At 42.9% G+C, this 72,089-nt stretch overlaps 1 protein-coding gene across 1 annotated transcript; it reads right to left on the bottom strand.

Moving 5' to 3' along the window:
- Positions 1-42,062: 42,062 nt before the first annotated feature.
- ZBTB20 (zinc finger and BTB domain containing 20) lies at positions 42,063-69,221 on the bottom strand. The gene is made up of 3 exons (XM_048294064.1): positions 69,038-69,221; positions 48,609-50,216; positions 42,063-43,377 (listed from the first exon to the last, which is right to left on the bottom strand). Exons 2-3 carry the CDS (start codon positions 50,194-50,196, stop codon positions 42,959-42,961), a joined length of 2,007 nt encoding a protein of 668 aa, XP_048150021.1. The 5' UTR covers positions 50,197-50,216; positions 69,038-69,221; the 3' UTR covers positions 42,063-42,958.
- Between the last annotated feature and the right edge of the window lie 2,868 nt (positions 69,222-72,089).

The raw sequence follows: 72,089 nt of genomic DNA, 5'->3' as shown, positions 1-72,089 counted from the left end.
CCTCAAAAGGAAAGAATATGCCAACAGGTTTCATTTCTCTGACTCCTTCACAGGCTTTATGCCCCATGTACAGAAAGTGGACAGATGCTATGGTTCCCAAACCTGGTTCATTCCCAACCTGTTTCTTTGCCCTCACCTCCAACACCAACTCCTTAACTCTTCTTTTCAGTCGTATGTGTCCTCCAGCTCTTTGATAAAGATTTCAAATAAGTTGGATGAATGCCAGTGTTCCCTCTTATTATTTCCCCACCTCCTTGCCCCTCAGTCCCGATGTTCCTCTGTGCTGTTTGTCCAGTGAGGGCTGGTGAACTCCTGCTCCCTTATGCATCTCTCCAGCCTGTGCTCGTGTGTCTTCCTTTGGTTTCCAGCCACAGTCTCAGCAGCCTGTCCAGTTCCCAAACCTGTCTGTCCTTCCCTACCACTGCTGATTCCCAAACTCACTCTTCACTTTGCCATCTCTGGTTGGGTTGCTGTGCCCTCCACTCCTGTGGCTTAAAGGATTGTTTGCAAATGGTATTATTGTGCTTTCACACCAGAGTTGCCGTCACTACAGCCCGTATTTGAGGTGTAGTGTCTAAAATGTGCCACTCAGGTGGAATAAATCTTCCATCCTTCATCCTGCAAGCCAGGGTGCCCTTGTGACAGTATTGTTAAAATACTCTGTGTCCATGGGGTTTTTCAATACCTGACTGCACAAAACCCTGATTTGACCTCATGGCTGACCCTGTTTGGAGCAGGATGCTGGGCTAGAAACCTCCTGGGGACCCTCCCCAAGCTCAGTTATTCTACGCTGACATGAAAATAACGTTGCCTGCTGGATGTGAAGTAAACAGAACTTTTCTGGCTGGCACAACCTGCAAACTTCCAACAAAACTTTAATTCATACCCATACTATCTAAGCAGGATATGCCTGTTTGGCCTCAGTAGCTTTAAATTTTTTACAAAATTCTCCCATTTTCACAGTGGTGGCCAAAATGGAACTCAGTCAGCTTCAGGATTATCTATGCACAGCAGCTTGCAGAATCTGTACAGACTTCTTGGAGAAGCTACCACAGCTCATGTCAGATAAGATTCACATGAGACTCAGATCCTGAGGATATTGATTCCCTTCTGCCCAGCCTTTACCTTCCCTGTTCCCTCTTCCAGCAGTACGGAAAGAGGTGGCGCATCCCAAACCTGCACAGCCCACAGGGATGTGAGCTTAGCCTGCAGGGAATTTTTGCCATGCAAATCACATCTGCAATGGATTTTATACAGCAAAACATCATGACTCCAAGGGTGGGCGGTAGCACAACAACTCTCTCATCTGTTGGTTAGGTATTAGACTGGGACTTTCAGGTCTAAGTCCTCCTTCTGCTTTACCTCAGGCATAATCTGGTGTAGAGGAGCTCTCTCAATTTGGCAGAACTGTGACTTCAGGCACTGTATCCCATAAAGCAGGCTGATCAGATAAAGCCAGCATCCTGCCAAATTCCTCTCTCAAATTACTGTTTTGATCTTGTTTTGCTTTAATTAAATTTTGGTCATGTTAGAACACCAGTTTTGCAGAGTGTCACCAGAAGGATGGATCCTGTCACCGTTTTCTTCTGCATCAGTATTGGGCAATTGATGCTGCTTGTGAGGAGAGGAGATGGGGGTTCTAAAATGAGGAGGGTGACTTCTGCAGGGATGCCTGAAAGAGGAAGCGCTGCGGAGGAGGCCAGGGGATCGTACTGCCATAGCTCACCTTGTGGTGTCTCCCCACAATCTTCACACTGCACCAAGCACAGGGAGTCCAAGGAGCTCATCCGGGTGGAGCAGTTTCAGGAGATAAGAGAGGAAAAATATCCATGTGAGAAAAAGAGCATCAATTTTCAAAAGTGCCACGATGCTTTTTAGAGTAACCCATTCACATTTTCACGCCAAGAAGCTGTGAAGCAGCAGGGCTGTCATTACCTCTGTCCCTCCTTCCTTGCCCGGAAAATGAACTTGCCTGCTCTGTGAGGAACTGTCCTGCTGGGGCTCCCACCATGCCCTCCTCTGTGGAACAGCCCTTCAGTAGCTGGGGTTGTAAAGTCATTTATCAAAGCGGCCCTAAATCTCAGAGAGGCTGGAGGGGGTTCAGCGCCTGCCACAGACATGTCTGGGGGCAGGGAGGGGCATGTTCCTTTCTTTCTGCCCGGGACAGCTCGGCGCTACTGGCAGGGAGCAAAGCGCCCTGGAGGCAAGGCTGGTTTCGGGAACAGCTGCTCAATTTGAACAGAGGAGGGGTTCTCTGAGCCAAACACAAATGCTAACGCTATATTATCTTTTCAAGCCAGTGCCCTTCCTTCTCCCATTTCTCCCGACCACCTCAGCCTGAGGATCCTCAGCAAGTAGGATCCCTCCTTAGCAACAGTCTGCTGCAGCATCAGCTCTTTCTGTGCGCCTGTGCCCCTCTTCTTCCCTCACACCACCTCCATCCTGAAGGGCTTTTGGGGTCTTGGCATCATCAGTATTGACACTTTTTATTGTACATCTGGAATTCCTGCTCCAACCTGGCTGTCTGGCTCAGAGGTGTTCTCACAGCTGGTGACAGGAATACGCTCATCTCACAGCTAGCAGGCATCTTTAATCCTCTGTTCCTGCCTGAGGCAAGAGGCTGTGTGCACACACGTGCATGCAGGTGAGTTGAAGGGGGTGTTTGTGGCTCCCTCCTGTCACTGACTGGTTTCTGGGCCCAGTGTCCACCCAGAGTTACCTCTCACTTTGTGCGGGACAAAGAAACAGACTGGTTTCACCAGGCAGTGGCACTGGTCGCCTCTCCTCTTCCAGCTGCGGTGTGACTGAGTAGCAGACATCTGTGTCCCTGGGGAGGATGCTCCCTGGGGAGATACCATGCTTCCTAAATGGACTTGGACAGTCCTAATTGCCTCTGACTGAGATGCCCGTGTATCCCATAACACACACCAAACATTTAGGTCTCACTCAGGAGTGTTGCCTCTGCCAAATTTTGACCGTCTAGCCCTGAGGCATGACCCATGAGTAGAGCAAAAACGCTCCAGGACACTTAGTTTCTATTTCAGGAAAGACAGCAGAAGATTCCATTTCCACTTTTTTTCACAAATTAGTTGTTCCAGGAGCCCGGGCTGCTGCATTTTTCTTCCTCATGCTGCTAGTTTGCGTGGGGCTTGGAGTAATGCCATCCTCCTTAGGTTTGCTGCTACTCCCCCTGTCAGACTTGGGTCACTAGGCTCAAAGTTTTTTCCACAGTATGATTGAGATGGTTCAATTGCACGAGTCATGTTTCCTTCAAAGAGCAATGAAGCTAAAAACATCTCAACCATTTTTACTTAAAAGTGCTGGAACACTGAGCTGAGGCAAGACCGACAAAATTATAGCCCGAACAGTGAGCCAAGAAATTAGGCTGCATTCTGGTACTCTTCATTACAGCTTTCAGAGGTACTTCAACTGCTATATACAGACATACCATGAACTGATATCAAGTGAAAATTGTTGGGGTGGGTGCAGCATTTATGGATTTCCTTGGCTGTGAACTGAAGTCTCTCTGCTTTCTGTCTGCCTTGAAGTCATACCTCCTCCAGACCTCCCCTTTCTCTCCTTCACCCCCTCAAATACCTGCCCTGAGTCTTACTCATCTGCTCGCCTCAGTGAACTTTGCTTTACCTATGGTTTCTTGTGAACTTTTCAATGCCAGCCTCTATTCTGGGCTGTCTGCTGGGACATAAAATGTTGAGAACTGCTGCTGCCTCCCTGGTTTCCTCCCCTGCATCCCTGAAGCTCACCAGCAGACACGTAGCGTAAGGTGTCGCTCAGAACAGCATCTTCCTGTCTCACTGCCATTTACATGCTGCTCAGGTTTTAAAACCTCACACTAAGTGCTTTTTCCTGAAGAAGCAAACAACAGCCTCATCAGAGTCATCTGCAGTGCGCTCGCAGTCGCACAAGTGTTATGTAGCTCCAGGCTAATTTATTTATTTCTTTTAAGCCAAGCCTCTGAAAGCCAGAAATCAGGAGTTCCTCTGTGCAGTTATTTTCAACTTTGGGGCCATTTTCCGCCAGGACTTTGCTGTGGAGCGAGCATCATGGGCCCAGGGCTGTGATGCCAAGGTAGCTGGGCCACCACAGCTCCTTGGAGGGGTTCCTTGTGGCTGATGGCTGGTGACAAGGAGCAAAGTGGTTTTGTGAGGGAACGTTTCACCATGGAAAATGCCCAAAAGCCAAGAGCCCAGAGCATCTGGCTTGCTAGACCTGATGAACAACAGATACTCTTTCACACATCTGAAAGCCTGTCATACTTTCACTGTCCTCCTCCTGCAGCAACCCTTACTGATCGTTTGCCCAACACCACTGCGGAAGGTATGACCTTCTTCTTCTTCACTCTGTTTAATTATGCTGCACATAGGAACTTTCCATGCCAGTGGCCTGATTCCTGCTGAACATTTTCAAAAGTGTTAAACTGGAACTAGAACACAGGGGAACAAAATGTCTTCGTTGAAACCCTGCCTCTTAAAATTGAAATCTCCTGTGGTTTAGAGCTCATACTCAAAATTTGACAGGGAATTCCTGCAGGAGGAGCCCTCTTCTGCTCATGTAGGGGTTAGTGTGATGTGTCCAACCCAGAGCTGAGGTTGCACATAGAGGTAACAGCTCATGAACAGGTTTGGGGACTGAGTGCTCTGACCAGCTCTGAGGGTCTATGGGCCCTGCTGAGCTCCTGTGTAGTAGCAGGACTGATCACTTGCGTTACTTCAGCATCCAGGAGAGCCAGCTGAGAGGAGCACCATCCTGAGCGGGCACTGGGCATACCTGGAGTAACAGGAACCTATTTCCCAGTATGCAGGCAAGGCCTACAGCATGGGATGACTGCAGCTGGAGTGGCAGAGACTTTGTTCCTGCTGGTGGAAGGGCTGGTGAGGGAGGGGGCACAGGAAGCTGTCACAGGGCACGTGGGGTGTCAGTGACAGAGCAGTGATGGCAGCCCACAGGCCTGTCTGTGGGATGTGAGCGGACAAGGTGTTGCTTCCCTGGGTGAGAATGGACGCACAACAGCTCTGGAAATGTATTTGAAAAGAGATTTTCCATGTAGTAGGTGCTCTGTGGTGTTTGATACAACCTCCTATCTTCATCCACCCTGCCAGTGGCAAGGCTAGATTGTGTCCCACAGCAGTGGGTGGCCCTGAAGCAGCAGCTCCCAATTCCTTCTTGGAGCAGTGCCTCTGCCTGGTCCTGGTGCTGGTGGACAAAGCTGCAGCACGTGGCTGCAAACCCGGACACCGGGAGGGTCTGGGCACCCCTGGCCCCACACCCCATGGACAGCCTGGCCCCAAGTGGGGGCTGGGCTCCTGGAAACAGCCTCTGCTGTATCCTGGCAGCTGCCCTGGGGCAAACCCCAGCCCTTTGGTGGGAGCATGGTGACAGCCCCTGTGTCTCAGCCAGAGGGGCAGCTCAGAAAGTGTAGAAATACAGAAGAGGTTCATAATCCTGCTCATGACCAATGCCCCAAGAAAAGAAAGAGATATCCTGCATTGGTTTCCCTGTCTAACACAGCTGCGTACAGTCTTCTGACTCATACAAACACCATGTGTTTTTCTTCCAAAAATCGATATCTAACTTCTTGGTAGCAATGATAACGGTGTGGCAGTGAGTCACACAGGATAATGATGCTGTTTAAAAAACAATCTTTGTCAGTGCTGAGTGTTTTCCCTGTCTTAATATTTCGCTGTCTTAATATCAGGGAAGATTAGTGATACTGCAAATCCTTGAAGAGAGGCTCTCTCAGGAACAGGCTCTGTATGTACAGCTCTTAAAGGGCCGTCACTGGATTATGGTGAGGGGTCTTTTTTCACTGCTGTGTTGTGGTTCAACCCCAGCCTAAACTAAACCCCACACAGCCATTCACTCTCTTCCCCCCAGTGGAATGGGGAGAGAATCAGAAGAAAAAACAGCAAGAGAACTCATGGGTTGAGATAAAGACAGTTTAGTAGGTAAAGCAAATGCTGCATATGCAAGCAAAGCAAAACAAGGAATTAATTCACCCCTTCCCATGGACAGGCAGGTGTTCAGTAATCCCCACAAAAACAGGGATCCATCACATGTTTTGGGAAGATGAACACCATGACTCCTAATGGCTCCCCTTCCTCCTTCCTCCCCTGGCTTTATATGCTGAGCATGATGCAATATAGTCTGGAACAACCCTGTGGTCAGCTGGGGTCAGCTGTCCCAGATGTGTTTCCTCCCAACACACTCACTGGTGCGGTGGTGTGAGAGGCAGGAAAGGCCTCAACTCTGTGTAAGAGCTGCTCAGCAATAATTTAAACATCCCAGTGTTATCAACACTGTTTCCAGCACAAATCCAAAATGCAGTTCCATACCAGCTGCTGTGAAGAAAATTATCTGTACCCCAGTCAAAACCAGCACGTGCCATAAGACATGCTCCTGCATTGGTCTGGCTGCTCACAAACTTTCACTATGGTTGGTCTCTGCTGTACATAACTTTAAGCTTTTTTGGTGCTTTCAGAACCAGCCCCCTCTGTAACATGAGGTGCCTGAAGAGCTGCTCATCCCACAGGCTTGTCCACTTGGCTTTGCCAGCAGTCCGCAGATCAGCCAGCCCTCCCAGGAGGTCATAAAATCATAGAATGGTTGGAAGGGACCTTAAAGATCATCTAGTTTCCCAAGCCCCATGTCCAATTCAGTTTCTCCTCTGGAGTGGTGTGATTACAGTTTCACTCCAAAAGGCAGAAATAAGGAAGTAAAAATGTGGTTTTGCCTTTGGCATAGGAGAAACACAAAAAGATATTAATGCTTCTCAGTGCCTGCCCCCTTGCCTTGTGCTTATGTTACTGTTCCAAGCAAGTGTTTGCTATAGTGTGTTTGCATTGAGGAGCTTTGCATTTATGGGATGAATGTGTTAGTCAAAGGAAGGAAACTTTCAGATATGCAGAAAAAAATGCCAACACTGATTAACTATAAATATATCCCAAAAAGTCAGGCAAGCCACCAAACGCAGTGAGAGAACTACTTGTTTTTCTAACCTTTTCTCTTCCAATGCAGAATATGAATCTTCTCAGTCCCTCATTAGAGATACCTGTCTCTGAGTTTGTTCCAGTGTGCCTTCTTGGAGGGGGCCAGAGCTCCTTCACACCAGTGACACAGCTGTCACACCATCGCTCTGCAGCTGTGCAGGAGACCTGGGCTGGGAGGCCATGGGCTGTCCTGCAGCCCAGCCTGGGATTTTCACAGCAGAGCTCTGCAAGGTCCCTACACTGTGCCAGAGTAGAAGGCTGGCCGTATTCCCAGTGCTTTATTTCTTGGGTGGTTATTTTAGTTTTTTTCATTTTTTTCCCCCCACAATGGAAGTTTCACATGAGCTGTTCCTTCCATAAGACGAAAAGCTAGGAAACTTTTAAATGTCCAGAGTTTATTGCAGCACTGTGCAAGACTGGTCTTCATTCTGGGAGGGATTGGAGAGAACTAAACTGCTGTTAGTCATCTTTCTTGCCAGCTGCTCTTGTCTCAATGGGTCAATGCCTGTCAGTGTGGGCCAATGTCAGAAATTAGTTCCTTGCCTAAGCCTTCCTTGGGATACTAAATATTTCCGTAAAAGTTCTTGCTGTCTGTATGCTTCCCTACAGATTTGGAAAGTATGCCAACATATTGGAGAAAAAGTTTAAATTATTTCAAGCACTAAGGACATTTGCAGTAAAGGAAATACAAGCTTTGGTGCATAGGAATGAGGGGTGGTCTCCTGTCATTTGCTGATATGGATTTGTAATGACAGAAAAGGGGAGACATTACTTTGGAGAATTCCCCATGAACTTCTAGAAACCACAGGAGATGTAGTTGATAAAGATATTAAATGTATATTAGGTTCAGGAAAGGCTCCTCCAAAGGGGGAAAATGGGATTAAGCTGCCATGCAGCAGCTGCTGACCCATTCCTATTGCAGTCAGGAAGAGGTGCAGGTGCTTTGGTCCTGTCTGGGATGGGGCTGGATGTGAGGCTGGACTTTCCTACACCAGCAGGCTCAAGGTGGAGCTTGCCCCTTGGGCTGGAGTTCATGGCACTTTGCTGCTGCCCTGTTGGGTTTTTGCTGGAAGAGAAAGCTGCTGGCTCTCACCAGACCTCCAACTAGCACAAACCTCATGTGGGCAACTGAGGAATTAAAGCTCTGGGCTCAATGTGCACATCAAACTAAGATCATTTCCATAGGTTGGCCTTATAAATCTATAGCTGTTTTGGCTGGAGGATAGTTCAAGAGCAGGTGCAAAAGGAGAGGTGTTTCTTGGTGGCCTTTCCCAAAGAGTCCACTCCAGAGCATACTCAGTTATATTTTTTAGACAAATGCTTTCAAGATCAGGCCTCACAGGGTCCATGGCCTATGAACCATGCACATAGATGACATATGTGTGCTTGCTGCCCTTGGGTTCCTGCCAACATCCTAACTCCAGACACTCAGGAGAGAGAAGGCGCAGAGGGCACCAAGAAGAGCAGCAGCTTTGCAGAACCAGCATCAGTGCCAGGAACTTAGGAGGATGCCAGCACCTAAATTTCTTTGGTGTTTATTCAAACATCACCCCAGGCTGGTGCAGGATGGTTTAATAACATTTTTCTGTCTCACATATAATTGCAGGCTAATGGCCTTGTTAAAATACTTGGGCTTATGATCTGATTTTCTCCTAAGCAGCTGTTTATACATTTTATTAATGGTTACTAATTAAGTCGCTTGAATGAAGTCCTTTGGAGACTGTCCAAAGACATAAACCCAAATAAGCCTGGGCACTGTGATGAAACACAGGCACTAAAATATCTTCTCAAAAGCCATGTAAACAGATTGAAAATGGACCAAAGAAAGGTCTGATGAAAAGGGGTGGGTGGGAAAATATATGGATTCAGGTAGGTGTCATCTAAAACTTAGGGGAAGTGTGGAGAGGAAACAGGATTTGAATGCCTTGAAGTTCCTTTTATGCATGAGCTCTTAAACTCAGCAGCTTGTATTTATGGTCAGCTCAGGTTGCTAATGCAGTTCTGAGCCAAGGGGCACTTGGGAGACCTCAGCCCCGAGCCATCACACCACAGAAGGCCACAGAGTGTCCTGGAAGCCAAAAGCAGCTCTGAAGTCAAGCTATGACCTCAGCGTGCTGGCTTGTAAAGCCCCTTGGAGGCAAGACTGTCTGGCTTTAAAAGGAGCTTGTGCAGGCGAGAGAGAAAAAATTAAGAGCGGGTGAAGTTTTGGTTCGCTGTTAAGCCTGGGGAAGGAGATGTTGAGAGATGTGAGCAGCACAAGCTGCATTTGCTGTCAGGACCAAAGGAACCCCTGTCATGGCTGTGTCTGGACACCCAAACCAACCCAGGCTTTGCCAAAGCTCCTGTCCTGCAGCTTGTTTGGCAGCATGAGGGAACGAATGCATCAGAGGAGATGTAGATTGAGAATTGGAGTGAAGAAAAAATGTAATTTGACTGATGTTGGAGAACTGGCAGCTGGCAAGCCCATCCTCCAAGGCAGTGGTCACTTTCTGAAAGTTTGGAAAAGCTGCCCTTGGGCAGCCTGGATCAAGCCTCTCCAGGCAGGACTCAAAGCACAGGCCTTGGGCAGGGCTGCCACAAGTGTTGAGGGCTCAGCTGTGTGACTGACTTAGCAGAGAGTGCTAACAACTTTCCTTCTGTGAGGCTTTGAGGGAATTTCAAGACTCAAGAAAACACAAATAGCTGCAAACTTTAGAGGTGCATTGCCAGCTTGCTTAAGGCCAGGACTTAGGCAAAGGCAAAGCAGTTGCCTCCCAAGTCCCTGGGGCAGGCTGAGCTTCTGTGGGCTGCAGAGCTGCTCTCTGCAGGGAGCTGGGGTGGGCACAGAGGTGCCACAAAGCCCAGAGCTTCGTGACATGGGGTGTGCAGGTCATAAATTTCAGAGAGTGGGGATCTGTTGGGCTGAGAGACTTCCTCCCATCATCACTAAAGCCATGAGCTTGCAGATGCTTCTCCACTCTTCCTTCCCCAGCAAAACATTGGAGGTCTCCTTATGGCTAATTTCCACCATAGGGGATACAGGAGGGGGGTGTCTCCCTCCCTGTAACTGCTACACTGGGGACTGGAAATGCATCTGCAGACAGATGCAGCTGACTGCAGATCGGTGGCATGCTTGTTTATGCTTATTTCAGAGAATAGCTTTTAAAATAATTTCCTAAATTCTCACTGTAATAGCAGTATGGAGTGGGAATTGTGAGAGCTATCGCTTGTTGCTTACATAGCTTGGTGGTAGTGTGGCCTGGCTGCTCCTGGCAAGGGGGCTGTGCTGGTGTATGACCACCACCTTCATGCTTGCTGGTCCAGGTACGGTTCTAGGAGGGTGCTGGGTTATGATGGCTTTCCTGGGGTTCAGACAGGGAATGAGAAATCCTGGAGTTTGTCTGAAATGCTGCCATTCATCTGCAGTGGGGGCAAGTTAATGCTACAGGCCTCCAAAATCATGAAAGAAAAAAAAAGGAGGGTTGTGCTGTTGTCTGGGGAAGTTTGGCTCCTGTTGTTTCATTGTTTGTTTGTTTTCCTTCTTTCCTTTCATTGCTTTGTTTTTAGTCTTTTCCAGACAGCTGGCTCTGCCTCATTCATCAGGCTAATTGATGATGGACAATGTGGCTATATGGAAATAGAATTTGTCTGAATAGCAGGATTCTTCTTCATATTGTAATGAGACGAGATGAGAGAGATGGGACTGTGGTCAGCAGTGCTGCCAGTGCTGTTATCATGCATTTCTTCTGGCTTGGGCACAAAAGCCTGGCATGAAATCCCTGTGAAACAGCCAGGGAATTTAAAACTGGGGAAAGGCTCAGCCATGCTTTGGAGAGAGGTCCATCAGAGCTGTGCTACAAAGACAGTCCCTGGGTGAAAGAAGTGCTAAATTGTTGCCTACAATTTTCTAGTGGCACAAGGGCCATGACACAGAGGCACATGACACATGGCACTGAGGGGGCCATGTGAGCTGAGCACTTTTCTCCACCCACATCTGAGTTTGAAGCCCATACTGGGGTGGATGTGGGTAAGGAGACCCTTGTCTGCTGGTTTATAGGCACAGAGAGCTTTTTTGGTATAGCTGAGTTTCTACAGACACTTTTAATTACTTGGATGAATGATATTTATGTCTTCCCTCCTTTCTTATATAATGACTTGGTCTGCAAAATTCATTGCATAGTGTTTGTATGAGAGTGGCAGAGTTGTCATTGATGATGATGATGAGGATGAGGAGGATAATGATCATTACTAAAGGGAGCACCTATGCCAAGGCCTTGAAGCATAGTCAACCCCACTCCACCAGGGCCTCGGGGAATATCTCTGGTCCTCAAAAAGATGTGCAGTGGGGGCACTGATGGCAGTATTTCTCCACAGAGCTGTGCAAGGGCATCCTCCTGTGTCTCCTGAAGGAAATCACATTTTTGTTCCTTTGGTGAAATGATATCTCGTTCTCCTATTGTGCTTCAGACTTGGGTTTCAGTGCACAGACCCACCAGTGAATAGGTCAGCCAAGGAAAATTGCAGCAAAGCAATGACAAGCAAGGCAAAAGCAGCTACACCCCACTTTCAAAAGGGCTTGGAGCTCAGCCCTGAGGAGCTGTGTAGATGTTTTGCCTCCTTTGAAACAGAGCTATGGTAGAGTCACTGAATGGCCCCCATGGACCTGGCCTTGCAGCACTTCATAAATCTGTATGGGCCCCAGAAATCAGAGTTACTGTTTGCAACTGTTCCACATCCCATGGGTATCCACCAGGAACATTAGGACTGCAAGCCTTCTGAAAAAAACAAGCTATTTTTAATGAAAATTGACTGTATTTTAATTTTTTTATCAGCACTTACCAAAAGTTGCAGGTTTGATAAAAATTACTTGAACTTTCCACATTTTCCTGTGGGGATTATTCATCCTTGTTTTGGCACAAGGAGGCATTTCTAGTTCTGTGAGAATGTTGGCCCAAAAAACTTTGAGTTTCCTGTTCTTATTTTAAAAAAAATTATGTTCCATATTCCATACTCTGAGATATGCAAGTGTGAAGCTTTAAATATGCATTCCTGAAAATCCTGATTTGGGAGTGGTGCTGTAGCCTGAGCATTGAGCCACAAATCTCCAGGTGCAGATCTTGCATTTCTTTCTTAATGCTGTAAACAACTGTATACCAATAGGATTGATTATTCTTTTTCCTGTGTGGGCAGTTTAGCTATTGACTCTTGCAGTGAACAGTCTTTAGGAAAAAAACAACAGCAGCAACTAAGACTGATCTTGACAGAGCTCAGCCCTCTCTGCCAGCTGGCAGTGCAGCCTCACCTCCCTGCTGGTGTGCTGGGAAAGGCTGTTGGCTGGTTATGGTGACTCTGGAGGGGGTTCTTTGCTGTTGTGGCCCCTGCCTTATCATACGGCTGAATGTACAGCCCTTGCATATCAACACTCTGAGCCACACATCCCCTTTGTTGTGTGTCTGGGCATACAGGCCTGGATGGAGGGGCCTGCAGGTGCCTCATGCTGTCAAGCCATGTCTGGTGCCAGGCACACGAGGGGAACTGAGGTGTTAAAAAATGGAGGCTACCACTGCAAACAACATCCACTGCCCAGTTCCACGTCTGCAAAGAGCCTGAGGGTTGGGGGAAAGGCCTGCAAGGAGCACTCTTGGGACCATATTTAGCTTGGGAAAGCAATCCTGCACTTCCTTTGACAGTCTTGCAGTCTGGAGAGGGAGTACATGCACTGCTGGTACATTTAGGCTGCTATTTCATTCCAGCAGGTAAGGGAGAGCTCTGGCCATGGCCCAGCCCATCTGTGATTATTATAATCATGAAATACCTCAAGAAGATAGGGCTCACTAATATTTGCCACCTGCCTCTGACTGAGTGAAGTGCATGGTGACATGAGGGGACTGTGCCGCCACATGGCTCTTACTGTGCTGGGGGACAACTGGTGCACACCCAACACCCCAGGAGCCCAGAGCCGGGTTAAACACACCCAAGTCATGGCTGCTCTCCCTGGGGTGGCACCTTGCCCCAACTCTTGGCAGGCAGCTGGATCACCTCCCTTGCCAGCAGGCTCTCAGTTGAGCATTTCAAACTGAAACAAATGTCTCCTGGCCAGAAGTTTCTGACCTTAGCAACTCTGAAGGAAGGTATTGAACCCACCCTAATTTTGTGCTTCTATGTTCAACTGCTTCTTCAGATGCAATGTGGGGTGTGAGGTCGAAGTACCCCAAGAGGGCTGAGCTGAGGTCGTGACTCAGGGTCCTCTGGGACTCAGAGTGAGGAAATCTCTCTGTGACAGCAGAAATGAATGTCTGCATGTGCACACCCATGAGTGTCCATGTGAGATGTCCTACATCCTTTGAAGTGTTTCCTGAGGACATGTAGTGGCTCCCCAGAAGCCTGTTTCTAGGCATTTTCCCAGTTTTCCCACTCCCAGCTACTACAGGTGTGATTTGGAGGAGAGGCTCATGTCAGGATTCTCATTTTAGGCTTATCTTGTGTGTCTAAGTGTGCTGGAATATCCTACAGCTGCATTGACCCTGGCCCGTAGAGAAGCCACAGGGGACCAACCTCTTCCCCACAGACCAAATGTGAGGGTAAAATTTGGGAGATTTTATTTCTTCCTAGAGTGGTGACAGAGCTTCTCCCTCATCAACTGTATGTGTGACACCACTAAGGAGTACTCCAGCCTATGGGGCTGGTATAGAGACACATCCCGCATCACCTCTGTTCCATTTCCTTCTTACTCCTCCACTGAGTTCCCATCCCAAACCTCCTCCTGAGATAGTGAAACCCTTGGTAGGGTCATACCAGCCCATCTCCCAAACTCACTGAAACTCTGGTACTAGTCAGCATGGGAACACTGCAACAAAAACAAGCTGGTTTGGTGAAGAGGGAGGAGGGTGAGGCTGAGAGGGGACAGCGTGTGAACGTGAGATCAACCCTGTTGTTCCTGGCATGAGTTGTACCTGGGCCTCTCTGGCTCCTCCCAGGTCTGTCACAAATGAAGGTGACAGCAAGGTCTCAGCTAAGAGCTCAGCTAGGACCAAGCCGAGGTTCTTGATGTCTCAGCCCACAGAGAGTGGCCACTGCCAGGGACACACAGGGGACATGCCTGGGAAGGCTGTGGCTTGTGACACCTGTGGTCCAGCAAACCTCAGTATCCAGAGCTGATTTCTGTGGATTTGCCCTCGTGCCTCAGAGGGAGGTGTGTGGAGTTAGACATGTGATAGCTTGGCATTTCTGCTAATGGGGTCTGACAAACAGGGTTTTAGTTCCATGCTAAAACTACCTTTGTAGCTGTTCATGGAACAGTTTTTCCAACATGGTTTCTCCCAGGGGGAAGGATCCTTTCTGTTCTAACACTCATGGGTCAAAGGACTGCGGGGATAGTTGTCCTTCACTCCATTATGGAAAAAGAAGAAGGTAATTGTTTTGCATGCCATGGTTAAAGCAGGAAACAAAAGGCCAAATATGGTCCTAATTTACACAAGGAGGAAGAGCTAAGAGAAGGTACTGTGATCTCAGGGGTCTCACTCTGCTCCAAGCACAAAGCTGGTTATCCTAAAGTAAACCTGTTTATAGTACATGACCTGGAAACAAAATTAGGGGCTTTTCTGGGTCCAACATGGTTTTGGTTAAGTGGCAGCAGTGATTGGGAAGTGAGCAGGAGCTCAGCTGCGTTTTCAGTTCAGGTTTGTGCAATAGTACTAATTCTCAGCCTCAGCAGCCCAAGCTTGGCAGTGTCTGTGCCCTGTTTTTCCTGTCATTTTTGCTGTAAGATTTTTTAAATGCACTTACTGCAATTATAGAGGAAAGAAAAATATTGAAACTGGAGGACTAGTCATTGTCAAGAAGTAGAAATCCAGGGGAAATGAGACCTCTCAGAGTGAGTGTGGATCCCACTGCTCCCAAGGAGCACTTTGCTCTTTCAGGGCCTGAACTGACCAGCAGAATACATTTCTGGTATTTGGAGGGGGTTGGCAAGGGCTGAGCAAATGAAATATTCTGCTTTCATAGGCTTGGTGCAGAGTTGCTTAAAATTAGAAGAATGGGAAGTCTCTAATCTTATCTCTGAGCAGTGTCTCAGATACCAGTGCCCCAGACTGTCAGGCATGTGGCCCCAACATCAACTACTGTTGCTGTTCAGACTTGACAATGATCCCATGGCAATGTTTGTGGCCGATCCTGCAGACAGCTGCCAGCAGGGCTCCTGTCAGACCCCATCAGAGCTAAGAGAGGTCCACAGGACACTTGCCATCCACCTTCCATGTTCTCCACAGACAAAGAAACACACAAAGACACCTGCAACATTCTTTTGTCTTTTTTTTTTTTAATTATTCCTTCATATTCAAACTTCACAAACAGTGTGAACTTGTACAATACCTCAGAAAGTGAAACTTACAAAAAAAGTGCTGGTAACATTAAAAAAAAAAAAAAACAAAAAACAAACATCATTCTTAGCAACATCAATTACTCTTCCACACAAAACAGAAACCTTGTAAAATTTATTTCCGTATTTTTTTAAGGCGTAATACTTCCGTATAAAGTATATGCAAGAGATAAAACTTCACAGTATTCCAAAATGTCACAATAATAATAATAATAATATAGTATAATGAAGCGCTACAGTTAATTTTCTTTTTTTATTTTTTTTTTCCTGTTTTAAATAACAAATACAAGTCACAGGTAAATATACGTGAGAAAAATACGAGGCTAATATTAAATGGCAGGTAAGGATACTCTCACTGTAAGAAAAAACTGGCAGGATGTGTGTATTTATTCTATATTTTAAAGCACTTGATAGAAAAGGCGTATGCAAGGTATTTTTTTTTTTTTAACAATTTTCTATTTGCTTGTTTTTGATAACTGACATACCATTTACAGAGTATAATGAGAGAAAAAAAAGGAACTTAACCCCTCAAAACTTTCGACCTGCTCTTCACATCGTCACAAACTGTGTTTCTGGAGAGATGCCTGTACAGCTGTGGGGTGTGTGTGTGTGTGTGTGTGCACAGCGGTGTGTGCAGGGCTGTGCGGCTGCGTGGCTGTCTCATCGCATGGGCGGCCAGGGCAGCGTGCCGGGGCCTGCAGGGATCCATGTCCTGCGCGGGACCTCTGCCAGCTGCGCCCAAATCCTGAAGTCTCCACGTTGGCAAGATGGTGCTCGAGGTCATCGTCACTGGTTGCCTGCATAAAGACTTTAGGATTTAGGCCTGGGTGCAGTTTCCCATCCACTCGGCATCCATTGACTGCTGGGAATTCCTTTGGCCCCAAGAAGAAAGTGTCCAATTGTTACGTTTTACAAGAGCGTGTGCTCTTCCCTCCACCGTTTAGCTCCCAGAGCAAAGACCAACGGAGAAAGTTCCGCCTGGGTCCCAGCCAGCCCCGCGAGGAATGGGAATGCAGATGGATGTGCCTGGGTGTGGCCGTGCAGCGTTCTGCAGCACCCCGGCCCCCGCACGCCCCTGCCCGTGCTCACAGCAGCCACTCGGCCCACGGGGAACAAAAAGACAGCAGATAGCATTAACACATCAGTAAGGTGCTCAAAGAAAAAAAGGCAGCTCCCACTCTTGGAATGGGAAGCCACATAAGGTGCTTCAAAAAGTTTTTTTTTTTTTTTCTTTTTTTTTTTTTTTTTCAGTTTCAGACATTTTAAAAAAAGGACTGATTGAGCATGTGGTACGTGAGAGCAAGGCCGAGAGTTTTGAGATTTCTAACATCCTCCATAAATAAGCGCTTCCTCAGGGCAGGATGCATTTTTGTTTGCTTGCTTTGTTGTTTTTTTCATTATCTTTGTGGTAGATTAGTTTAGATGCAATTTTATTTTCATATAAACCAAAAAAAAGTAACAAACCAACCCAATGTGAGAATTAGCATAAAAGTCAAACTGTGTTATTGGGCTGAGTTTTTGTTTTTGTTTCTTTTTTTTGCCCATTCATTCATTTAGCACCGTTCCTTTTTATTCTGGTTACAACCCAATTCCTTCTGTAATTACTGAACGTACAGAAAGGACCAAGTAGTTGTTTTTATTTTTTGTGATCTGTTTCAAGAGCCCAACCATAATTCCTCTGCTGCTGCTGTGTTTGTGTAGCATCTGGTTTCATGAGCTTAAGGAGAAAGGTTAGTCTGCTGATATTTAAGGTTGACGTGTGTGTTTGTATGCATACACATTGTTCTATACATACACACTGCATGGAGTACATTGGAACTGGAGATAAAGTCAACTGGGTTCAAACACATATGCACTGTCTTCCCCTATGTATTTGAAACAGTCTGGAGCTTTGATTTGATTTCTTTTTTTTTAAAGTGCATTTAAAGCAAAATAACTGGCATTCACATACCCCATGGAAAACATGATTGCAGTGGAAAGCATGAGCATGCTAAACTCCTTGGACTTGACAACGCCAAAAGCAAATGGGGCAGTGACAGGCCTCAGTGTAGGCAGCTATTCTTGGGCAGCACCATTGGCAAGGAGGGAAGGCAGGAGGTGGTGGAAGGGAAATTGCTTTAGAGGTTGAATATTTGAACTGTTTCCAATTCTGACGCAGCTGTGTCATTCCCAATACGGCTTCCTTTACAATGATTAGTAACCTCTGTCTTATGGATGTACCCATCTGACTCTCCCTAGTTCTGTCTTTTATCGTGTATGTGTCCCAAGTGCCAGCATCTATTAGGAATAAGGCACTGTTAAAATTACAGTTTTACAAAAGATGCAAAATAATCCAACCCTAATAATCCCGACTGCCCACACTGCTCTCCTCCCCCTCCTTCCCTTTTCTGGGGGAAAATATTGCATGTGATAAGAGTCTATTCTTATGTTCTCTATGTGTGTCAAAAGTAGGCCTTGGACAAATGTTTTAAGTCCATCAGCACCAAAGATGGGTAGGAATGCACCCTTTCTCTTATATGTATGTGCACACATGCTGACTTTTTAATTGGGAGAGGGGGAATAACTACATCATTCCCATGCTGCTCCTCCCAGGCTTTAGAGCCAAGCATAAAAAAATAAACTTCCAATCCCCCATCCACAACATTTTCATTTACTGGATCATTTATGGAAGCAATCGAGGGGTTTTTCATTCCACCACCCAGGTGCTAGAGGTTTTACAGGTGGATTTCTGAAAGGGCAAGCTCCAGGAAAGCCTGCGTGGAGCTTCTTGCTCTGCAGGGAAACAGCACAGGTGGGCGCCCACCCTTGCGCTTGCCTGCCGGACAGACAGACACCTCTCAGGGGCTGCTTTGCGCTGATTCTTACCATCAGAAAAGCTTCTCCAGCAAATTTGACTCCTCTGTGGAGTCAGGGACACTGACTGTGCAGCGGGCAAGTGTGCAGAGAAGCTGGGTGGCAGCTGGGTCCTGTCTATGCCCACGAGCAGCTGCGGATTGCAAGCTGCTTTTCCATTGTGCCAACGTGCTCTTTTCTCTCCATGGTTCTGACCTGGGAAAAAGTGATGTTCCAGTAACTGGGTGGGGTTCATTTGCCCTAAAAACACTGCAGTCAGCCCATCATAATGTGCATTTGCTGTGGCAGCTAGTACATCCTTCTCCTACTATAATGTCCACGAACTACCTTCCCTTCCCTGTGCCAGGGTCCCGCTGGCTCTTCTCACCTTTCACCAAAGGCTAGGGCTGCCTCATAAAGCAGAGAATAGTTGAAAATGAGGAAAGCAAGCAGACAGTAGGGGTAATAGCAAAGAAAACATGAGACCAGACGGTCCAGCATTTAAGCTCTAGGCTAGTCACTTTAGCCACCATCATCAAATGGACTGAGATTAAAGGAGTCTAAACTGCTATGGACTGGATTTTTAGAAGTGACACAAACCTCGGGCAGGCAATGAGTTGCCTTTTTTTATTTTAGTGGTTTAAGTCATCTTGATAAGGCCACAAACTGCATTTGTCTTGTCAATGTGACTGCTTGAAAACGGCATGCTTTGAAATTGAGTGAGTGCTTCACAAAGCTGGGATAGAAATGGGAGAGAAGAGCCACCACATGCTCACTACGGCTGCACTGTAAAGAGAGGAGCATCTGAGGAGGTGGTGGTGGACAGTGTCTCCTTGGGAAGACCTGCTACATGTGGAAAGGGAAAGGAGCTAATAGTATCTCCCTGCTCCCCTTCCTCTCACCACCACCTTACTGTTTTGCTGGACACCTATAGACAAGTAGCACTTCTAAAGAGCCTCCTCCTGTTGTCTCTCACATATGTAAGTTGGGGAAGGGGAGGAGGCTGGTATAATTACAAAAGGGGAAAAAGAAGGCACATGATTTTACTCAGTCCTGACTGAACCCACATTTTGAAAGCAAGGGCAGTTTAGGTGGAGGGCAAAAAAGTGCTCAGTGGAGCGGGTGCTCACTGAGAAGAAATCTCAGGGCAAAGGAAGTGGGAGAATAAAAAAGGAAAGGCAGGAGAAATGAAGGCCACATTCAGCTTTCTGTCTGCTTGACAGTCTCAAGATTTGGCTGCATTATTGTCCAGGAAGGAAAAGAGTCTGGTTGGTCTCAAATGTAGCCCAGTTACATATCTCCAGTTTTTGTTATGGCTGTTGGTGTCTTCCTCTTTCCCTTTTCTCCAGTCCCATGAATACCTGGAGCACTGCTTTAGTCTTTTAAGCCTGTTCTTCAAACATTGAGAACATGGCACACCTCTTTGGTCACCCTCAACCTCTACTCCTCCTCCAATCCAGACCAGTGATCAAACTGAGCTGTGCTCCCTGCTGGTCACTCCCACTGCTGGGGTGCCCAGAAAGGCTTGATCAGCAATGGAAAATGCAAACCAACCTCATGGTTTCAATGGGGTTGGTGAGTTGTTCACAAAAGCCACTGGCAGGATGAGGGCAAACCAAGGGAGCTGTTGACTGAGAAACGGATGACATTTACAGAGGTCATTATGAGCATCGCGTCTCTCAGTCACTTTCCCCTTGCACACTGCCATGTCCAGGTACCATAAGTTTTCTGTCTCCTCCAGTGATTGCAAGCCTTTCTCATTCCTGTGGTAGATGGGAGAAGGAGTAGAGTTGATGGTCCAGCTTTAGAATTCCAAAACACTGGAATTTCCTAATTTTCCCCCAAGTCTCTGACTCAAAAATGCATTCAGTTTCTCTCTCCCCCTTCTGCCATCCCCTCCAAATTTGCTCAGGAAATCATAAGGCAGAGTAATGAGAAGTAGGATCACCAACAGCTCTATGAAGACACAGGGTGGTAAAATGCTTCCCTACAAACTCACAGTCCAGTGTTTGTGACATTTCATAAATAACTTTTTTTTTAAAAAAGAATAACAGAAGAACAATCCCTTTACTTACTCATCTGAAACAAAATAAACAGCAGTGGCTACAAACTTCTTGTAACAATTACAAAATAACTCCCAACAATACAATTCCCCAACTTTTAACACGCGCCTTGGATGTTTTTTTTTAATGTTAAACCTCAAAACTGCAGCATATCCTTAAGGGCAAACTTTTCAATTAGTTTTTTCTTTCTTTTCTTTTTTTTTTTTTTTTAAATAATGTGTTCACCAAAAAGAAAAAAAATTCCACAAAACAGTCTTGTACCAAGAAAATGCATTCAAAAATAGAAAATACTACACAACAAAAATATGTACCCTTCCTTTCCAAAAGAGTCTTCACAAAAATGTAGAAAAATGCCAACCATTTTTTTCGTTTCCTGAACACTTAACTTTCAACCTAGGGCACAATTATTTATTGACTTATAATGTCTGTTTTTGCATAAAATATGGAAGATAAAAACCAACTATCAGGACTGTGAAGTTACAAACAACACTTCATTATTCTCCCCACCCCACATTCCCTCCTTAGAAAACAAAACAGAGAAAGCCAATGTTTCAACAACTGATTGAAAGTCGTCAGGTTAGGGAAACCCATCAGCTGATAAGGGGATTCAAAGATGCTGGCATAACAGGAAAATCATCTGTCTTTTAAAATGTATGCTTTCTGCATTCATCTCAACACGAGTCTCTGCCCCGCTGTACTCAAATGACCAGGCACTATGGAGACAGGACACTGCCCGGCACGGAAAGATCCGGGAAGAATTTGGGGTCAGGAGCCCAGGGACCGCACGCGGATGTGTGTGTGCGCGCGCATGTGGTGTTCCACTTGCAAAGAGCTCTTTCCATTTTGAAAGACAGAGAGGATGTTTCCATATGCCTTAAAAGTGCAAGGGCCATTTCTGGATCATAGTAGTTAAATAAGCAAAAGTTTTACTATGCTTAATAGTCAAGTCCATTTTTCTGGCAAAGGGAAGCCAGAGATAGATCACACCAGTTCACGGCTGGGAGTGGGTAACAGCTGAAAGCTGGTAGGCAAAAAGTGTCACACCAAGGTGCATCCAGAACTGATTTATTCAGTGGGAAAATGTTTTGCCTACCTTGAACAATGTTCAAGGGATATGATGTGATTAACACAGCCAAAAGACCAACTGTTTTGACAGCAATAAACTCTAGCAGTGGGGACTTGGGTGCTATGGGGAAGGCAGCTGTATCTTCCACGCATGTGGCTAAATCCATCCTCTGTGTACCTCCTTTGACTTCATTGCAATTACATCTGCTTGCACCAGGGATGAATTTGCCCCATGTGGTTCTGGATTTTATGCCTGTTGGCCATGTAGGAGCCCAACCCTGCAGAACACTGTGCTAGAATACTCCAGACTGCAGAGCTAGGATCAAAGAGGCTTCTCTCTTCTTCTGTTTGAGATTGTTTTTTTTCTAGCATATCTTTTAAAGGATGCTTCCATAACAAGAAGGAAGAGGGGAGCTTTTTCTTAGTCTTTTCCACTGCATGGCTGTGTGTTTTCCTTTTTTCAAATGGCAAAATGTGTTTGTGTTTACTTCCAGTGCATTTTTTTCTCAAAAATCCAAAACAAAAAGGAAACATTATTTTTCCCATCCTTCAAAAGGAAACAAAACCAAAACAGATCAATAAAGTACAATACAATAAAAATCAGGCATTATAAAAGACAACACGATGTGCAACAGCAATACCAAAGAAACAAAAATAAAAAATATATATATATATTAGGATACAGGTGATAAGAATGAGCCAAGAAAGCTATCTAACCCCACTACTGGATGATTGGTAAGCATTGGTTAAGAAATACGTAAGGCTATTCTGAGATTTCTAACTTAACACTGTTAACCACTGCTTCTCTCACACCTTCACTTCCTCAATTTTTCACCTTTCACTCACTGGTCTTTTATGTCTTGAAACTGATTTTTTTTCCTTTTCATATTTTTTGGTCTACAGTAGAATTACATGTTAATAACAACAGCAAAACAAAAACTCAAGCTTGTTGTGAGAGTAAGTTGGTGCCACATCCATGATGCAGAAGAAAGAAGACAGACAACAGAACAGCCGCATTCAGTTTTTCACACACAAAGCATATTCGAGGGCAACAGCATAGTTGACCAAAACAAGTTTGGAGGGGCAAGCAGCAGAAGCTGTAGGTTTACAACTACACCACCAACCAGAGCCTGGTCTTTCAACTTTACCAATGTCCTTGAGGACAGCAGTAGCTCAGTTGCCATGTGGCTTTGCCATTCCTGTCATCTGGAGTAACAGCTAACTTGACATCTACTTCACCACTAAATGCACACCTGGTTTGATGGAAAACCAAACGGAAAAGAAAAAGTAAAAGGCTTCTAGCTGAGGCCAAGTGTATCTCTTGGTCACCTTGGCTATGTAACAAATCCTCAGCCAGCGGTATACTAGGATCAGTGAGAGAAGGCATCTGGCTGGCAGGTCATTGGGGAGCGGTTTTGAAGCGAACTCAGCCTGTCTAAGGTGATGTGACAGATGCTTAGCCTCCTCCATTAGGGGAAAAGTGATGAACACTGACAGGTTACCCTGGGATCGTTCTGTTAGTATAAATTCTATTAGTTCAGCAGGGATGAGAAAGCATACGTTCTCTGCTGGTTTTGAGTTGCCTTTGTAAATGTCAGCGTCATCAGCCACGAGAAATGCATTCCCTACAAACTTGGCTACAGCACTGTGGCTGAAGCTCCATCGTGATTCCTGGCATTTTCTTTTTTCTGTGGAACTTCTGAAACGTAACATTTTCCTCAAGGGTAAGCTCTGAAATTACTACAATGTTGAAAATATCGCTAGCATTTTCTTGAACCATAACTATGCCATAGTCCCAGCAAAAACTCAAGCTGATCCTCAGTAGTGCTTGTCAATGTTGAGGAAAGGAACGTACAGAAACAAGATGATCAATCAGTATGGGGAAGTTCTGTTTTGGATCTAGCCCACTGGCCAAAGGGATTTTCATTCAAGAGAAAAGGTGCAACAATGAAGCAGGATGACAAATGGAGGAGAATTATGGAAGTTAGTGTTTCTCCATCTGGAGAAAAAATAGGGCATTAAGTTATGTGGCATGTCTAGTCAGCAACATATGTTTTGGCTTCTTAAAATAAACCTCAAGTTATCCTTGGTTTCTCAGTCAAGCACTGTCTACATGGGGCTATAGTACCATGCTGAAAAAAAGATAAGAGTTTGTGCTATATTTAATTGTAGTTCCAGTTAAACTAGTTTCAAACTGACCATGTAAAAAGGAACAACTTATTTAAAAGCCATTGGAACTATACAATCACACTTATGCCCAGGAACTGGTGTGGTTGAGCACTGTAACCGGGTGGGAACATAAGCTGGAATTTGGCTTTTAAAAAATGGTTTGGTTCCTGTTTACATGAACTAAACAGTTCTGTTGAAACTGAGTCAGCTGGAATCAGGTTTAAACAGGCTGAATTCAAACCCAGATTTGGAGCATGGCTCAAAGCCCACTTCTTCAGGTTGCAGTACTTTTAAAAAACTAGTGCAAATGGCATCTTATCACAGCATTGCAAACATGCAGTGTTCCTCTCCTTGTCCAAATATGGTTGCCATCAGGTCACACCACAAGGGAGGAATATGCAGCAATCAGTCAGCCGGAACAGCTCAACCTACAGAAGTTCTTTATTTTACCACAGCAGGAAAGGCACTCTGGACACAGCAGGCTCAGTAAACCCTCAGCTTCACTTTTTTTTCTGGAGCAGTCCACTACTCCTCTTTGACAACGCAAATCCACTCTGACAGTAGCAATATATGCAGCTGCTTTAAACAAGGAAACAGAAAAACTCACCAAAGCAAAAAACAGGAGTATAGGCTCATTATACGAATTAACTTCAGCAGACAGACTTCATTTCCTCCCACATCACAACTCTGTAGCTGTCACTACTCTTATGGAAGCAAATGCCACTTTACAAAATAAAGGTGCTCTCCTGCCTCTGTATTATGCTGGCTCTCAAATGAACTGTGCTTTTGTTGGGCATCCACTGACTCATTACTGGAAGTTGACCTTCCAGTGGTTTTCATCTTAGAGGGCTCCTGCAGATGGCAAAGAAACAGACTGCATGTTCCATTGTCCCACTTACTTTCAAGGGAAGAGTCATTCAGTAGTTAATCTAACAGTACATCAGGGCATATCTCCAGTTCTTCTCTTCCAGTCCTTTCAAGCCAGGATGGCTGAAATCAGAGTGGAAATCTCAAAGCTCACCAGAAAAACACATCCTTAACTCCAAAGTCTCTCCTGGTTCCAGACAGACTTGTTCCTTCCCACCCAACACCTGCCTCTTGTATACCACTCCTTCTCTAGTTCTTGACACTTTTGTCAAATGAGGCAGCCCAAGAGACTGATCAGCAGCAATCTGCTTTGCATTGTGCTCTCTGGGTAAGGTCCATACTACCCACATCTTGGTACTAATGAAGCCAAAATATCTTAGTTTCAAATCTAAGCTGAAATTCAGGGCATAAATAGATTTCTAGTCCCCCAATTACTCTAGCCTTTTCTTAGCAATTGGATGAGTATCCCCTTTTTTGTCCATGAAACCCCTGTGGTACATTAGACAGGCGATCCCTCCACTACAGGACCAAAGCAGATGCACTCCTGTTTTACATTCTTCTCCCAGTTTCTCTACAGAGCATTTTTCAGGATCCTGTTTTACCATCTGGCTAAAGTTGCCATTACAGTCTTACTGAAGAGATTCAACTTAAACTTTTGAGAGTTTACAGATCACAAAGAGCTATAGCAGAGATGGATCTTGCTGCACACTGCTACTGTTTTAGTTCTTCTCATAGTATGCTTGTTACAAAATTAATGACCAAGGCATAAACCAACATGCATCTTGACTGTAAAAATATTTTTCAGCTTAGCATTCCATTTGGTTCCAGCTGAAAGCCTTCACAACGCTAGAATATCTGTTTAAGGAGAGAAATCAGAGAGAAGAACTTAAAATGCTAGACAGCATCTTTGCCTAAGCAGGAATATTTCTGTATGTACTGAATTCTGCATGACCCTTTCTTGCCCAAATGTCCCTCCTGCTTCCTCTACCCCAAAGGCTTGACTGGAACACCTGTACTTGAGTGTTCAGGATGACTGTTTATTGCACTGTTCCCATAACAGCCTCAGAAAGACGTGCTTTATTTCAGTGACCTTCCCCTTTGGTAAGTCTGCTTTGTGACTTCACTTCTTGAGCTGAGAGATTTTGCTTTTACTGAAGGGATGCTAATCATAGTCAAACCTCTGGAAGAGATTCTAACAATGCAAGTTTTGACATCGGAACTAGGAATTGGTGTCTTTATGGTGAAGCCTTCCGCTCGTTTACACAATGAGCAGTTCTCTTAACTTTCTCACAGTCCCAAAGAACACTCTCTACAAAAAGGGGAGAAAAGATCTGTAGCACCCAGAAACTTGTGATGCCTCTTCAGTTTCTATTATAGTGCTTTGTTTATTTATTTTAACAGAAGGTATCCAATACAGCTGTCTCAGTGTCTGACTAGTTTCTTAAAATAAAGGTAACCCCACTTGTCATTCAACCTGGTCAGGTTTATGGTACATCCTATTTTCTGTGCCTATCCCTTTTTCTTCTCCCTTCCTGCTTAATTGGCCCCTTCCAATCCCACCACATGTAAATATATTTCAGTAGTGCAATGCAGTGCAGTGCAGTCATACTTAGTGCAAAAAATAAAAAGCCTTATCCAGACCAAATAAGCACAAACTCCCTCCCCACCCCACCCAGCCCCAAGAAGTCAGCTCTCAGTAAAAGTATATGAATGCCCCTTAACAAAGGGGGATTTGCAGTCTCCCAGACACACTTTCACGTGCCTCATTTTCTCTCCTCCCAGTCGATGTGGAGATCTCATTAACAGATAGGACATTTATCAAAAACAAAGTCAAATGATAGAAATTGGAAAGGAGACATGCCATTGTTTGGGGGCTGCAGAAAGAAGAGAGAACTAAATGGATACAGCAAAAAAGGTCAGTAGTGGTTTTACACAAAGTCGTCTGATGCAAACTTTGCAAGGGCACACCTTGCAAAGGGCATGTGTAAGCGTGGATAAAAAAAAATAAAAAGCTTCCCTGTTCCAAATATACAGTTGCTATTTTAACAGTGCCCAAGCTAAGGTTCTGTAGTGCAATCAACTTTTCAAAGTGGCAGCTCTCTGTGGCCACCCTAAAACAATTGGACAGATCAACACTAACTTCAGTTTTATCCTGCTCACATAGGCACACGTGCATGAACAACTCCCTCCTCCATCCTGCAAATACTTGAGGATATATATAAAGTATTTTTTTCACAGCCCATCTAGGGCTATGGTGGGGAAAGCAGGAATTTTAGCGACAGGCATATAAGCTCTTAGGTACCTCAAAATGAAAATTTTGAAGGAAAACAAAATAAAGCTCACTAATTACAAAGGCAAGCAGGTTACTGAATTCCAATCAGATCATACCTGCCCTAGCCTATCTATCTCTTTTAACAAAATAAAACATCTGCCAGGGCTTGCCACTCATTAAGATATCACCTGGGAAAACACAACAAAGACTTTGGGGTATTCACCGGTTTGGAGGTTATAACTTCAGTTTAGACAGCCACAAGAGCTTCCATCAAACCCTTGTAATTACTGGAAAGGAGTGTGGGGAACCACCAAAGCAGTGTAAGAGGCTGTGTCAGGGAAGGAGGAGCAAGAAAGGGAAATGTATGGAAAGTGGAACACATTAGGGCAATGCTGCTGCTGCTATACTAATCTCACTGTAATTGCTCAGTATATAGAGGAATACTGCATGCTGCTTCATTTGGGCTCAGGCACATGCTTCCTCTTGCCTTCTGCCTCTTCTGTCACTCCCAGTCCCTTGTTGAAGATGGCAGCCCAGCCCAGAATGTAAACAAAAGCAAATACCATCAGATAAACCAAATTATAACCAAGAAGCAAGTTTCTCTTTTTAATTTCTCTTGCAAAGACACTGCGCCCTTCCCTCCAGGCAGGTGCACTGTTTCATCCATATACACAGAAATAAGGAAAGAACCTAAGAGAAAGAATCTAAATAGGGGTGCAGGGATCCTGAATATCTACCTCTGAACCAGAAAAATGCCAGGCTACAAGGATCTTTGCTGTTTATCTCTACCAATGAGCCTATAGTGAAAAATAAAGAGTGCACAATGGAATCACTAGGCATGGCAAAGGGACAGCATCTAAATCCACTCCCTCTGGGTGCAGAGCTCCAGTGGTGCACATCCCATGCCCGAGCATACATGAGACACAAAATGAGTAACACTTACCAGCTGTTCTGTAAAGTCTACAAACTTCAATTTAGCCACTACAATCAGCAGCAATGAATTTTTTTGCTATTCAGCTGCTGTACTTCAAGGGGGTCCTATGTTTCTGCTGAAATGCTGTTCACACTATCCATTCTCCTGCATATCCAGTGCAGTAGCACTTTTTAAAAAGTCTACCAAAAATTTGATGTATAGTCTGAATTTGCAGTTATGTAATCAGATATGATAAAGAAACAACTTTATTTTACCCACATGAATATGTGACCACCATAACAGAAAAGGTATGGCAAGAGCAATTCTGGGTAAAGCAGTCAGAAATGTGGAATCAACTCCAAATATCCAATACCCAAATGCTTTTACATTGTTCTGGCCATAGAAAAGTGACACATCAAGGGTGTAAATTAGGGAAAAGGGATTGCTGTGAATCATATATCTACACTAGCTGTTGTGGCTCACTATTTAATTACTTAAGAAAAACATGCTATCACCAGTCAAACCCAAAGAAAGACTCAAGGCTATTTAGGACTCCCTGAACAAAGCAAGTTCCAAGCCTTGTTCAAAGGGAAGCAACTGTCATGCTCTGTAGGACTTTTTTGAATTAAGTCTTCCAGCAAGAAGGAGAGAATAAGTAATCTCACAGCCCTTAACACAGGCAAAACCTGCCTGGTGGAGTGAAATCAAATCTTGAGTCAGTTTTATGAGGAGTAGAAACTTTGGGCAGAAACACGCTAAATTTTGGGGAACAGTCCTGTGACATCTTGAATTATGTATATGAAACGATTTTTTAGGACTATGGCTTTCTGTAGGACTACATATGCTTTCTCTGTCAGAGAAAATGGACTCAAGTCAACAAAGGGAACGTGAGTCCTGCCTGCAGAATTTGGCCCACAGAGTATTGGTCCAATCAGTTTTCAGGGTTAAGCAGAGACCTCACTGATGCTGACAAGAAAAGTCATGCAGTTCGTCCTGCCTGAACTGAGCAGCCTTTTTATATTATGTTTGACAAACAAAAGCTCATTACGGGTGGAGTGAATGGGAAATCACCAATTTTCCACTTCAATTCATTGTAAGAATTTCTTTGAACCTGAACTTTAGAGTAAGGATCTAGGGAACTGATTGTTCAGAACATACAAAACTGGGAATAAAGTCCAGATTTAAAGGACCTCTATGAGTTTTGCAGCAGTCCAAGCTACATCCTGGCATTAGGACAAAGGAAACAGGACATCCTGAAAGACAATGAAGCTTGTTGAATATACTTGTGAAAAAGTAGTTCTGACACCAATAAATGTGGTGACATTTCTTTCACCAATAAATAGGAAGTATAAAATTTTTACAAGTTATTCATACATTAAAAAAAAAAAAAAAAGAGCAGCAGCAGATACTGGAGATTCATTCTTTTCTTCTAAGTGGCACAAGTGAAGAGCAAGTCCCTTGTATGGAGTTCAAGCATCTCCCTCTCCTGGGAGGCCCCCTGTCTTTGGTGCAAACGCCCCCAAAGTGGGGGACTCTCCTCTTACTTAACCTTGCAGCAAAGAGCTTTAAAATCCCTTTCTGTCCCGGCACAGTAGCACAGAGCAACATTCTCTTAGTACAAGGTTCTCCCTCTCGTGGCGACAGTGTTACCTACTTAAACTGTTATGTTCCTCAAAAGCTGTACGAAACAGAAAAGAAGTGCAAAAAGGAGCTGAATATAAATGCTGCCGACCACAGAAACGTGAGACCATTGCTTGCATTAGCCCTGGAAGTCTACTTGGTCAACGAGGAGATGGAAAATGAAACTAATAATGAAAACCATATACTAGAATAAAGCTAATATTTGCATAGTGTTCCCTTGATGTTTATATCATTCAAGGAAAGTCACCAATGCAAGAATCTATAGAACTGTAAAGTTGATATCACCTCCTGTTTTCTCTCTCCTTAGAAAAGCAGAAAATATGCACATATGAAATGAGTTTCTTAGAACAACACAATTCTCAAGATCAGTATTTCTTCAAAGAATGAAAAAGAAAGGATACGTGTTCAAAAAAAGCAAGATTTCTGGAATCACAAATGACTGACTGTCTTTTATGTAGAAGATATGTTAAAATAGTGTTCACCAGCTGATTATTTTGTTAGTTTCACTTTCCCTTAGGCAATTGTATCTGTACACACTGCATTCTAAAAGTACAATCTCTAGTGTGGATAATCTACCTGTTTGGTACCATCCTGTTTGTAAAACCACTTCTTAGCCTAAAAATATAAACTGTAAACTGTATAACATGCAAAATGAATTGAGGTGTTTAAAAAAGCATTAGGAAAAATAAAAGGCAACAAAGAAATTAAATCAAGAAACACATTAAACTAGTATTTATGCTAAATGAATTACTGAACCTTAAAAAGGATTAGCAGGGCAAGTGTGGAATGGGTATGCGGCCATTTAAATGATCTGGTATTCTCAGTCAAGTGAGAACACTCTCTACAAAAATATGTATGATTCAGCATTCAGACAAAGGAAAAGGCAAAGAGCATGGTCAGAAAATGTGGACCACTGAATCAGCACTCTGTTGCAGCAGCTAACTGGAATTAATTTGGGAAATGGCACCTGTTTGGCTTCATGGAACAAAGCCCATCCTTCATGAATAGAACCTGTGTAATTAATACTGAGAGGATAGTCTCCTCCTTCCCTTACAAATGGGTATACACAGACTAAAGAAAAGCCAGACTTAGAAATCACTGCTGGAAGACCATAACTTTTAAACTGCAAGTAGAAAGAAAAATAATGTGGTAGTGGCCTCCACGTACGTGCAAATGGCAGATGACAGGAGACTGTAAGGAATGCCAGCACTTGATTCCCATTCTTGAAGTTCTCATTTTAGTATCCCAAGCTGTGGCATAGGTAACCCTTTCTTCTCATTCCAAAATAACTTTATTGATTTGCAGTGACACAGATTTGCTCATTCTCAGTGAAAACACAGTTTGTAACTGATGTGGCCATCTCTCATTTCTTCCAGTCTTCACAGTTAGGAGAAACGAGACAAAATGAATACCTCCTTCACAACACCCATCCACTTCATTTTGCACATTTTCATTTAGGAGTGATATGTTATTGACCAAAGGAATGAAGGTCAGATGAATTAGATGTACCTGAATTACGAAAGCAAACATAAATTTCCATGCTCTCATAAGTTTGCACTCTTACTAATTTTGAATCAAGACTTTCTGCCTGGGCCATCACTTGCAAGGTGAGAATACAGAAATGACATGCAAAGTCATGAGGCTTGGGTGTCAACCAGCTGTTCCTGGGCTATTTGGATCTAGATGTTCACATATCCCTAGTGACATTTTTTCAGCAATTCTGTGGTGACAATTAAAGTCCAGTGGGATTGACCCAAAATTCAGAACCAACAGGAATGTGCTATGAAGGTGGTAAAGGGAGAATTCACCTGGAAAAACTTATTAACTGAAACTAAAACTTTCAGAAGTTGTTTTCATTTGAAAAGGGAGTGATCAAGTGGATAAGTAAGGATCCAATTGGAATATATTAATAGTGGTGGATGGAGGTATTTATTATTGAATTCCTGGCCACATTCTGCATAACTATACAGAGAACAATGTTTCTTCTACCCCACCCTAGTGCAGAGGATAATTTTAGGAAATCTTAAAACGTTAAAGAAACAGGACTTGGAAGGAGTGAAAGACCACTTTCGGCATCTTTCTCCAAGGCGAGGAATGGAAGAGGAAAGTCTGACACACTTTTACAAATGAAATAATAGGAAATCTTAGAAGAGAGCTAATAGGTAACCGTATTTGTCTTGATTAATTGTTCTTCTGATATGAAAGGGTAGCAGGGAACAATCTCTAATTTTTTGTAGAGCCTAATACTGTTTTACCTTTTCTTTAAAAAATTACTTTTCTACATCTTACTACATAGAGATTTAAAAAAAGCCTGAAAAATGCTTGTAAAGACCATAAAGAAGCCAATAATATGAAATAGCACAATAGAGCTGTAATAATTATTGGTAAATGCTTCAAATAGCTGCAGCAGTTGATTGGGTTGTGAATGATACATGTGAAAAATTATTTTTCTATGATCGTAGGCAGATGCAAAAGTTAAATGATTATACTATGTATATATATTGATATAGAATTGCTATATATATTGTGTACTGCATGTTCTAGCTTTCAGAAATACTGTATTGTAGTGTACTGTACTTAACTAAGCAGACCTAAATAGCAACTTGTCATTTTCCACGAAGTCACTAGGTACTGTTAACAAAAACCAAAAAGTCTATTTTCTCCAGTAAAAGAAATACATACTGTTACAGTCACAGACATTTTGACTATAGAGAGACAATGTACATTTAACCAAAGGAAAACCCCAAACCAAAATAAAAACCTCACCCCAAAATCAACCAGCCAAAACTGTTGCATTATTTTCTTATTCAAAAGGGGAAGGGATATGCCACCAATCTAAGAAGAAGAAGAAGAAGAAGAAGACTATTTACTCACATTTTATGACTGAAAATGAAAGAAAAAAGATATTCCCCTAAATCTTTATTTACCCTTTCTGGAACAAGGAAAATCCCCTAGTCAGGCAAAAGAGTTAAAAGAATAAAATGCTGCTTTCAGGCCCAACATGATACCAAAATAGGCAGCTGTAGGCTATTGAGTTCTGAGCCTAAAATGAGTTCTAGAAATCCTGCAGCTCTCATGGATTACGTACTGAGTAATGTTACTGACCAATTTCTTCTCCTCCTGAATATCTACTGGTCTTCTAGACACACTAACCATGGTCCTGAAAAGATTTTGGCAAAGACCAAGGGAGAGAAAGTTACTTGTTATTTATTAGTGACTGCACATTTGGAACGGATTACTCAGATTACTCGTAAAGATATTCATAATCAACATGTTCAGAGTACATGAGGTGGGGAAAGAGCTGTTTGACATGATGCTTTGGAAACTAGCGACTCTAGACCTAGAATATTTTAGAGCCTATCGATATATATTATACTGCTAACTATTTAAAGACTTGATAATTTTTGACTGTTCTTTTTAAGGGAGCAAACAGGCAGGTTATTTTGCTTGGATTTTATTCCTTTGTTAGGTAAACATGTTGAAATTGAACTCAACTCAAAAGTTTTGACTGAACTCAAAAGTATTGTTCCAGAGCTGTCATCCCCCATGGATGCCTATGTCTGCTAGTGAAGCCTGCTGCAATGGACTATTTTACTTATTTTGTGGCTGAAAGACCACATAAGGCTCTAAGAGGCACACTTCAGCCCTCCCTTCAGAATGGGTACTCACAAAAATACACTGGACCAAATTTGGGTGCCACATTTTCAGTGAGGGCAAACATCGAATTTGGGCAAACATCCAACTAAGAGCATTTGGCTCATTATGAATATATGTGTGCAAATATAGTGTATGAGTAGTGTACTTACTTTTCATTAGAGTTATGTACCAATGCTCCACAGTTAATGTTGCAATCCTTGTTTCATCTAAACCCTTCCCTGCATCTAAATCATGCATGTTCACACACTCAACTAGCAGCCTGTCTGTAAAGCCAGGAAGAGATAACTGACTCTCTCCCTGCACATGCACACATCCACATGCACACTCAGACATACAGCTGCAATGCACACACACATACACACAGGCCTTATAATTTGATTTTACTCAAAGATCCCATAGGTACCAACAGCCTATGTGACATGAAAGTAAAGGACTTAATGAGAACAATTAAAAGAAAGTTGGGCAGTTGGGTGAATGCAATCCTGCTTCTTGAATGCGGTGATCCTCTAATCAAGTATATATTCAACATGAGGGTTGAACTTCTAAGGAGCTTTATAAGGTTTAATGAAGAATATGACAATATCCAGGTGGCAAAAAGAGAAGAAGCAAAGTGAAATAGAAAAGATGCCTATTTAACATACAGATCTCAGAAAGTTATCTGCCTGTTTTGTAGGAACAGGACACTGCAGAACCAGACAGTTGAGCACAGCACTAAGTATCTAACTGAGCTCTGCACATTCCTCAAGTACCACCGTGAACTTAGCAAAAAATCACCAACAAGTCAACAGTAGGAAGCGTGAACACTGTAGAAGTCTGCAGTCCTGTCTGGAAAATACTTAAAGCAAGCAATGCTTTGCTACACTGGTACCAGATTTTCCAGCAGGAAAGGCTCCAGTTGGGAACTCATGAAAGCATATGGGCTACTGTAATACCTAAGCCCAATGTGACAGAGAGCATTTATGAGGGATGCTTGAGGTGTGGCTGCATGGCTGTGAAGGAAATGTCACAGCTCAAAGAGGGCTCAAGTGCTAATAAAGTTTGCATGAGGAGTGAAAACAAGAATACCTCTGTGGGCTGAACTGGATAGAAGTTGTCACACGCGATGGGATATTGGCAGCTCTTTTGTTTGTGTAATGGTATTGTTGCAGCAAAAGGATATTTTTAGAATATGCTTCTCTTAGAAGGAATCACAGCTAAACTATTCAAAGGGGCTATATTTATCTGCAGTGACATGCATGCAATCCCAGGAGTGCCAATAGAGGTTGCACTGACAGAAATTCAGAACAGGATTTGTCACTTTAAAGTAGCTTTTCACTGGATTTCTCTCTCATGAATTTCACTGGCACTGGAGAGGCTGGAGTCAAATCACACTGCCTTACCCTCATATAATTCATTTAGTTTAGGAAGAGCATTTGCCCTCCCGTGTTTTATGGGGACCTGATGCCAACCAACCCAATCAAAAGTAGATCACTTTGGAAGAGGAACAAACTCGGAGCTGAAACTGAAGGTAAGAAACAGTGGAAAAGCACCATCCAATATGAAGAGACTGCTATGCCTCACTACTGTTCCTTCACTTCTTCCCTTCCCTTTCAAGGAGGAAAACACAACATATTTTGTAAGAAGGGAACGTTTTAGATGAAACTTTGCTACAGATACCAAACATAAGTACACTCCATACTGCTCAGATGCATTTCAGTTTTAAGGCAGCAATTGTCTATGAGGCTGTAGTGTATTCAAGGCTGCAGTGTATTTGCTTCCCAAGGAAGTATCTTAATGTTCTCTGTTTTTGAAAATTAGTTGAGGACAAATGTGTAAATTGGGGCATTAAAATACAGTTATCAAAGTGTTTAGAAGGCTTCACAGAGGGATCTGGAGAAAAGGAGGTTGAAGGGGAACCTCATTGCTCTCTAAAATTACCTGAAAGGAGATTGTAGCCAGGTGGGGATCAGTCTCTTCTCCCAGGTTACAACTGACAGGATGAGAGGAAATGGCCAGAAGTTGTACCAGGGGAGGGTTAGATTAGATATCAGGAAAAATTTCTTCACTAAAAGGGAGGTCAGGCATTGGAACAAGCTGCCCAGGAGAGTGGTGGAATCACTGCTCCTGGAAGTGTTCAAAGCACACGTGGACGTGACACTTGGGAACATGGTTGAGTGGTGGGCTTGGCAGAGCTGCGTTAACAATTGGACTCGATGATCTTAAGCGGTCTGTTCTAACAGTAACAATTCTGTGGTTCTGTGATTGGTTTGCTTACCTCAGTGCTACACTCCCTTTCCTAGGGGAAACATGAAGAGTTTCTTTGGGCACATGTGGCTGTGCACAAAAATCTCAGTTTACTGACTACGGGAAAGTTAGTGAAGTTCACGTAGGTCTGCTGGTGGAAACTAGGATCATGTGTAACATGACGAATTGTGTTATAGCAGCAGAGTTCTGCTTATCTTGAGTTGGCCTCTTTTATTTCAAAAGGTATTAATGAACAATTCTTGGGGAAATTGGCATTTAAAAACCATGACTTATTTTTCTCCTGATAGGACTTTGCTAGAATGATGAGTAGAATATATTTGACTCCTTTTATTGAAAAATAAACCTAGAAACACTTTAGTTGAGTTACCAATTGCAGAAAGAATAGTGAATTAAAGCCCATTATGGGTTCAATTTACTTCTTAATCTTATTCACAGTACATCAGCCAACTCTGCTTCTCCTACACTTGGACTCTCTCCTTAATGCCCGTGAGTCAAACACTACTGCAGAGGCTAAAATGCAAAAAGATCAGCAACATTGCTAAATACATAATGTAAAAATATCTATTTTAACTTTGCATTTTTTTCACTAGAAACATAATTTTAAAATCAAAATTATCTAACAGTATCCTAGTAATTGTAAACATTAACTCAGAGAGGATATTTATCCAGATACTGTCAGACCTACATAGGGAAATAATCTTTTTGTTCACCAAAATTTCACATTTGTATCACTCTGCTCTTTCCACCTTAGTTACTCCTGATCTATAACAGAGGGGGAGCAGAAATAACAACAATGAATGCATAACATTTTCTCTATTCTTAGAGGCACTAATCTAATTGATTAGTTATCAGCACTGGGAATAATTAGCCGGATATACACTAATACCTAACACATCTTGTTTCTCATTTAAATATTTTCTTAGAAAAACAAAGCAAAGATTCCCCCTTGTGCTGCCTTATGACAATAGAGAGTTAAGTATTCTTATTTTTCAAAAAGGTTGTCTCCCCTGTGGACCAAGTTCCTCTGTTTCATGCTAGAGAAGGCATAACCAACATTTTTTTTTGTCAGTTTGAAGAATATGCACATACCTAAAACTCTCTCCGTATTTCCCAGCTTAGCTGGCTCCTTTGCTCCGGCTGAAATGAACTGGATCACTGAGTAGCTTTAAAGGAAACTAGCTGAGAGCTTATTACTTCTTGCATGACAAATAAGGTAAGCAGCAGCAAGAACACTGACTTGGTGTGGCCAGAACCAGCTCCTGGTGGACGTGTATTCAGCACTAGGCCACCTCCCTGCACTTGCCTGTCTTGCTGGTCATGCTGCAGACACTTGGCACTTTCAGCACCTGCCCCTCCACAAGGCCTTTCTACCTGCATTTCGTTTCTGTCAGCAGGACTGTCAAGGGCTGGGAAAGGTGTTTATTGCATTTACAAACTCAAGACTCCAGACTTAATCTGTAGTTTCCCTCATAAGCCTTTCTTCAACAGAACTGTGATTGCTTAGGGGCCAGATGAAGACAAACCTCCCGGGAGCAGAGGAGGCTCGAAACCTCTCAAGGCCAAGTTCTTATCACATTATACCTCCTTCACGAATTTTCACAGCCAGCATAAAAACAAATTAGGGAACATGAAAGGCAGCTATTTTGCTTGAGGCTGATCAGATACTGCTTCAGTTAGGTTACCTGCTGACTCATTTCTATCATGTTTATTCTAATGGCTCAGAGCAGCTGGATGCTGAATTGAAAGGGTTGATTACCAAGGCCTAGTTGATTCTTGGCAGAACAACCACCAGATGCTAATTTGATATTATCACAGAATTATAGAATGGTTTGGGTTGTAAGGGTTTTTAAAGTTCATCTAGTTCTAACCCCCCTGCCATGCGCAGGGGACCTTCCACTAGACCACGTCACTCAGAGCCCCATCCAGCCTGGTCTTCAACACCTACAGTCCACACCTTCTCTGGGCAACCTGTTCCAGTGTCTCACCACCCTTATAGTAAAGAATTTTTTCCTAATATCTAATCTAAACCTATACTCCATCAGCTTAAGGCCATTCCCCTCAGTCCTATCACTACATGTCCTTGTGAAAAGTCCCTCTCCAGCCTTCTTGTCAGGTTCTGGACGGTCTGCCTGGACCCTTCTCTCTTCCAGGTTGATGCTATTTTTTCCTTTTGAGTGGCAAGTCATTTTCAGCAGTGAGAGCGGGAGGATTTCCTTACCATAGGACTGTCAGGAGGGTCACAGATCTAGGCATACTGAAGGTCTGATTATGTTTGAAATGGTTTGAGTGGTTCTGATTTTGGACTGGACTCAACACCTCTGCAAAGAGTATGTTTTGTACCTTCTCCCTATGGGATTTGTTTTCATTACTAAGGGAGACAGGAGATGTTGGGATAATACTAATGGTAAGAGACTTGTTCCTTCACCATGTGAGTGATCCAGTGTTAACCAAGTAGCTCAAGGTTGACTGAATTCAGTCAGTGGGGTTGATAAGAAGTGGGGGTGCTGATGGTACGTGGGTGATTACTCTACTCTCCTTTGCAGGAAAAATGAAAGAAGAAAAACGGGTTCCACTTGGCCTCTTCGATCTTAGAGCAAAGGGAAATCTCATTCACTTAGAAAGCCAATTAAAATCTTTTCTCCCCTATTACCTTACTGTGAACTTGAGCTGTTTTTGAAGGTACAGCATGGGCCAAAAGTGGGCCTAGCAGAAGACTGATGGATGTTGAGAAAGTGTCCCCAGAGCAGCTCCTGCAAAACATCTACACCTATTTCCCTTAAGAGACACTATTAATATGGGTTTTCTGAGAGGAGGAACCAGACTGAAATGTTATACTACAATTTACAGACTGGTTACTGTGCTGCTACATTCCCATCATTTACGAGTTGTGCCTGCCAGTCCTCTACAAGAGATCACTGTAGGAGAACCTTGCTAATGCACATGCCCCCCACACACAAATGGACACTCAGCAGCTGTCCTCTCCTTGCTAATCAGCAGACACTGAGCTTGTGGTCCTGCATTCCTTGTGGATTCAGCTTCCCAGAGAGAGGCAGACCTCAGAGAAACGGGCAAGGGAAGTCAAATTCTGGTTCTCTGATTTGTCATTTCTTACAATACAAGAATAAGGGTGTTTCCACAAACAACAACAAAATAAACTTGAAAAGGAATCATTTCAACAATGTGGTGATTAACCTGAGGAATTCACTTCCACAGGACAGCATGGAGGTCACCTAAGAATTAATAAACTAGATCTTTGAAGGACAAGGAGAATTATCTGCCACAATACATGATTTTTATATGGGATAAAAAGGTAAACCCATAAATTATTATGTCTTTAGGTTAGAGGCAAATACATATTTTATTTTTTATTTATATGTATTTTATATGTAGAAATAGCTAATGAGGATTACATAATAAATCTTATTCCTTAGGCTTATTGCTTTGTAATAATCCAACACAGATCTTTCATTTTCATTCAAATCATCTCTAACTGGCCACATAGCACAAACACACTACTGGGCAAGATGGACCACAGGGGAGGTCTGCTCTGGCCAGTCCTACATTTCCAATTCACTTCACCAGCCACATAGCACAAACACAGTACTGGGCAAGATGGACCACAGGGGAGATCTGCTCTGGCCAGTCCTACATTTCCAATTCACTTCACCAGCCTCAGCAGCAGTAAGAGAAGGCACTTACTTCTCATTCACTCTAAGGCTTCCTTTATTGCGCTTTTGCCTTGCAGAGAGGCCCTGACTTGTAAGCTTGAATTCATGTTCTATTTAATACCCATTTCCATTACCAAAGCAATATAAAGAGAGCTTTAGGGAAAGTGAGAATCAAGCTCAAGGAATGCAGGATATTGCATGCTTCAACAAAAGAATGTGTGCTACAGTCTGCATTTTCTCATCTGTATCATTTCATCAGCTGTTTTGAAGGAAGCCTTTCAAGCATACTGAGATAGATTTGCTCAAACACTGTCAGTAGCAGTTTCCAGATCACTGTGACTGCTATTCTTTCTGCAAAGGCATATTGTAGCAATACATGAAGTTTGAATGCACCGGTAACATTCAGATATTATAGTTATTTCCAAGTAGCAAATAAGTATTTCAAAGATGGAAGGAAGCATTGCTAAAAAGAATCTAACATTTTAAAAGATAAAGGAGATATGTTTGAGCTTCTAAATTCATAGTGACCTGACAAGCACTTTCAGCTACATTTGCAATGATGCTGCAAGTTGCTCCATGTTTTACAAGATCAATTCTGGAAGTCCAACAACGTCAGTTTATATTACAGGCAGTCATTTGTGAAGACCTTGGCCTAATTTCTTTGTCAAGTGTTTTAGAATTTAATCTAGTATGCCTTAGCTTTACTTTAAGAACTATGTTTAGGTTTTTTTAATTGCCACCATTCATTCATTCATTCATTCATTCACAACTTATCTTTGATTCACTTCAAATTTATTAGACCTTATAAAAATTTGCATTTCAAAGATAATGCTTTGATTTAGGGAAGGATGAAAATTGAAGGATTAAAATTTGGATAGTATTTGGATTTTGGTGGATGTAAACCCTGATTCTTATTTCCTGTTTACTGGCATATCTCTTCTGGTGTCAGAAGTATATTCCAGAATATGCTACATCTTGACTACAGTTCACCAGGCTTACAATGGCAAATTAAACAGCTTTTCCCCAGACCTCAGATGACAAATGAACAGCTACATGTTTGTAAGCTGGGTAAAATTCTTCACTAATTCCTCATATGGGAGAATATTCTTTGATACTAAAGATCTCAGAAAAAAACCTCCTTTCCCCAGAGAAGAACCTTCAATCCTTTAGTCTAGGTTCACCTTCCTCATTTTCTTCCACACCCTCATCTCCAGAACCTTTATTTACTGTATAGATTCAGTGTGTCTAAATGGCAGATACCAGTTCTCCCTCTCTGTGTCTTGCGCTTTGTCTTTTCACGTCTTGATTTACATGCCAGCATTGCTTTTACCAGTGTGGTTATTAGAACAATATTTGTTAACTAACTTGTGCTCCTTCTCCAGCCCCCTGAACTACCCAAACAAGCTGGTAACAAAGAAAGATGTTACCATATAAGAGACTCGTTTGCTCTGGCACCCACCTCAAAGTCTCTCTATGCTGCATATTGCAACCAAGAATCTGGGCTTCAGCATTTAGGATCTGCTAAACAATACCTTGCAGGGTACAGAAAGATTCTGAGACTGAACCACCTGTCAGGTTTTTTTCCCCAAATAAATTGTAATGGAACAGGCATAGAACATATGGATGAAGTTACCTGTGTTGAATCACAGACATCTGATAGAGAAGCCGCAGGTGTAAAGAACACGCAAAATTGTATATGGAGATCTACCAAGTCAATACTCAGAAAGTTGTCCAGCATAAAAGAATGTCTCATATGAAATGCTCAGTGTTCACAAGCAAAAGGTTTTGTAAACTTAAGAAAGCTTAATTTAATATAGACACAAGTAAAAGCTAAACTAGCAAGTTTTCTTTTTTTTCTTTTTGCATATTTTTGTTAGGTGCTTCTTCTCTGCCTAAAATATGAAGTCCAGAGTGCAGTTGGTGTAAGTCCTCATATGGATTTCAAGCAAGACAAAGCTAGTGTCAGACACTGATCCAACTGAACTAAGGACCTATGTACTTTGGGAGTTGGCTTTGGGGGAAAAATTCTTACACAGATACACAGAAGACAACTAGGGAGAACACCAGTCCAAACACAATAAAACAAAATACAAAACACCAACATATATACGCAGATCAGGAATCAATCTTTCACACTGATCCTACATTCCTTGCATAGCTTTGTCTATGCAGAGAATGCGGGATGTGGCCCTTCAGTCAGACATTTCCGCAAATGAAGGGAAGATTATTTGCAATGGTAACGTTTTAAGTTGTTTTGGCATCAGCACAAATTCTCAGGGGCAGGATCAGGTTCCCACACAAATATGGAAGCTCTCTAGCGAGCAAGGCAGGGATGAGAGAACAATACAGCAGATTAATTCTTGTCCAGTGACCAAAAAGAAGGGAAATCCTAGTTATTACACACTTCCAAAACTTACATTACTTTTTCAAAGAAGAAAGACTACAGTTTGTATCATCCCCAAAACCAGGGGAACATTGCTAGAAAAATCTCTTTCTCAAAAGGAACTGTCCTTCAGCAGAAATAAGTTCTGAGATGGAAACAAAAAAGAAACAACAGAAGCTTGGTAAGAGCCAAAAAGAGAACCATGTAATTCAAAAAACAAAGTAGCAGTTCAAATGATACTGCAGGATGCACAAACACTAGTAGATAATCTCACAGATGACTTCACAGAGCCCCTCATCGACCCAGGTAATTCTTGATTCCGTTAGAAAAGAGAGAGAATAATACTAGAAAAGAAAATCAAGAAAACATCCTTCCTCTTTTTTAAAATAAAAATCAAGATCATCTCCCCTCCCCCCCTCTATCTGGAAGCAGGTTAGCTAACCTTAACAGTCTCAATTTAAAATAAAATATATATTTTTATATATATTCATATATATAATAAAAGAGAAGATATTAGTGGCAGTGTATGCAAAACAAAAAAGAAAACAAAGAAAAATTACTTTTAACAATCTCACTTTTTTTGTTTTTTTACACAAATACTGTTGTAAATATATTAAAAAAATCAGCATTCTATCTGGTAAACGTCACTTTTTCCCCTCTATAAAATTTTGAATTAAAAAAGTCCCAACAACTCTTTTTTTTTTAATTATTATTCCCCTCCCCTCCCACCCTCTATTCCTCTTTCTTCCACAAGAATAAATCCTGATGCAACTTTTTTTTTTTTGCAAAGATTGTGGGAACTAACCCTTCTCTTGTACCTAGATCCATAGGTTGCAACCTCTGATATCTTTGATTTTCCTCTGTGTTTCTCTTTGCCTTCTGTGAAAGTCCCTCTTGATTGTGCTGAGGCCCTGTGCTCAGCGAAGACACTGAATAAATTACAAAAAAGCCACCGTTGCTCGTTGTCTGAATCTTCTTGGTTTCTGCTATAAGGTGGTGGTGGTGGTACGAGAAAAGCAGCGGGGAGGGTGCACCAGCCAGCGTGGGATAGAGCAGAATCCAGGTGAGGAACCTCTGATTCTTTTTCCTCACCCTCCAGGGACTCCACACTATCCAAGCCACACTGCCTCGCATTCCCCTCAGCCCTTTTGTGTGTTTGTGGATGCGTGTGTGTGTGAGAAAGCAGACACGTGGTGGAAACCAGCAGGGCCTTGTTTCCTCTGGTTGCTGCTCAACCAGAAGCAAAATATTCCACAGTTCTAACTGGATACTGTGAAGTCCAAAAGCGGTCAGCAATGTGAATCATGTCCATTGAAACACTGCAAGCGGTGTACTTATAACGACAGTAGGCCTTGTAGATTTGTAATATATTTTGTTTTGTTTCTTTTTTTGTAGTGCTCTTCACAAGTGAGAAAAAAGATTTTTTTTTTTTTATTATTTTTCTGTCTGTTTTTTTTTAAATTTTTTTGTGGTTTTTTTTTTTGTCGTTTGCTTTTTGTAGTAAAGAAGGGTTGTATTTAGAGGCCAGTAGCTAGAGATCCAACCAGTGGAGCTCATGAAGCACTACCTGGCCTTAAGGCCACCATCCAAGGGAGGTTGGGAAAATTATTATTCACCCAGCCTCCAGAAATGTAATGTACCAGCAGGCAAAAAACAGTTCTTCATGTAGTACAAAAAACAACAAAACAAAATGAACCCAAAAAAAGGAGGAAAATAAAGGTAAAAATGAAACAAAAATAATTTCTTAAATTCTAGTGCCATAGCTTTTTTTGTTGTTTCTATTTTTGTTGTTCGTAACAAAGAGAGAGAGAGAGATTCTACTTATCCGTCTGACACATGCATCCTCATGTGGTCGTTGAAATGCTCGATTTGGTCAAACTTAGCTGGACAGACAGAGCAGACGTACGTGGTCCCCTCCGTGCAGGCCACCACGCCAGCAGGGACAGCCCTCGCGCCAGTGCCGGTGGCTCCGGGCGTGCCGTTGGTGGCACTGTGCAGAGCCACATGCCTCTCCAGCAGGGTCTTGTGGGAGAACTTCTTCTTGCAGATGTAGCACTCATAGGACTTCTCCCCGCGGTGGAGACGCATGTGCACATTAAGGGAGCTCTTCTGGGTGAAGCGCTTGTTGCAGATACTGCACTGGTAGGCCCTCACGCCAGTGTGTGTCACCATGTGTTTGATTAGGTAATCCTTTAAAGAGAAGGAGCGCCAACAGATGCTGCATTGGTGTGGTTTCTCACCTGCCCATTACCAATGAGAGAGAGAGAGAGAGACAGAGAGGAACAGACAAAAAAAAAAGAAAAATCATAAAATTAAACCAGTTCGGTAGAACTCTTTGCAATAAACTAATGTAAGTCTCGTGGGGGCCTTTGGAGAGGCGCTCTGGCTAACAAGAAATAAGTCTGTTAATCAATGTGTTTTGACACACAACATTTTTTTGCAACCAGAGGTTTCAAAATGCTTTACAAAGGGGGTTGGAGGTATTCCCTATGCACATACAGTAAAAAGGAGCTCAGGTGATTTCTTCAAGGTCACACAGGAGGCACTGACAAAGACAGGACTAGAGTTAAAAGGTCCTGGCATCCATACCCAGTTTCAATGGCACAGCCTCTCCTGTCTGTGCTCCCGTCTAGCCCCTCATGCTCATTTCTAGACAGGAAAGTCTCAGACATGCTACTTCACCTTTTGGTGCCTCCATTTCCTTACCAGCATGCAATAAAAACAGGGACAAAGCCAGTGATTAGCAGACAGCTGGTACCTGTGCCAGCTGACCTGTGCCAGACTCATTTTGGTCAAATTGCTTTAAATTTCTCAGGAGAGGAGTGATAGAGATTGTCAGAAGAATCCAACACTTTATAAGAGGTTTACATTTGTTGCTCCCTTTTCTGGTCAAATGTCATAGCTGAAGCATGTACAAAGAGCAGAACAGGGAACCTCAGGACACAGAATTGCTTAGGCCAGCCAGCACCATGCAAAGGGCAACCTAACAGATGAACTTCCATTCTAAGACACAAGAAACTTGAATAATTTGACTGCCCAGTTAAGTAAAATGCCTTATGAGGGAAACTAGAGATATAAAATACTTATGTAATCTTCCACACTGCCTTGTGTGCCCAGGACTGTTGTAAAACTTATTATGGAAACTCATATAATTGAACTCTGATCATGTTCAGACAAACCAGTGACTACAAGGATGAACTGGGAAAAATACTTAGCTGAGCACATATGACTGGTTTGTTCAGACTATTAAATCCTCTTCATGCTCAGAGTTCTGGAAGATAAGGCATGGTCTCACATTTCATGGTATCAAGCAATGTTTTCATGATATGCTGCTGCACTGGTAATGTAGACAACAACCAACACCCTGACTGCCCCATCCAAACCCATTTTTTAATTTGCTTTCTGAATCACTTGTGGTATATTTCAGGTGTGGAATTCATCATTCCCAAAGCTTTTAGGGATAGAGATGGTACCATAGCTCTGTAAGAATCAAAATGATCCTGTGTTTCACTGACTGAGAAAATTATTTTCCTGTGGTTATTCTGCAATTTCCCTTCTTTTTTTCTCTCCACAGACATCCTGCTTCCTTCTTTTTACAGTCTGTTTGGCACTGTTTTAAATCCTGAAGAGTCACTCTTCAGGGACCATGACATGCCGGTGGTAATATATAACTCACTCATTATATAGTGAGATTACCATATGCTACTTATATTCAATTCTAAGAGGAGATAATTAAAATGGATTAGATGTGAAAGGCCTACTTTTTTTTCTCCCCAAGTCTCTGTTTCCTTTTATTTCATGGTTTGCATGTATGATGGTGACATCCATGAATGAAATCCACTTGCTGCTCTTCCTTGCACTCATGAGGAGTTTGTCCTTACTTGGTGAAAGACACTTGCTCAAAACACAAAGTCCTTACTTCCCTGATGGCTTTGCCACACACAGTGCTGTGTTGTGTGTAGACAGGCCAATATACTTGACATGTGATGTGGAAAATGATAGCATGTCAGTTAGAATAACGTTTGATTAACTTACAAGAGACAGACTGTATTTACAGAGCTCATTTTTGCTTAGGGCAATATATATCCCAGAGTTTGTAATAAATTGGTCTCCTCCACTCTAGACCCTGTTAAGATTATGCTATAAAAACACCTTAATTTTTGCCTGCATAGTTTCTAAGATACACTGCGTTGTGGCTTTTTAATCTTAGCTTCAAAGCCTTCCTGGGATTTCTCCTCCCCAAAGAATCACAAAACTTTAGTTTTTCTTTTTTGTATGCAAATTTTTGTGCTTCTTAAGCGAGCACTGTAGATTCTTTATTCCCATGATTCTTCATCTTCAAGTCAGAGAAAACTTTGCTCAGTGAATTAAATGTGCATGTAATTCCTTTTGCTTCTGTATTTTGTATTTGGCTGGTATTAGACAGCAACATGGGATGACTAGAATCATAGAACCATAGCATATCCTGAGTTGGATGGGAGAAGCAGCAATATCAGTACCCTGGTCATGGTCCCCTTTTCCAGCCCCTGTGTTTCTGGAGATGTAGGCTCTGCAGCTCTTTGAACCCTAACCATAATGGATGTTTGGTGCTGACACTGAGGTCATGGAATCATAGAATCCTGAGTTGGAAGGGACTCACAAGGATCATCAAAGACCATCTCCTGGTCCTGCACAGCAGCACCCCAAGAATCACACCATGTGCCTGAGAGCGTTGTCCAAGAGCTTCTCCAACTCTGTCAGGTTTGGTGCTGTGACCGCTTCCCTGGGGAACCTGTTCCAGCGCCCAACAACCCCAACCAAAGGGTGAAGAACCTTTTCTGAATACCTAACCTAAATCTACCCTGAGACAGGTTCATGCCATTCCCTCATGTCCTATCACTGGACAACAGAGAAGAGATCAGTTCCTGCCCCTGCACTTCCCCCTGTGAGGAAGCTGTAGGTCACAACGAGGTCTCCCCTAAATCTGCTAGACTGAACAAGGCAAGTAACCTCAGCCACTCCTCATACAACTTCCCCTCATCCAGTCACATTGAGTAGCCCAGATTAGAAAGGTGTGGAGGCAGCAACGTTGGTGCCCTGACATGATCCCCCTGGCACATCTTTTGCATCCTTTAATCCAGTATTTATCACAGTGTGATATGTAGGAAAAGGCAATAGTGCCTTATAAAGTGCAGACACTGCATGCATCCTAGCACTGTATTTCCATTACATTGTGGGATATATTTAAGTGAGTCTACAGGGAACATGGAAAAATATGAATCACTTGTATGTTTGCACCCATGTGAAAGAAGAAAAAGAGGTCTGTTTCTGTCACATGGAAAGCTACATCAGACTGTAGTTTTTGGAAACATAAAAACATACAGAGATATAGAGGCCTTTAAGTTACTGAATTCTGGTTTATGATTACACTCTTCCATGACTTCTCTTGTGAGCGCTCCAAACAAAAAGATTAATGCAAACATTTGCATCTCCCAAACCTCTCCATTTTTCTGTGGATCTTTTCCAGAGCCACTTTGCCTGGCTTCTTTTAACAGGGCTAAGGAAAGTCACCCTGACAGTGGGAACAGCTGTCTCCCCTCTATTTTTGTAATGATCCTGTCCATCACTAGACAAGGTAGCAGACAGACTTTCTCTGAGGCTGCACACATAAAGATTATTTTCAGGAGGGGTTTCTGAAGCCTAGCTCTCTGTTGGTTAAGGCGAAATTAGTCTCCCAGACATTCGAGGAGCCACTTAGCTCCTAAATGGATTTTGAAATGATTTATCTACCCAAATTTTTCCTTGCCACCACAGTTCATTATTTTGGGCATTCTCAGACCCACATCAATAAAATATTAATTCATGACTGGAGATGCCTATCAATTTCCTCAGTTGGTATTACCTGTAGAAGCTAAGAATGTTTTAGAACAGGTCTTCCAGCACTATTCTTTATCTGACTCCAAATACCAAGTGCAGTGGTGGGGGAAATAAATACCAAGCTGGGGGTGGGGGAAATAAAGTATCTAATCTCAGTGAAGCTATTTGTAAAAAAGCCTTTCTAGCTTTTAGAACAAGGATGCAAGCAGATATATTTGACTGTGTTCTGAAGGGGATATTCTTCTGAATAACGACACTATCTGTGTAGTATTTTAGCTACTCATCCACAACAGAAAGATGGAGAATATAAACAGACATAAAGGTAATCTTGGGATTCAGGACTCTTGATCCTTGCAATTATACATTTTGTACCAGTCCTGAGAAGTTGATCTTTTTGTATGTGTACACATACATGTCTGCCTTAGATGTCTAGAGGAGTTTTTCATTTAAGTGATAAATACAGGTAAATTGAAGTTAAAAGTTTATATATGCACATGGAATTGAAATCTATTGCGTGCAACTGAGAGGCATGACCTACATTCCTCCCATACTTAGGGCAATTTTTCCAGGTTCTCCTCCATGTATCACAAACCCAGCATTTATTTTAGATCTGATGTTAACAAAGCCACTGCTTGGTGAAAGAAATATTTACTCTTTCTCTAAACTAGAATTTCTCTCCAACAGCAGAAAGAGCCAAGGGCTAAAGCAAGCAAAACTTAGTCCTGAACCCATGATAATTCCTCCATGTAGAATGCATTTATATCCTGGCTTTGAAGCCTCATAACTTGGTAACGCTAGAAAAGGCCATTTTGGCTCAGTGGCAAATATGGTTACCTATGTTATCTCAATAGACCATACATAATGTACTAAAGCAGCTGCAGTTTTAAACAGAAAGGTGCTGATGTTGTGTTCCATTGTGTTCCACACGTATTCTTTAAATATTTTCTCATTGAACTTTATGTTTCTGTACTCACAGCTAGTGATACCTCTGACTTACCAAGAGACAAGGGATTACAGCAGTCAGCTTCAGTGAAGTACACAAAGACTTTCTGACAAAACTTCAGATTTACTTTCTTACAGTAGTATGTGAGATCTAGAAAATATGTGACAGTGACAGTGTGTGTGTGTGTAGCATCTGGGCCTGGACCTACTGCTGCAGCTCCACCAGTAATTAATTTGCCCTAACCTCACCACCACTTGAGCTTAACACCCCATAGCTGTAAAACCTACAGGGGGATGCCTTTTCTTAGTAGATACAGTTTTTCTTACGACCTATTAGTTTCCACTCTTCCACTGAATGTTGCCTGGTCAGCTTCCAGGGTACAATGAATGCTCACCATTTCCTTGGATGGATGCAAGACACATTTTACTCCAACTAAAATGAGCTTGTTTCTGCACCGTGTGTAGTTAGGCCCCTGTTTGGGATCCGTATGTTTCTGCAGGGGCTCAACTTCAGCACAGTGAGCCCAGGAAGTGTTCCGTGACACCAGCTCCCTGGATAAGCCCTCCCTCCTGTTTGTGCTGGGAGCTGGCAGGTTGGCAAACAGAATCTAAGTCCATGGTTGTAAAGGACCTTCTCTGGCTCCATATGCAAGCCAGAAGGAAGTACTCTTACCTGTGTGTACAAACATGTGCTTGACGTAGTTCTGTTTGGCGGTGAAAGTCTTGTTACAGAGAGTGCACTCGTAAGGCTTTTTTTCGCCTTGCCCACCCGCTGTGCTGTGGCCTGCAGATGGGGCCAAGGGCTGTGGGGCTGGCAGCTGGGCAGTAAAGGTTGACAGGCCGGGCTGGGACACTGTCACAAACTGTGTCTGTTGGCCAGCTAAAGGCTGGGGCAGGCTGAAGAGAAAAGGCTTAGGGCCACTGCCAGCAGACTGCGTGGTGAAAAGGGCAGGCAGGTAGGTGTTGCCAGCTGTGCCAATGACCTGAGTGTTGCTGGTCAGAGTCAGTGGCATCCTCAGATTGCTGGTGAGGGTTTCTGTCTGGCGTAAGTAGATCTGTGTGGTTGGCAATGGTTGGGCAACAGATGTGTTGACAGAAGGCTGCAAAGCCCCCTTTTCGGTGCTGTTATTGACTGTGAGCACTTTGCTGTCCATTTCAACGTCATTGCTTCTCTCTGGTGAGGAAGAGTTGGCATCTACATGTTGCTGCTGCTGCTGCGGCTGAGTGCCATCAGCAGGGACATCATTTTGATCTGCTTGAGAGGGTTCTTGCTGCCCATCCCGGCCCAGACCAGCCATAAACTGCTGCTCCATGGAATCAGGCTCAGTGCCAATGGAGGAACTGACACCCGAGTCAAAACTTTCCCCTTTGGGCTCACTCTCAGTGCCTTCTGCTTGGTCAGTGTCCTCAGTGCATTCCTCAGACTCATTGCGCTCAAGAATCTGCACCCTCTGTTGGCCGTAGTAGTCATAGTCGTCCTCCATCTCCTGTTTAATATGGATGTTGCCCATCAGGGTTTGAATTCGGACAGGGCGGGGTTGCTTCCGGCAGTGTGTGGTCTCTGGAGTGGTGGAGAGGTACCGCTCCATCTGCTGCGACCGTTCATGAATCCGGGTAATCCAGCTGGGGTCTTCTATGTGATGGTCCCTGGGGAGTCCCAGGGCTGTCTCATGGTGGCTGACCACAGCTCCACTGTAAAAGGAGCGCTCCCCACTGCCATTTTGCATGGAACAGGCATAGAGGGCTGAATAGATCCTGTCCACACTGTGCTGTGAATGGCTCTGCAGGTAGCCAGACTCTGTGTCAGTGCTCTGCCCCGAGGTGCCTGATTCAGGTGTTCCCCTGGGTGTCTCTTGGCCAGAATCCTGAATCACCGGGTAGACCTCTCCCACATTTTGTGAGACAATCCTTGTGCACTCATCAATCACAGTCTTGATCTGCAGGATGCTGGCGGCTGTGAGGATTTGGAGGGCCTCTGACTGTGAGACCCGCAGCACCCCGCTGTACATGAAGTCAATGAGCTTTTGCACAGACTGGACTGACACCACTGAGGGGATCTCGATGTCACTGTAGCCCAGCAGCAGCTTGTCCTGGAAGAAGGGGCTGCCAGCCGCCAGCACGCAGCGGTGGGCGCGCAGCATGCTCCCGTGGATGCGGACCGTCACGTCACAGAAGTGGCCACGGTTGCGCTGCTCGTTGAGGGTCTCGAGCACAGAATTGCTGAAGTTGTGAAGGTTGATGCTATGAATGCGCTCTGTCATCCCCTTGCAACTGATGTTACCTGGAGCAGAGCAGGTGACAAAAACAAACAAAAAGAACAGAATGAGTCTTGTCCTCTGCAGGGCCACCACGAGAGCACTGGCAAAGGTGACTGCCCACTGTGTAAACAAAACCGATTGCACTGCAAAAATCTCACACAGAGACATCGGTAAGAACACATCATTTTTGTAAGGCTACAACTAAACTTCATTACTCATTTCCAGAAGATCAAGTCCTGAATTTTTGAACAAAACCAAATGCAGACAGGTGTAGCTGGGCCTAAATTCCAATCACACTCCTGGGCCTTGGACTCCCTATCAGTTTGTCTAGCTTTAAAAAGCTTAGAGCCAGTCAATTGCAAACACTGAGCACATGGATTAAAGCTGGATTTTAAGATTTGGATTGGACCTATGCCAGAAGAGATCAGAATCTTACTTTAATGACCCTAAGCTGTTAATGCAAAGAGTATATATGAAAATATGATTTCAATCTAGATTGCCTGTGTTTCACAGTACAGTTACTTGTATCAAAAAAACTGGCAGTCACTTTGTAAAATCCAAATCTGGTTCAAGATTTAGGCTGTAAATGTTCCTAAAATCCCACGCACAGTTTTGTCTGGGGTTGTGGTTTAGAACATTTACTACTCAATAGTGACAAACAGTCCTCTGAAAAAACCCAAAGCAAAAAGTTAACATGAGCTGTCCCCTTCATTTTTAGCATATCCCAAGTTCTGACTTGCACCAGAATGCCATCATATAAAAACAAATGTTCTCCTGCTGTTATTTACTTTACAGAAACTGGAAAATTACAGACATTTACTCCAAGGAAGATTTTGTCTTAGTTTGGCTGAATAATCTAAATTGAGAACAGTTTAGAAAAGCATCTAACCAATTTGGATACAGAACCAATATAATCTTCAAAATTAACTTTTACAAGTGACTGAAAAGAAACTTCTTAATCTCTCAATCCACTGTTCCCTATCTTCATCTTGCTTGCTTTGGTTTTTATGCTTTCCCATTTCCTTTCCTGCTCTTCAGCAAGTTTTCATCTATTTAGGTTGTGACAGGCAGAAACTGTGGTTTCACCTTTTAATTATGAAGAATCAGCTGTGCCCCTTGATTGGTAAACAAATAAAACACTATTAATATTTTTTTTTCTTTTAGCATTTGTAGTACATACATCACCTCGGTTTCTAGAAACTTAGACAAAGCAATGCTAAATGACCACTAGTATTACAGGCATTTTGTCTTGAATATTCCCACCAAAGATAAAACCACTCTTGCCACAATAACTTGTTAATGAGTGAGCATCCAAAAGTAAAAGTTGGTAAGTGTGAGTAAATTAAACTAGCTTATCGTCACTGTCTAACGAATATACAGAGCAAATAAATAGCACTGAAAGCAGTTGAAAGGCATACCCAGGCCTCTTAGCCCAACAATGTCTCTCTGCTTTGCCCTAAGGAGTGCTTTACATCTCATCCACAGGCAGTAGAACACTACTCACTGCAATTTGCAGGCAAATGTGGCATCCTCCCTGCTCTGCCTTTTTCTTCCCATTTATTCACTACCAACGTCTCGAGCACCCTCTGTTCTGGTGGTTCAAAGAGAAACCGCCTTGGACACTGGTGGTTATTCTAATTCTCTGAAGTAGCTGATGATTAAAGGGAAGCACAAAGGTCAGGAACTGGAAATCACAATGGGCCCAAGCTGTCTGAAGAAGTCTCATGTTAACAGATGTAAACCAACCTGTACCAGAAAGTTATTAATTTCCATGTGTGATTAGCACACTGAAGGGATGCTCACGTAGCAGAAACAAGGAGGAAATCACTAACACCATCATGGAGAGTGTGAAATAAATCTGTCTTGTTCATAAGTTTAGCCAGGAAACCTTCTTTCTCTGATGGGACTTACCACAGGACTAGAAAAACATCTTAGAAACTGGGAGACTTTCCTTCAAGGGCATTGCAACTATTATTACACAAAATATTGTACAGAAGAGATGTATTTCCTCCTCCTTCCTGATAGACTAATTCTCCAGGGGCCTCCAGGCCCTTCCAGATGCTTCCCTGCCCAACGTGTCCGATCATACAAGAATCCAAAATGGATTTACACAGAAAGTCAGAATCCTTGGCAAAAGCTTTGTATTGGTGTGGCAACAGAAGGAGGGAAAGTTATTGATAAATAGGTGACACCTCTTTTCAAGACTTATTATAGCAAGTGACTGTACAGCTACCCATTTATGTCCATCTATCTTTGAGTAGTGTCAGTGACTACCTGGTTTGCTCCTAGGGCTCATGCTCACAGAAACATGTCTTTATTTTCAGCTTTGTCAAATGAGGTATTTGATAATAAGAAGTAATATGCAGCAGTCTAACCCAATGACCCAAAATCCTACCTTGAACATGCACAGTGTGGAATATTCTACACATACCAGAGATGCTACAGACAGGTCTCTTGATTTGAGAAAAGAAACCTACTTTGTTACTATGCAACTTGGCAGATAAAATTACTTTTGTGAGCAGAACTCTGAAAAATGCATCCTTAGGACAACTCCTTTCCAGAAAGGTGTGATACGCATCATGAGACTGGATGACTTCCTGGTAAAGTGAATTCTGCCACTAACCCACAAATCACATATAGAAAGGAGGAAGGGCAAGGTTCATCTCTAAGTTTCAACAGCCCTTCTCAAGTCCTGGCTGTGGGAATCAAGAGTTGTGTATATGTCAAGCCACAGTGTATTTGGTCCTGAGCTAACTTGATGAAACAGGCAGTTGAGGTTGATCCTGGCTACAGAAAAGAGGTTTGTGTGCATTTCTAAGAGTGATGTGAATAGCTCTACTATAGGAACTGATCTTGGATGCACCTTGTGGTGTAGGAGCTGGTCTGAAAGCCAACTGAGTCACTTCATCAATGGCATTATTTTTTGTTGCTATTAGAGTTTGCTCTTAAAAAGATCCTCTCATTGTTGGAACATCTACCACTTCTTCCACTGAGAAGCAACTGAAATTTACTCCTTTAGAATAAAAGAAGAAGGATGGTTGGAAGAGACACATAATAAATGGTTAAAAAAAGCTAATACAGATTTTGAGGATGATTTTTCTAGGCCACTTTCCTTGACATTCAACACTGTAAACCATATCTATCCAAAGTCCAGGCAACCAAATAATCTGCATAAGTGTCAGAAACACTACTACACAAGCCACATCGGTATAAAGAGCAGTCTTAACAAATTCCAGAGATTGGTCTGTAGCAAAACCTGCTGTCCAATGCAGATCCTTTCCCTCTCTGCAGGAAACCGGGTCCAGATCCAAGTTTCGTGGTTGACTCCTACTTTATGCTGTTCTAAGCTGAAAGTCCAAAGGTGACGTTCCCCACAAAACACGAACTGGCCAATGCAGGTTTGAGTCTAAGTAAATGCCACATTCTGACAAAGACTCCTAGAGCCTTGGACAAGCCAGAAAGTGTGTCAGCTCCTCACAAGGCCCAGCTGCACACACGCACACTCATCTACTCGTCACTGCACAGAATGCCCAGCTCAGGAAAAAGACTCCTGTCTCAGGCTCTTCTCAGGCCTGCCACTCTTTTAAACTCGAGACAGTGGGAAACTTTCTGTGAAATTCAAGTGGTCTTTGTTAAGTACCCCCCTTTTTTTTGTCCAGTAAACATGATGTAGAGATCCCAATGGACTTATTCTGAGAAACTCCTGTAAAATGGTTTTGTCCCCTTTCTGTGAAGCAAGTTCTGATTGGAGGGGTATTCACAAACCATATAGGAAAGAATGGATGTGAAAATGCAAAGGCCATTCTTACCCAGATGGGCAATGAATAGGCATTTGCCAGTTTAAAAAAAAAAAAAAAAGGCAGAAAAAAAAGAAAGGAAAAAAGCCTAGACAACTGCACAGATTATGCACATTTGAAATCCTCCTGGGATACAATTTGAAGCTGGCATGGCATAAAGGTGAAACATATTACTGTGCAACTTTGAAAAAAGCTTCATTTGCTCGTATGCAAATGCACCGATTAAACTGTCAGGCTATTCACAGAAACATGCATGGAATTCATCCTCAACTAGTAAGAAGGAGCACAACTTGGATGGGAAAGGAAAAAACTTTTGTTGTGTAATACATGACTGAATGCTTAGATTAGTGTTTCCCTGAATCTCACCCACCCCTCCTGCTGACTTTTATGCTATGGGCATTCAAAAGAAAGTAGGTTTTACCATGACAATAACAATGACAAGCTCTCCAAGTACAGTACCAAAGGAGAAGGCAATGACAGAAGGAAACAGCAGGCAGTGGACTCCTGGAAGATGCTATAGAAAACGTGGAAGTGCAGCAGTGAGGTACATCAAGAATGGCTTGAGGCAGTTTTCTATTTGCCGGAGTTACCGTACTTAGACCTACATAGAGCTAGGAAGTTATGGCTTTAAATGGTGATTTTTTTGTTTGTCAAAACGATAAAAAATGACCAGAAAACATGTGATGTAGTAGAAGCAAAAATATGTACAGAATGCTGAACACTGCAGGCCATTCACAAATGGCTACGTTGTACATTTGAAAATGCATTTAGTAAGGTTTTTTCCTGTACAGCCACTAGATGTCCCTTTCTGCAAAGGCAATTCCTGAAAGTCTTAATGCTCATAACTGAAGGATATCAGAGAATTTGATTTTCTCTAGTGTCTTTTAAAATCACAGTATCTCAAAGCTCATTGCACAGTAATGACTACCATTTCTAGAAACACAGTGGTGATGAATCCACCACAGCTACTGTAACTCAGCAGTAGCTCAGTACAGCCTTCACCTGAAGCAAAACTGCCTAAGATGCTGGAATCCAAGCTTTTTTGGAAACTCACTGTGTGCTCTTCCACAGGAATGACTAGCAGAGTGAAACCCAAAGACTGTGTGCTTTCATACTTATGGGGAATAGAAAATAATTGTCTTATATTCTTGACAACTGGTGGGCTTGCTGAGACAGACATAGATTTAGTTTTTGCCTCAATCTTCTGCAGCAAAATTTAGAAAATTGTCTGGCAAAACATCTTACTGATGTCTCACTAAGACAAGATCACCTAGAACTAGCTTGGTGTTTTTGCCTAGTTTGTCTTTCTGAGAACCTTCTCAAGCCTTGCATTGAGAAGAATGCACACTTTGAGAGGTGGTGGAAAAGCTGGAGATGTATCTTGCTGGAGACAGCACATGGTCTCTGTGTTTTTATTATCAAAATGACAAGTGCTTCCCTAGTTGGGAGAACACCCTGGGCTCAGATGAAGATGTAGAGTTAGGCTTAGTAGGTGGTCTTCCTGCTTCTGGAGCTGTTTCTCTGCGCAACAGTAATCCAGCCACTAGCTCCTGGGAGCACAACAAACCTAATAACCGGCTGCTGCTGGAGACAAGCAGTATCATCTAGTCCTTACTCTCTTCCTCTACCATGTGTGGTTTTGGAAATCTCTAATCCTTGGTCTCCACATCAACTGTTGGATGACCACAGCCTCCTGTTTGTATCAAAAGGATGCATTAGGTTCTTCAGACAGTCATCTAGTCTACTACTTTTCCTCATGTGGGAATAATTTATCTACACTATCTCTTCACAAATTTGTCTACCATGTCTGCAAAAACAGCATCGTGGATTTCACCTCCCTCCCCAGACAGACTGTCTACTGTCTTTCTAGCAAGAGAGATTTCTTAGTATTTAACTTTGAAACTGATTACTCAACCCCTTCCCCTAACAGACAGAGAGAACTATTGACCATTTTCCTCTTTATAGCACTCTCTCATATACTGGAAGGTGCCTCACTTTTCTTCTACTTTTCTTCTTTAGACCTGTCTTTTCTAGAAAATACAAACTCAGGTCTCCAAATCATCCTCATTGGTTATAGGTATTCTCCTCATTCTTATCTTCTTCTATCTTCTCTCCAGCTTGTCCTTTCACTTAAAATGCAGCTCTAAAGTGGGTAAAGTACTCTAACTGAGGGAGGTGCATGAAGGAGTTGCCTATATATCATTGTCTATGATACTTGTTAAAGACCTTACAGAACAAATAACCCCAACCAAACAAAGCCCTGTTACCAAAACAGATTTTCCTTAAGAAAGATATATGTGAGTAAAGAATCCTTATGTTGGAATAAAAATCTCAACTCTTTCATAAACACAACAGTTCCGTGGAAATACAGCATTTCCATCACAATATGTGAAAGCTACTCCAGCCCCACAATTTCCATACGAAGTCCTCATTTCCATACATTCGTGTCTTGTATTCCAAACTTTGCACTGCAACAAGCATGGGTGCTTTCTTCAGCTTCAATGACCTGACTTATGCCAATTGATAAAGCTTTATTTTCTGTTGTTATCATGTTAGTTACTATAAAACTGGATTAACAGAGCAAAAATTCCTATATAGTGTTTTCATACACAACATTAGTACTGCATCAGCTTCCAACTCTCTGGGACCAATTTAGTGGAGTAACACTTCTTTCACTCAAGGAAGTGACCAGGATTCAAATCCTGAAAACCTGGCAATGTCTGACTTCTCAGCACATCTTAGAGATGCGAGAGAGACCAATTCAGCCACGCCTGCTCAGACTGATTCTTCTGAATATTTGGCCTCATTCTAAACAGAGGCCTGCAAGAGGAAAAGCTTATATGAAGTTTCAGGAATATAGAAGAACATTTGTATCCTCAGCAGGAGATCTGACCAGGAGTAGCCCTTGCTTTCTGTTGCTTTAAAGGTTTGCTGGAGTTTTCACCCAATCATCTGCTTGAACATCTTGAAAATCAGTATCTCCTTCTATAATATCTATCCAAAACAAACACCAGATGACACTACACAAATTGCCCTAACCCTACCAGATTGTTGTTAGAATCAAAATATGTAGCAGTCTACATTTAACAGGAAGTACTGTATTTTTACCAGCACAACATCTATTAATGTGTCAGTAATACACTCTATGGAAGAAAGAATCACTGTGTTCTGAAAGCTGTCAAACTTCTCTAAATTTTGTAGCTAATAACTACATTCGTTTGAAAGACAGAAACGCATGCACACACGAACACAACCTTATTCTCCAAGGAGAAAACACACCAAGGAGATGGCAAATAAGAGTGAGTTTGTTTAAACTTTTTTTCAGGAGCCTTTTTCTGCAGACTAGAGAATGCTCGGCAAATTTCCTATGGATGATTTGTTCAGTTAATTGCCCTGTCCTTTTTAGCATGTACTGAATGATGAGATATCCATTTTACATAAAACTGTAAGTTTAGAAGACTAAACCATAGGTGTTCTGTACAGAAAATGGCTTCTATACCCAGAGGACATAAATCTCCAGTGTCAAGCACAAAAGCCTCTATTTCAGCTTCCAGGCCTGGGGGCAGGCAGGGAGTCACCTTCCTATGCTTTGCCTGACAGATGTCAGGTGGTGTCCGTCCACACTAATCCTGTCTGCTCTACAGTCCACAGGTGGCAATGTCTGTGCCTCAGTTTTCTCCACACCTTGAACAAGGACAGCATCATGCACCCGGTCCTGCAGGGCTACCTGCCTCCAGGAATTTTAGTGGATTGTTTTGCACCCTTGGATAAAGAGTACTACAGAAATATCAAGAATTAACTCCACAGGCGTCTTCAAATTTTATTCTCCAGGCTTACAAAAACCTAGTTTTCTTTTCAAACTACTCTAGTGGCTAATTTTTCTATTCCTTTTAGGGTCAGCATCCTGCTTCCAATTTACTTACAATTGTAAAACACTAGGTAAAAACTGGCTCCAATTCATAGCAGTGTAGTGACCAAAGGCTCCAGTGTTAACAGCACGTTCAGCTATTTTTAAGTTAGAGAAGTACTACATTTTGAGCCAGGATATTTACTTTTCTCACTCTCAATCCAATTTGTATACTTGCTATTTTAGAAATTCCAAAGACACTTCAAAGAGGATACAGGCAAAAGCCATTTTTTATTCCCAGGCACACATTTGGGGTCCAGTCAAATATACCTCCACATTCAACACATACACTCTGATTATCTCAGTTCCTCTCTCAGACCTTGTCTGCAGACCATCTACAACCATGCCATTGTATCTCCATAGCACAGATGTGGACTGCATTGATGGAGGATACCTCTCCTGCGGGTACCCTCAACACCTCCAAGCAACATGTATGACATTACAGAAGAAGCCTCAGAGCTGTCATAGTTGCATTAACAGGGATTTCAACAGGCTGTGGCCATAGCACGACAAGGATGTTAATTCCCGTGCTCCAGTCAGTTGTAATCTATTTATGTTAGTGAAATATAAGTTTGCCAAAGAGCATTATAATGCACTTTTTAAAAATGTAAAGGGAGAAAACTGCACAACTGCCCTCTAAAAACAGGAAACAGAGAGAAAATGTGGTGCCACATGATGGCACCATTTCCTAGGAGAAGAAACAACGCTGTGCTCATCTCTTCTGTAAGAGATGTTCAGTAGGGAACATTTTCATGTTCTACACGAAATCCATTTCTACCACACTCTCTTGTTCCCAGAGAGCTCATGCATGATCCTGCCAAACCCCAGCATGGTCCCACTGTTTTAACTGGCTATAAGTTTAAGGCAGTTCATCTTTTTAAAAATCTAGGTGCCATCTATTTCTCCTTTTCCTTCCCAGTGCCAGGCGCTGTTACTCAGAGTGCATGTTTCACTGGTGGACCCACAGCACGAGAGTCACTGAGCAGGGAAAGAGGGACATGGGCCAGCAATGCTGGTGTGAGCACTCCCTACTCAAAAAAAGATTAGGGGGGATGCTTCTTGGAACAAAAAAAAATTCTTTGGAAAATGTAGGCAAACAAGGTGATTTGTTTTGCTATTCTATGGCCCTGATTAAAAGACTACTCTAGTCCTTAAGAATACCTCCACCTGCTTTAAAGGCTTTTGTTTAAATCCTAATAGTGTATTTCAGACTGAATCCCCATAAGGGAAGTGGATAAGGATTACTTTTGGTTGTCTTGCTGTGGGGGGACTGTATAAACTTATATCCTCTCTCAGAAACCTTGTTTAGGGAGGAGAAGGGGCTGGGGTTGGAGGTGGGAGCTGTGTCTGGAGAAGGAATGGATTAGAAGGTAATAGGTGCAAATATATTAAAACATGTCTCTGAAAGAGACAATTGCTATTCCATGAACTCCTTCATGTTCACCCTGTATTGTTAGGTTTTCCTTCAGGCAGAAAGACAAGGAGGAAAAGCTTATCAACCTGAGTGTGGTTAAATACAGTAAGCCTGAAAGCTTGTGGGCTTTGGTTAAAAGGAAAATAGAGATTAAAACCTCTTAAGGTAATTACCTGTTTAGGAGGTTTCCATTCAAGCTAGAATTCTCTACAGGGAGTGTTTGCAGCAGTCTGTTAGGAAAAGGGTGCAGTCAGTTATGGTTGAGTTCTGTGGGAGAGCACTGCTTATTTCCTCCACGATTCCAGAGAAAAGCCTTTCAGTCTAGGTTTTGTTCTGGTCACAGAACTATGGTTGATGGGAGAAACAAGGGATGGATGAAAAATTGTAAATGCCAGTCCTCAGGGCTGAGAAAAGATTCTTTTATCTCTTCCAGTGCCTCTGTCTCAGCCCTGAGTAGAGGAAAGCTACCACATGAAAATGCTAGATTTTATTTGGTTATTTTTTCCATTTGTCTTTTTTATCTACTAGTGAAAGGATAATTGTTAACTAGTACAACTGGGTGCTTTGGTGAATATTTCAACTTAGAAATGTCGTGAGACACATATTCATACTATTTTGGACTGTGGCTTCTTTATTTTGAGCTTATGGGACGAGTGTTCAGGCCTGCTTATAATTCAGATTTAAATATCAGTGGGAAGCAGCACATGCTCATGTCTACAATACCGAAGGCCACAGGAAATGTTACTGTCCTCAGTGAGACCTCTGCGATCTCTGGGAACAGACTTATTTCCAAAATCACCTACTTAGTTTTCATAGGAATAGTAATGTATGGCTGAATGCTTTAAATTAATAAACCAAGGCAATAAGCAAGAACACAGCGTTCCTGGGTGGCTTGATATCATCAGATGGAACTCTAGCATTAAATGTATATTGTCAGTTCCAGTGCTTCCCCCCACTCCCTGGGGAAAAGGCCCTGGAATTACACGCATACACAAGCATTCAGACACCAACAGGTGATATTAATGCAGTGCATGAGAGTTATTTCTCAGGTCTGCCTTCAGGCACATTCTACCCTCTACTCAACCAAAAACACTAGAGATAGCATCTGGGAGTTTTACTTTTGAATACAGGGAATATGCTCAGTTTTGAAATGTAGCATAGGATCAAAGCACAAGGTATTCTTGTTAAAATTGACATGGTTGCCCACACAGGCATGAAACTACGAGAAGTCCCTTTCTCTGTTTTTATTTCCTGTATCATACCCCTTTTCACACAAAAATTGCTACTTTGTGTTTTTTTCTCTATCTCTGTAACATCAACAAATTACACGTTATCACTCCTATCATCTAGTTATAAAGAGCCTTTCAAGATTTTTAATAGATGCACAATATTGCTACACTTACATTTTCACTGGTTAAGAACGCAAAAATAGCTGTTGTGAGATTACTCTTAATTTATACTACTTCCCTCTCGTGGGCTTTCAAGAAGAAGCGTTTCACCACATGTCACAGATTGATACAGAGTATATACACTGCACATCCCAGCCGGGCAGAGATCCTTTCAGTGTTTAACACAACAAAGCTGGGATGAGTAGGGGTTCTAGGATTTGTTTGTCTCTTTTTCATAGGTGCAGTTAATTCCTCAAGGAGCTATTTGTGCTGACAGATTCTTGAATTCTCTTTGTACTCTCTTTCCTGAGTGGTAGATACATAAGACTGGATCTCATGTTATTTTAGCCTTGTGAATGACTCCATGCACAATGAAAACAGCCACAGAAAACATAAAGGAAGAGATGGCACAACGGCATCTCCTCTAGAAATGACAGCACCTGGTATCCTTGGGAATTCAAATGCACAGTGCCAGCCAGAACACACCGCTGTGGTCTCCATGCACTGTGATGCCAGGCAAACACCCTGATGCAAATGAAGTTTAGTGACATTCTGATGGCTTACAGCTGACTTTCACCCATGGAGCAGATCAAACACCATGTTTCTTGTGAACATGATTTTCCCCCACAACACCTCCTAGCACACTTTATAAACATTAGTAGGTGGTATTAAACAATTCCTTCGTTTTATGTTTCAGGTTCTCCCCCACTACCATGTTAAGGCTTCAGTTCAAAAAAAGGTTCAAATGAAAGAGCTCCCTCTGTTCAGTTGTGAACAATGCAAGAATTGTTTTGGTTTTCTCTTATTTGAATACTGGTTTGGCCATACCTTGTTCTAAAGTTACTGAGGGGGATCACAGCACAAAGATTACACGGCTATTCTACCACAGGTAAGCAAAAGAGAAGAAAGCAACTATGAAAGCTTATGGGAGACGAGCAAAAAGCTCCAGTGCTGAACAGATCACAGTGGTGAAAAGGAGCAGGAGGTGACCAAGCATATTTTTACACCTGTAACTTTGGAGTTGTGTAGCTGCAACAAACCAGGCCCCTACTACACCAGTCAATGCTTCTCAATGTGTGGAAGGTGTCTCCCTACAGCACACAAGGGACTAACCAAGAAAGATGCAAGCACTGAGCTACGCAGCATTTTAACAACCCACAGTAGGACAAAAGGAGATGTAGATGCAGCTGCTTCAGTTTCCTTCAAGCAAGAGTCACCTGTCAAAAGCTGAAGTGTTCCTCTGAAGACCGTATTAGGGAAATGGCACATTTGGTTTAGTCTTCTCACCCAATTAAAACAGAGGAGATGACAGCAGTAGCATGTATGGTTAAGACATGAAATAACAATGATTGGCATGCCATGTTTGACATCCTTCAAGCAGATCACAAAGTGACAGTTTTGGTATGTGCAACTTTGAGAAGAACAACTATTGAAAGGAAAAAAAGAAGAGGAAGTTAGTCAGAAAGAGTCTGAAAGGAAAAGATAAGGAAGTAAAATCCGTAAGAACGGCAGGGAGGTGGCCTTAATAATACTTTTAATAGAGTCCATATGCATATCCAAGGACAACAACAGAAAAATGAGGAAGCAGAAAATGCTACAATGGTTAAATAACAAGGTATAAGAGTTCATTAAAGCTGAAAATTTATTCTTCCAAACATGGAAATCATGCCCAAGTGACATTAATAGAACTGAGCATAAACTGTAGCAGACTAGATGTAAAACAAAGATTAGGTAGGGCGAAGAGGAAATTTAAAGAAAAACTCACTAAAAGCATAAAGACAAATACTGTAACAAAACATTATTTAAACATATCAGACAGAGAAAGTTAACAGAACAATGATTGGTATCTATGAAGTGCTGTAGACTATGTGGATTGATAGATTAGGCAGGCAAGTAGTAGTGTCAGTGTGTTAACTAGACTACTATCTATGAAAGCAGTAAAGGTAATCACAGAGGTTACAGAAACTCTACAGTGGAATTGACATTATTGCTTCATTTTCAAGATGGAGTATGATGGAAGAAGGTAAGCTAGCTCAAGGGAAGAAGAGGAAAGCACTGCTCTGGAGATTTATAAAAATACCTCAAACCAAACCAAACACAAACCCCACATACAAAAACCAAACAAAATCCCAAATATTGAAAAAAAGTACTGGAACATCTTGATACACTGAACAGTGATAGATATTGGTACATATTCCTCAGTCCCTCATTTCATGAGTGAAGCGATTGAAATATATATAAAAGAAGGATTTACTGAAGACTGTCAACATAAAGAATGGTAATTAAAATCTTGGAGGGGCTGACTCTGAAGACATGAACAAGTAAACTCAGAAACAGACTGCAGACATCTTACTGGGCAGTTACAATGTGTCTCAGTGGCTGCAGCATGACTTACAATACCAACTCAGTCACCTCAAGAATGGAAGCTATGGGAACTGTGAGGAGCAATAAGCCTTATCCTTTTCCCTGGTATTTAGAAAGGATAGACACACTGCACAAATATGCTGAAAATGTCCCCTGAAATCATGAGAGTTAGGAACTTGCATGGCAGTTTTAAACCAAAGCTGAGACTATGCATGTTATCACTGACAGTTCTCTAAATGGAGACCAGTAAGGAAAGCACTGAACACCACAACCTAACATCAAGACAGTATTACAGGGCATCAAGTAATAGAACCAACATTTAGGATAATTAGACAAATTTTCAAAGGCATCTATGTGTTACAAATATAAGTGATTTATGCATCAGTGAAAGTTGGGCTCCAAAGTGACACAGTTGCTTCTGAAAACATACTCACTGACTTCGTAACTGAAGTACCATATGCTATTAGCCATTTCTCAAGAGAGGAAAAGCCCGAGAGACCAACCGGACAAAACTCACTTAGCGCACTGATTCGAATACAGAGACCAGTTCCTACCAGTAGTACAACATTTTACACTGCCAGTTCTTCAGTGTATTGTGATGGCTTTTTCAAGAGGCAGGGTGAGCTCAGCTTATAATTTTACATACCTGTGCTTGTACTTGCTTTTGTCTCTACACAATTCAAGCAACATACATCTGCTTCTATGAAAACACAAGTTCTTCCTGACTGATATTTCTTTGATAATTTTACAAACAGAAATACAAGTGCATGGGACATAGAAATCACTTACAACTACTAAAAAGAGAAGCAGATATTAAACAAAATTTCAAATGTTCTGCAAGATGAAAGTATAATTAAGTGTTGTGACATCAGTATTTGAGAACTATGGATATACTTGCTTTCAGTTTAGCCTTCTACAGAAAAGGCCTGCATCATTATTATTATATCATCTAAAATAGATATCTAAACATACATCACTTCTTAGGTCACCAAAAACAACCTAAAAATATTCAGCATTAGCTAAGACATGCCATACATAGATCAGCAAAAATACAGCTGAAATGACTATTGACATACTGCCTGACTCTCTAAACAAGGACGCTGGCAGAATCAGGGTCCCCTTGTCTTCACTGAGAGTGAAGACCATTTGAAAGCTCCAGAGCAGCTCCTAGGGAATCACAGCCACATATTTCCAGGGGGAGGAGGAAGACCATAAGGGCATGTAACCATTCTCTTCCTGACACAGAATCTCAAAGAGAAACACAGGAAACCTAAAAGGTAAAGATGAGGCCAAACCACCTTCAGACCTATCCAGCCTCTATACTAGCCCCAGGCATATCGAACTGGCAGATTCATGGGAAGGGAATGGTGGGTCCCTCTAGCTGCTCAAGAAAATGAAAACCCAGAGTTTACATATTCACTCTCAATGCTCTGTGGAGTTCAGGAATCTCGTGAGGTTCCCACTCTGTCTTTCCTTGTCATGCTGGAAGGCTATAAAGCTACCAAAATCACAACTTAGAAGGAAAAAAACAAATACTCTGCTTTGAAGTTCCCATCCTGTGAAAGCTGAAAAATGCTGGAATTGGATCAAGTCAGCCATGGTACTTGAGCATGTAGAGGCAAAGAGTTCAGATGTGGTCTATCATTGACAGTGCTTTTAAAGTGCATTCTATTTAATGCAAAAAACCTCCCTGATCCCTTGCTAAAATGTAACTTTAGAAAGTCCTCCGCTATTTCATCAACTTGCCAATAATTGCTTAACAGATTTAAAAAAAAAATACACACGCCTTACTTTCCTTCAGTACTCATTCCTTACCAGAATCTCAGGTCTCTGCAAGAATTCTGTGTTCTCTAAAATCATAAAAACTGCTTCAGAAGTTTTTCCAGTGATTGTCCAACCTGCCTCTCAGTCCCATGGAAACTTTTTGCAAAGATGTTGCTTTTGTCTTGTCTGGAACAAATTCCTTCCCAGATGGACCATCCAATGTCTAAGAATAACTCTTTTAACTATCAATAGAGACAAAGAGATTCAGTTGCACTGTTCCCGTGGGATTCCTTTGAGTTTGGACACATCTGTTAAGATGCATACATCAGAGTTTGAATGAAGTTTTTGTCTGATTGTATCTTTGAGAACTCGTGAAAGTTTCTGCCAAAATGATCTTATCTCTTGGCACTTGAAAAACATATATAGTTATAGCTGCATTCTGAAAGGCTCCTGAAATAAGTGGCCTATACAGACCAAACCAGTTTAAATACAGCCAAGTCCTGATGACCTCCTTCATCTCAGCAAAATCTTTAGAAACTTTACCTGAGGCTGTTCAGCTTTTGAACTACAACCTCATGCACTTTATGCATTCTCCATCCATAAGCAAGGAAATTTGTGAAAACGTGCAAATAGCACAAATCTCATATGCTTCCCTTTGCTTTCTTATAAACTTTCCAGAACCTGTGTTTGTCCTTGCACGAGCACTTTTCTTCTGGGTAAGCACATAGATCTGTTTGTGACAGCTGAGTAGCTAGAGGTATAACCCAGCTGGAGTTCTATCAGCTCACTCTATCACTTAATTCCAAATTAATTCCAAGGGGTGGTTTTTATCTGCCAAGCCCTCCATGAAAACAGTTACCTCAGGAAGCACCTCTTCCCTCTTCCTCTAACTTGTTTCTCCAATTGTATTGCACAAGTCAGCATTTCCCAAGACTTAAAGAGATGGGACTGGACACAATGCATCCTGTGTTCTGGACCTAGCTTCAAGGACTCATCTCTGCTGGAAATAGAGTGTTCAAATCCAGAAATCTAGGACCCAGTCCTACAAGTGTGACAAATAATGCAATGTCATTTGGAATAAGTGGCACCAGAAACAGCATGTAGAACATACTATGCTACAGAATGAAACCCTAAACTATGTTGTGCATCACATATGACTCTACACAGGGTTTTTTTCTGCTAAGTATCCATATCAGTAAGACTGGCATTCAGACTATTGCTTTAGGCTTCCTTCACCTCTGCCTTTTACAGCTGAGGAGCAGATGGCTATCACTAAGTTTTTATTTCCTATGCTTGGAAAAAAAAATTGATCTGAATCATTCCAAAAGCACCCTGATATTTTAAAGTAGATTGGCTTCTGAACATTTCTCATAATAATAAATATGTGGTGGTGTTTTCTGACAAGCACTAGTGACTGCGCATGCAAAATGGTCAGTGAAGATTTCAAACTGATCTGAATAGGTGGCCCATAAAACCCAAGTATTTTTTTTCCCAGATACATGAATGAGGCCTTATGAAACCATCTGTACATCTGTGCATTTTTCCAAGAATTAATATACCCTACCATGCTGACTCTTTCTGGGTGTTTCTGAATTTTTTAGTGAAAATTCCTCCAAAATTTCCTGTCTAACTCCAGCTTTTAAGTATTTTTGTATTATTTTCCATCCACTAGAAAAACTCCCCAGCAGAATGAAGAATGCCCTTTGAAAATGAAGTATCTGCCCATCTGTGGGGGTACAGGCAGTAGCATGGTCTGGGCAAAGGAGGAGAAGCAATGTTGTGCTGTCTAAAGGTAGGGGAAAGGACAGGAAGTCTTGCTGATCTAAAGAAGAAAAGCATCACCATGGGTCCAAAAGTTGAGAGGAAGAAAGATGTGGCAATGTAGCTCTGAGAGGACGGGAAGAGAAGGACAAAGAAAGGGATTCTAGAGTGAGGGGAAAGAATTGATCCAAAAGGCAGGGCACATCAGAGGTATGGAAAAAGCATTTGTAACGACAGGAAAGCCCATTTTGAAATGTTGGGAGCCACAAAAATTAATCTCTTGTGCCCATGAACATATTCCAGCACTACGAATTGAGGCAATATTAAAAAAGAATACCACAATACATGGTAGAAAGCTATAGCAAATATGCAGTAAATATTCATCATGCCTCATTTTAGTTCATGTGAGTTCTTGCTATTTTGCAAGAGCATGCCAAACATTAAATATATGCATACCACCCCCAACAAATACAGCCTGATAAAGGTCATAACCCATCATAAATAATTGTGAGCTTTTCTATTGGTTTCAAAGTTCATAGAATCAGCTAACAGATCAATACCACAAGACATCTTACCATTTCTTGAATTTTTGCAGGACTCTAGCTATATTTTGGGAACTAAATTTCAACAATTCACAAGATAGGACAATATTAATGCTGAAATTGCTATTAAACCCTTTTTCTGAAAACAATCCCCCATACTTTCAGTGTGAAAGGAGCATCTAACCTGGGCTGGCAGTTTGTTCTTATTTATAGAGTAATAGAATTGTTTAGGTTGGAGAAGGCCTGTGAGATCATCTGGAAGGTGATCTGGGGACATAAAAAACTTAGGGGTCTAAAAGACTGTCCACAGAACAGGTAGAGCATGAAGAGCTGCATACTCCACCTTCCCCCGCTGCCCTCTGCCAATATTCCTCACCCTGAACTTGGCCACCTCAGAAAGCAAAAGCAGGAGCTCATTCTCCAAGTTCCCTACAATCCTTGCTGGCCTCTGTCCTAAGGTTGCTTTCATGGGTTTCCATTTGTACTGTCAAAAAAATCAGTGTGAGGTTTGAAATCCCATTTACTAATGAACTCTTTCATCTTTGTGAATGGGATAAAGGGATTCTTTGTTTGAAAATAAGGATTATTTTTTTCTTGTTGTTCTGCTCATTTTTTGCATTTTTTCACAAGCTTTTTGTTTTCAGAAAATATTACAAGACAAAAGTGCACTCCAGTTTTAACAAAGAGCCTGACATGTCCAATTTGAAGAGAATTCTTGTATATACTAAATTGCATGCTGCCTGCTGTTCAACTGTTTCACATCTCTTTCTTCTCCCCAAATCACCAGGTGAGATTTAGGAAAGTCTCCCCAATGTTTACCAGCTCTATTAAAATCAAGATCTCTGGCAGAAGCTCATAATGAATAAAGTCAGAAGCCAACAGGAATGAATTGCAGCTAAAGTGATTTTGATAGTGATGATCCCTATAACCCGACTGCTTCCAAGCTTGGCCCTGAGGCAGGATTTTTAAATTAAAAAAAGAAAAGTATACACATACTTTTTAATCTGATTTTTTATTGTCATGCCCTGATTTTTTTTTTTTTAGGCTTTTGCAAAGTCTGGTTGGCTTCTGAGCTGTTGAAACCTGGTGTCATCATCTTCCTCCTTTTTCCCAGTCTTGTAAGTTTTACAACATCCTAAACCACCACAGAAGAGGTAAACTATATATGCTAAAACTAGTGAGAGATTAGATTCACATTACCCTGCACATTCTTGCCCAAGAGACTTTTGGGCAGGGACCTCTGTGAAATGACAATGTTTTGAAGGGCTGGTGAGGTAAGATGACTTTCCAAAATCCAGTTTTAATAATTTCCTCCCTTATTTTTGTATTTTTTGGCAAAATGGGGAAGAACATTTTCTAAAGGCCAGTTAACCCATGCTGAGTAATCTGAAAGTGAATGCCTTCACAACAAGGGCCTTAAAGCTGGTACAACCACACAGGTCCACAAAGATTTTCCAGACTCTCACAGAGTGATCCTCTCCACAACACACTCCCCTGTCTTCGTGGCAACACTTGACAGTCTTGGGCTTCAGAGCCAGGCATTTGTTTTCAGCACAGGCTGAAACTCCCCTGGTTGGGTAATGAGAAGCATGTGACTACATGGAGAGGAGCAACAGTTCTAGTTGGACAGGGACATGCTTGAGGGGTCTCCCCTTTTTAATTTGTAATAAGCAGCAACTTGACCTAACAGCACGCTCTCAGCTTTCTCTGGCTGATTACATCATCACAACCTTAACACAAAAATGTTCTGCATCAGGTGTAATTCCCAAAGAAGGGAAAAGGTAAGCCCTGAGGACCTACTGCTTATGACATTATGGAAAGAGCATCCGACTGGAAAACGTGGTCCACAGTAAGGGAGGTGTTTTCAAGAACCCCAGCAAGGCCCAGCAGCATGTTGGTGTACTCACAATCAGATGACCCTGTGTGTGCGTGCAGGTTTGTTGGTGAATGTGGAGAGTGGATGAGGGCCGGGCTCAGAGAAGGAACAGCTTCAAGGTTCAGGCAGGGAAGGCCCGGCTTGGCGCTGCATGCACCCGTCTGAGTAATCTCATTCTCCTCAGACGCCTTCTGGTTTTCAGCTGTCTTGGGTTTCTTCCTGAAAATAAACAAAGAGACCTTTGAAGGGACTGACTGCATATTTGGGAAAAGGCATTTTTAGAATCTGTTAAAGATAACTTTCTTCCCCCACCACCACCCCCCTCTCGCCTCTCTTTTCCCTTACAGAGAAGGAGGCAGAGAAGACTTTCCTCCATACTTCTTGTTTGGAAACAAGCTGCTCCTTGTTTTGACTCTGATGCAATGGCCCTGAGACTGTGTTACAGCAAATAGGCCAAGCACGAAGCTCCTTATTCTGCCCCTACTGATGACATATAAAATGAAACTCGTCCCAGTAGTTTAGACAGTCAGAGTGCCATTTGACAAATATTAAGCACGGCTGTAGCATTCTGAATAGAGAGAGTTATACAGAAATATAATAGAATTGTCTGAAAAGCAAACAAATATGCAAGTTTCCAGTTCAAAACGAATCAGTGCAGAGACTTGTTTTGTAGGGAAAAGCACTGAGGCAATTTTGAGATGCAGAGGTCATCTAAGTAAAGCATTAAGACTCAGAACCTCAAACAACTGTCTGTGGGTGCTGTGCACACGAACTCTAAACACCTCCCTCCGTCCAGGACCTCCAAGGAATTAAGGCTCAGTGGTACACCAAGCAGGTACTTAGTCACCCCCTTAGTTTCACGGACGGGGAAGACGAGGCACCGGGTGAAGTGTCAGGTTTTGAATCACACAGTGAGCACTCTGAACAGGGCGGCGAGCACCTGTCTCACTGCTTCCCCTCCGTTACTCAGGTGCAGGTGCTGCCTCTGTGCTCCCCGAGGCTCGGGAGGCAGCCTCCGGCCGGGGACACTGCTGCCCTGGCCCGGGATGCGGCTGGGGCACCCCGGCAAACATCCGGCTGCTCCCGCCGCACGCCGGGGGGAGAACCCTGGTCACTCTTGCGGGAGAGCAGCGGGAGCCGGGCAGGCTGGAGCCATCCCAGTGGAACGCGTTATCTCCTGCCGACACGCGAGGCGCGAGCAGTGCCGGGCACCCGGGGAGCAGGTCCTGCCTTCCGCCTGCCGGCGGATCCCTTTCCACAGGGCGGGACTCTCCTCATGAGGGGCCAGGGCGGGAGCCCCTTGTCCCCGCGCGCCTCTGCCCTCCTGCGTCCCACCCGGGACGGGGTTTGAGGGCTGCGCCGGCCTCTCCATCCTTAACGCGATGGTGCAGCACGGAAAGCGCCGTTCCCGCGAGGGGCGAGGAGGGGCAGAGCGGGCCAGCCGCTTACATAAGGGCCTTATATAAGGGCGGCACGCCCGGCCGGGGGCAGGGCCCGACCTGCCGCCATTACCTGCGGCCGCCGGCGGGGGGCAGCAGCGGCCCGGCCCGGCCCGGGGCGAGGAGCAGAGCGGGGAAGAAAAACTGCAATTAGAATAAAAACAGAAGTTAAACGGGCCAGAAAGAAAGAAAACAAATCCTTACCCCACCCCTCCTCCAGAAAAGCCCCTCCCAGGAGGTGGTGGGCGCGGAAGGCATGCCCTGGACCAGCCAAGGGGCAGCAAGAGGCGCCCGGTGGCAGCCGGCCGGGGAACTGAGCTCTGCAGGTGAACCACGGGGTCACACTGATAACCCCGCAGCTTCTGGCAGCCCTGGTGCGTTTTGGATTACCGGGACTACAAATCTCCACGCCACAGGACGGGCAGATGGTATTGCTGCTGTAAACTACACGTCTATAATCAATGTGGTCAAAATGCACTGGCTGAAGTTTAATCTGATCGAAACCAATAGCACATGACTAAATGGACCTTAGTTAAAGTTGTAGAGGTACAGCAAAGGGCTGAACCGATCTATTCCATTGTAAATGGAAGGAAAATGAAGCCATTTAAAAGTGTGTTTTTTCATGAAGAGTAAACAGAGCATCTTGTCACTCCAAGCTTGGGCATCTTTCCTTTTGTTCCCTGTTCTGTCATCAGAATCCATCTCTTGCTACACAGATGAGAATGCCTGAGACACAAAGCTTGTATGTGAGCACATAGATTTTAAAGTACATGGACTGCATATGTTTTGTTTGTAACAGTCCACATGGATTTTTGGCATAGTCCAAACAAACTCTGGCACACCTTCACACACTTCATTTCCAGATCCCAGGACATTCCCATGTGCAGCCAGCATGCTGGGGACTGCAGGAAATCCGTGCATAAACCAGTGAATTTTTACAGCATTGCTACCCAAGCAGCTTACAAATCGCACACCTTTTTGGCCAGGAAGCAAAGGCTGCGTGTAGGCTTGGACTCTGGATGCAGAGGGCAATGAAGTAGCTTGTACCTGGGAGCTGAACTGCTGTCTTTTAAGGTCTGTTTTCAGCTCAGAGTTAGCCCAAGTTACATGCTTGGAATACAGCCTCTGACCCCAGGTCTATCCACACACAGAGCTGCCTACCCTGGGCAGGAGACTATTATTTGCAGAGTGGGGGCTTAGTCTGAGTAAACAAGACTTGTCAGTCACTAGCACAGCCATAGTTCTGTTGTTAAACCAAGCACTGACTGATGTTTCATTCTGTGGTTGATTCTGCCTGTGCCTCCCAGGCCTTCGAAACTCATTAGAGGGACAGGTTAAAAAATACTAGAGCAACAGGTAGTGACACCAAGGAGGCTGTGCAAAGCATCCCCTGCGTCTTCCTATCCAAACCCATGTATTTTCTGCTTTGCCTAGTTCTAAGGCTGACACTGTGTTATCAAGATGCTCTTGTGTCATCATCTTTCCATGTTGCAGTCCTGCAGCTTGGTGACTTTTGCTCACTGGGATGGTAAGAATACAGCAGTGGTGCTGACTGGCACTGGAGATGACACCTCTCCACAGCAGTTCATTTCTCTCACTGTTCAGACATGCTCTGCATGTCACTACCACATGAAAGGAATGCAG

This window comes from Corvus hawaiiensis, chromosome 2 (assembly GCF_020740725.1).
Source record: "Corvus hawaiiensis isolate bCorHaw1 chromosome 2, bCorHaw1.pri.cur, whole genome shotgun sequence".
In the NCBI taxonomy this organism is placed as follows: domain Eukaryota; kingdom Metazoa; phylum Chordata; class Aves; order Passeriformes; family Corvidae; genus Corvus; species Corvus hawaiiensis.
This window is presented reverse-complemented; position numbering and strand designations above follow the sequence as displayed.

Coding starts and splice junctions, on each gene's coding strand:
- ZBTB20 (XM_048294064.1), bottom strand. CDS start 50,196: ATGACAGAGCGCATTCATAGCATCAACCTTCACAACTTCAGCAATTCT. Junction 43,378..48,608: donor GCACATGTTTGTACACACAG/GTAAGAGTACTT, acceptor GGTAATGGGCAG/GTGAGAAACCACACCAATGC.